This window comes from Apium graveolens, chromosome 9, assembly GCF_009905375.1.
Source record: "Apium graveolens cultivar Ventura chromosome 9, ASM990537v1, whole genome shotgun sequence".
NCBI lineage: Eukaryota > Viridiplantae > Streptophyta > Magnoliopsida > Apiales > Apiaceae > Apium > Apium graveolens.
This window is the reverse complement of record NC_133655.1, coordinates 104831283-104903371: the sequence shown is the minus strand read 5'-3', so window position 1 is coordinate 104903371 and position 72089 is coordinate 104831283. Positions and strand designations below refer to the sequence as shown.

The 72089-nt window shown below is 38.3% G+C and overlaps 1 non-coding gene across 1 annotated transcript; it reads left to right on the top strand.

Moving 5' to 3' along the window:
* The first annotated feature begins 44666 nt into the window (after positions 1-44666).
* On the top strand, positions 44667-44773 carry LOC141688715 (small nucleolar RNA R71). Its single transcript, XR_012562148.1, has one exon. It is a non-coding gene; the product is annotated as a small nucleolar RNA R71 (small nucleolar RNA).
* The last annotated feature ends 27316 nt before the right edge of the window (positions 44774-72089 follow it).

The window sequence follows — 72089 nt, the reverse complement described above, 5'->3', positions numbered from 1 at the left end:
TGTGAGGACCATTTTCAATGCAGTTGATGTAGCTTTTATCTTGAGAGAGAAGATGTAAATGCATCTTCACTTTCCAGTGATGATAGTTATCTCTTTCCAGGATTGGAATCTTTACACCAATATCCTTCTTACTAATGATTTTAGCAGAATAGATCTTTAAACTCTTTGTATATTAAGAGCCTGCTCTGATACCAATTGTTATTCTCAGTAGACTAACAATGAGATTTACAGAAGGGGGGGTTGAATGTAAATCTCAAAACTTTTTCTGGTTTTGAGCAGTTTCTAAGACTAAGTGTTTTGATGAACAAATGTGTGTGAATTGCTTTAAGCTAATACAGACAGATATATATTCAAGCACAAATGTAAAGAACACAAAGAACTTAAAAACTTTTCTGGTGGATATGTTGTTCCACCAGAGATGTGTTATTTCAGAAAATCTGTGAATCAAGGAATTGATCACAGTTGTGTCCTAGTACAAACTAGATGATTTTCTCTCTGGATTTTTCTAAACAGCTCTGGAAAATTCACCATCTAATTACTAGCTTCTACTTGGTTTATATAACACCAAGTTTACAAGTGAAAACAAAAATGTAGAATACAATTAAAAGATTCTTCACATGTTTCTTCTCCATTTCTCTATCCAATGCAATTTAGGTTTAGCTGTGAATCTTTGAATACATCCTTGTTTGCACCAGAATGGAAATGCTGCTTTTTCTTGATTCCTCCTAGAGGCTGCCACATTCCAGTTTGTCTCTGTCAACCCATGTGCCTCTGTTAGCTTATGAATTGTCACTATCAACTGCTATTGAACTTAGCATCCGTTGAAGCTTTTATCCGTTGATGGCTTTATTCGTTGAAGCATTAACAGTTGAAGCTTTATCCGTTGATGCACTCATCCGTTGATGGATGTTATCCGTTGAAGCTTTAGAGACATCCGTTGAAGCTTTGTTTCTCATCCATTGAAGGCCTTTAATATCAGTTGATACTACTTCACTTATACAAAATTACAAGGCATGAAACATTTACAGTTAGCCCTCCTATTTGCATATCCACTAGTAGTCAACATGACTTATAATTTCCCACAATATCTAAGAATTACAACTTAAATACAGAGAATGAAATGTGCTACAATACTAAACTTATTTCTAAGTAAAGCTACTCCTTCAACGGATAGCCAGAATGGTCTTATCCGTTGAGGCTACAAACACCAGATTTCTACTTAAGTGTTTTGTTGAACTTATCATCAAACTAATACACATATTCCTAACAATGTGTATGACCATTAAGAGTAATTTAGCTCCATATGTACGGTATGGAGATTTGAATTAAGTGGCATGAGCAACTGATAGATGTTGATATTGGCAAAATACAGTTGAGTAGTGGTGAAAATGATGAGTTCTGAGAAATTTTAAGTAAGATACTCGCAAAATATTATGGCATGTTCCTTAGCATGATTCTGAGGACAGAATCCTTTTAAGGGGGAAGGATGTAATATCCGGGAAATATCGTGTAATTATTTTTATCAGTAAATAATTATTATGTGATTATTATGTTAATTTTGGTGAATTATTTGATAATTGATATTAATATTTGGATGTTTATATCTGATAAAATTAGGAAATTTTAAATTTTTAATTATCCAGTATAAAATACATATGATTTTGGTATTTTTCTAGGAATTTTTGGATTGTTATGTGATTTTATAAGTATTTATAGAATTAATAATGATTAATTCACGTAATTATAAAATTACTTTTTAGAATCGGAAATCGTCCCATTTCATCCGTTTTTGCATTTTTACAACCCGGAACTCTTCCGAAAACTCATTCCTAACCTAATCTGATAATTCTGAACATTTTCTGTGTTTTGACTTTTCCGATCCGGAATCCGGTTTGACCTGTACGAGTCCCGGCGTAAAATTTTCGATAAGCTAGTCATTTATAGATCGATAAAAATCCATATTCTCAAAAGGCGAGATATTATTCCCTTATTTTCGTATAAAGTGTTTTATAGGAAGCTCGGTTTTGATAATTATCCAAAACTGGTATTAAAATCGTATCGTCTTTTTAGTTACTTAGCGGATAAGTAACCTATTTTCGGATCCAATATGTAAATGTAATTATCGAATTATCAAGTAAATAAAATATGGGATAGTTATGTCAGCTGTGTGTTGCTTTATTATTAAATGTGTGTAATTTGTTTGAAGCGAGGATTAATTTTATAATTAATTATTGAGCAGTATGAATGCATTTTGCTTTTAAAATGATTTTATTGAATATTTATTCTCATAAATGCTAAAACTATATCTAAAATTATTTTTGTTGCTTTATAATTTTATTTATTATTTTTAGGAATTTATAAAATTCAGAAATCAACATTTTATTGATTATTTATCTCTAAATGATTTTCTGACTTCATTTAATTATAAAATCAGTATTTAATTCCAGGATTCTTCAAAAATTATGAAATCCATATTTTATTAAGTTGGAATATTTCAAGAATTTTAAAATTATTTCAGAAATTTTATGGCTTTTATTTAACCGCACGTGTATTCGTTAAACTGTAAGATACGGGTCTGAAGGCGCGTTCCAAAAATGATTTTAAAATTATAAAATTTTATGAAAAATAGTTTTAACTATCTCGGGAATTTTAAATATGTTCAGATAATTTTTCGGAAGATTCTTACCTTTAAAATATTTATTAAAAATGTTAATTGCGGTACGAAAAGGGATAATATCGGGAATAAAATAAAATAAGGAAAACAAAGAAAAAGAAAAAAAATTATTAACAAAACCTAACCCCCACCCCCTTGTTCGTGGTCACTGCCGCCTCTCTCTCTCTCGATTGCTCAATCTCTCTCTCGTGTTCATCTCTCTCTCGTTCTTTCTCACTCCTTCACCTCTCTTCTTTTCCTCTTTTCCTGCTTTGGGTTCCGTTGTGGTAAATCCGTTGTTGGACTTTCAATTCCGGCAGTTTTTATTACTTCCGGCTTGTTTCTTTCTGGTTACAGATGCATGTATATGTGCTTGGTATATATATGTGTTGAGACATGTTGTATTTTCCCCTATTTTGTTCCTGCTGTTGCCGTTTTCTTTTCCGGTGACCATCACTGCCGCCCGCGCGTGTGGCGCGTGTTGGTAGCGTGTGGTTCCCGGTTGTTGCATGTTGTTATATACGCGTGTTGTGCGCGTGCTTCTGTGTTGAATTGAAACTGTTATTAATTATGTTTTATTTTAATTTTCTGCAGAAATTACTTGATTGTAATTCATGAAATAAAAAGGTTTTGTGTGAGAATTATTAATTTAATCAGGTGAAATACGCGTAGGAAACACGAAGTTAATCGCGTACCCGCGAATTTTTCCGCGGTCGGCGATGAGTCTCGGCGAGCCGACGGTGGGCGATGATGATTTTTATATAAGTCCTACGTTTATTAATTAAATAAAATTGCTTGGTAAAATTAATTGTGAAATGAAAAATATGAATAAAATAAAAATACGAATAAAAGGACTCAGTTAATAATAGTAATTAACTGAATCGGAGGTTGGGATTTGTGGAATTGGTTGTGATTGAATTGTTGTTTTGGATTTGACGTCGAATTGATTCGACGGGTGGGCCGATAAACAAGGGAGATGCTGCCCGATTTTTGGGAAATTAATTCCGAAAATACGGGAAAGTAACCTATAATTATCGGAGACGTCGAACGAAGGTATATAATTATGTTATACGAATCTAGTTATGTGCTGTGACAAAATATTTTATAATCACCCTACTATTTTCAAACCAACCAGTATACGTACTTTCCGAAAACAAACACTGAACCGAGTTTCGAAGATGTGAACCATAATTGCTATGTGTATTTCAATAATACATATAAATACGAGTTGAGTTATGAAATCGTATGGGTAGAAGTGATAATGGTATTATGTTAAGAGAGACGATGATCTGAACTAGGGTATTTCAACCCTGTAGGTCCTAGTTGGAAGACCCGAGAAGTGACGTCGGACTAAGAATAGCCTAGTGGTCAATTGTCAGACTCAACAAGATTTCGATCGAAGGACACGAAGGATAGCATTGTATCCATAATAGGATAGTGGTTTGACGATAAAGACAAACGTTCAAGGCAATCAAAAAGTCAACCGATAATAGTTATTAAAGCTTATCGAGGCAAGTATTCCTTACTTTTCTCGTAAAATACTGCAAATACTTCATTTCTATTCTAAGTTCAGAATAATTAACTGTTTTATATTTCGCTGCAATTTACTCTTAATTATGCAAGTTCCTTTCATTATTATTCATATATTATCGATTGCTCTCTTGAGCAAATACCCATTCTTTCGGCTTATTTGTGAACCCTGATTTGGGATGTTTTGAAATCAAAATGATTTGACATCAAAATACTCTACGGGATGGACGGTTATTATGAGGACCAGTGATGAGCTGGATCCTATGGGCCAGGGATGGACCAGACCCTTAGGCCATAGTGCCTGGGTACCCTATATGTTGGTGGGTCTATACAGTTGGGTATACATCTGCACTGTATCATGACTGATCAGCAAGGTATAATGCATATGTTGGTTATAGTGTCCAGTCTAATTTATCGTTGATCGCCATTAACGGCATTCTCTCTCGAAAAGTTTATGATTCCAAAACCGGACGAAACCCTGATTCTGGAGAAAAATCTGGGAATCGCTTGTCACTTTTGGATTGATAATTAAAGGCTGGTAACAGCCAATGTTTATTCGCTCAACTCCCTCAAATAAATAGAATTGTTGAAAGCTTTTGTCCGGAAATATGACAAGGGCATTAGCATAATTTGAAACTCAAATTGTATACTTGCTGGGAATTTTTGGCTCACTCTTGCTTTGTAAATTCTTATTTCTTTCGAAAGTAGATCAGGATAAAAGTGAATAGCTTTCGTTAGACAGCAGAAGTTAGAGAGATCTCCGCTGCGACAGGACGAAGATGTTAGAAAAATATGACAAGGGCATTAACATAAAGGTATTTACACTCGTATTGTAGTTGTTATGAATTTTAGAAGGTTAGATTCTTGTTTCATACCATAACCTGTAAACGATCCGAATTCAAGGGGTTATCTACATATTATTTTATTTTATGTAAAGATTATTTCGTGACACCAAATCTCGACCCCGAATTTGGGCTTACATAAACTCTGAAACTAAATCCGCTGTAAATGCTAACAAACTTAATAAGGCCAAAGGATCCAAGAAAGTCCGGGTCCTTAAAACTAACCAATAGTGGTCTTTGTGATTGCAGGGCGACAGGAAAAACATCCTAGTTCTGAACAGTGGATGTTCAGGACATCTGACTGGAAATAAAGCCCTGCTATCAGACTTTGTGGAGAAAGCTGGCCCAGGAGTTTCTTATGGAGATGGCAACATGGGAAAGACTCTGGGATATGGCATATCAATCTTGGGAATGTCATAATTGAATCAGTAGCGCTTGTCTCAGGACTTAAACACAATCTGCTAAGTGTGAGTCAAATCTGTGACAGAGGTTATCATGTGGATTTCTTTGAAGAACAGTGTGAAGTTGTAAGTGATTCTACAGGAAAAGTGGTTCTGAAAGGTTACATACATTGTAACATATATGAAGCCAGACTTTCAACAAACTCTGATAGTTCTGCAATCTCTGTTAAGCAGAGCATCAATTGAAGAAAGCTGGAATTGGCACAAGAGACTCTCTCATTTAAATTTCAACAACATAAATGAGCTAGTAAAGAAAGATCTTGTGAGAGGGCTGCCAAAATCAATATTTGCTCCTGATGGTCATTGTGACTCATATCAAAAGGAAAAACAAAGAAAATCTACATTCAAGAGCAAAATTGAATCCTCAATTCTTGAGCCTTATCACTTACTATATGTTGATCTATTTGGCCCAGCCAATGTCAAGTCTATTGCAAAGAAGAAATAAGCTATGGTTATAGTGGATGAGTTCACAAGATACACTCGGGTGTATTTCTTGCACAAGAAGAATGAAACTGCATCTACTCTAACTTATCATGAAGATTCTGTTAAAATCATAAGAAGTGATAATGACACTGAGTTCAAGAATTCAATCATGGAAGAGTTCTACAAAGAGCATGGAATAAAGCAGGAATTTTCTGCACCTGGAACTCCACAGCAGAATGGAGTTGTAGAAAGAAAGAACATGACTTTTATTGAAGCTGCACGAACTATGCTTGATGAAGCAAAGCTACCAACCTACTTTTGGGCTGAAGCTGTGCATAATGCTTGTTTTACACAGAATGCTACACTAATAAACAAGCATGGAAAGACACCATATGAGATTGTGAAGAAAAAGAAGCCAAATCTGAAATACTTTCATGTATTTGGATGCAAGTGTTTTGTTCTTAAGACTCCTCCTGAACAGCTGTCAAAATTTGATCTAAAAGCTGATGAAGGAATTTTTGTTGGATATCCACTTTCCACAAAAGCCTTCAGAGTCTATAATTTAAGAACAAGGGTTATCATGAAATCTATCAATGTATCTTTTGATGATAAAAAGATTACCGGACTTGAAGATTTCAATGATCATGATCAGCTGAGATTTGAAAATGAAGATGTAAATTTTGATTCTATAAATTCTGACGACCTAAGTCCTGATCCTGTAAGTTCTGATGGATTAAATTATGATGTCATTGAAACTGTGGTAACTGCTCCAAAGGAAAATGAACCTATTCAGGGGGAGCAAGCTAATGATCCTACCATATCTTAAGACTCTCAAGAAGCATCAGAACTAGTCACTGGCTCTTCAAGTTCTGATTCATCAAGTTTTGATGAGCCAAATTCTGATAATTCTGAAAACTTTTATTCTTCAATTCGTGAAGGATCCAACTCAAATTATGGAATTTCAGAGAACATAACTTCAGGGGGAGCATCAGAAAATGTTGATGGAGACAGCATGGATCATGGGGGAGGATCCAGTTCTAGAGATCAACTTCCATCTGCAAGGAAGTGGACTAAATCACATACACCTGACTTAATAATTGGAGATCCTGAAGCAGGTGTCAGAACTAGAACAACAACAACTAATGAATGTCTCTATCATTCCTTTCTATCTCAGACTGAACCAAAGAAAGTGGAAGAAGCTCTTCAAGATGCTGATTGGGTGCAAGCAATGCAGGAAGAGTTAAATGAATTTGAAAGAAATAAAGTCTAGACCCTAGTGCCAAGACCAAAGGACAGATCCATTGTTGGCACAAAATGGGTGTTCAGAAATAAAACTGACAGTGATGGCATAATTACAAGAAACAAAGCAAGGCTGGTTGCTAAAGGTTACTCTCAACAGGAGGGTATTGACTATGATGAAACAGTTGCTCCAGTTGCTAGATTGGAAGCCATAAGAATCTTTTTGGCTTATGTTGCTCACAAGAAGTTTAAAGTCTTTCAAATGGATGTGAAAAGTGCTTTTCTCAATGGAGAATTGGAAGAAGAGGTATATGTTGAACAACCTCCAGGCTTTGTAGATCCAAAATTTCCAAATCATGTCTACAGGCTTGATAAAGCACTTTATGGCCTTAAGCAAGCTCCTAGAGCATGGTATGAGACTCTGACTCAATTTCTTTTGGAAAGTGGATTTCACAGAGGCACAATTGACAAGACTTTATTCTACCTCAACCATGGAAAGGACTTACTTTTGGTACAGATATATGTTGATGATATCATCTTTGGCTCTACAAATACAAAGCTTTGTGAAAGATTTTCCAAGCTAATGCAGTCAAGATATCAAATGAGTATGATGGGAGAACTTAGCTATTTTCTGGGACTTCAAGTCAAGCAAACTGAAGAAGGTACTTTCATAAATCAATCCAAGTACACCAGAAATTTACTCAAGAAGTTTGGAATGCAAGACAGTTCTACTGCATCAACTCCCATGGCCACTTCCACCAAGTTAGATAAAGATACTGGAGCAACAGTAGATATTACTAACTACAGGGGAAATCCAGTTCAACACTCAATGACAAGGCACCTAAAGATCTTATTTATGATGGAGCCAAGTTTGTTCCCAACGACTACATGGCTATTCTCAACAAGGACGAGGCTCCTTCTGAACTTCACTTCATTCAATATTTTCTTGCTCGAAGTGAAATTGGTTATGCTCTGACCCAACCACAGCTTCTCTCAGGCAAACAAATTATGGAGTTTTGGAGGTCTGGGGTCTATGATGATGGTGGTGAAAATGGGTCCCCAAGTATTATTTTTTCAACAGGGGAAGATGAGCATCTGGTTACCTTGTCTACTATTTGACAAGCTTTGCATCTACCAGAAAACTATACTTACAGTTCACAAGTTGGGGAGTCATCTCTTCAAAATATGATGGCAAATCTAGGCTATGAGAAATCTTTGTCCAAGCTGGGACAATTGAAGAGGCCCTATATAAGGAGGGAGTGGAGCTTCTTTTTCGACTGTATTACTAAAGCTTTTTCCAACAAATGCTCCAACTTTGATGTTATCCCAATAATGAGTCAGTAAATTGGGTATGCCCTTCTTAATCAAACTCATTTTGATTATGCTACTGCAATTTTGGGTTTTATAGGTGAGAGGATGAAAGAAGATAGCAACACAGTTTATTTTGCTAGATTCTGTCAGCTTATATATAATTTTTGTTGTTCTGATGCACCTCAAAACTTTAGTGAGATAATTGAACCCTTTAAACTTCACAAAAGGGCTTTCACAGACTTATTATCTGCTAATAACAAGAAGAATGTACTAAGACCCCTCCAAATTCCTCTATCTGTCAAACAATTCTTAGTAAATTTTGATCCTCACACATACACAACTATATATCCTGATGTTGCACCTACACAACCTACTACTTCTCAACCTCCACTAACACAACCTTCCAACTCTCAACCACAGCCTACCATCAGAACTTATTTCCAACCAGCACAATCCTCTCAATCACAACCATCAGCACCTATAATCAGAACCTCACCTCTCAACTCCAAAACCTCTGGTACTTCTCAAAAGGTGCCAGTTGTAAAATCTGAAAAATCCTCTAGGCCCAAAAGAACTATTTATGTGCCTAAATCTCCACCAAGGAGAAGAAGGAGGATTATTCTGAGGGATGAATCTGATGAGGAAGAACAGGTCCAGGTTCCAGCATCAGAATCTGTGACTGTAGAAGCTGAAGAGTAAACTCTTCAGAAGGAGAATGAAGCCGAGGGTTCTGGCATTTTGAAAAGGAAAAGATCTGTAAATTCTGATACAGATTATATCTCTCCACCATCCAGAAGATCAAAGAAGACAAGAGCAGGTGTGCATATGGCACAAATTCAATTTGAAGATGCGGAAGGAGCCGATGAAGGGGATCAGGAATCTCTTATCTCACAAGAACCTACAGTAATTGAAGCCCTTCCAGCACCTGGAGAAATTCTGATTCAGGAATCTGAAATTCCTGAAGTTCACATATCAGAACCTGTGATTTCTCCACCTCACTCTCCAATCCAAGCTATAGTTGAAGATTCAGGATTAAGTCCTGAAATTGATATTCACATGTTACATATACCAACTGTCTTGTATCTGGAAGCACCACAAGCAAAGGAGTTAACCCCACATGTTTCTCCATTAAATGTTGATATTCCTACTACTCCAATTCTGGATTTGGATCCTGAAACAGATGAAGTAGTTCCAGAATCTCCTCCAGCTACACACACTCTTGTGTTATCAGAAGATGAGGAGATGTTATCAAGTTCTGGAGACAGTGCTCTAGTTAATGCTCTAATTCTTGGAAAATAGGCACTACTTAAATTTGTTGAAGAAGATGCTCATGTTCCATGGGAAGAAACTCACAGAGGAGTTGAATGGACCAAGAAGTGGAATGAACCTGACTTCATTCCAAGCTCAAATGTTCTGAAAGATAATTTTCAAAAGCTGATGAGTTGTTGACAAATTCTGATTTTAAGACACAACTTAAAGTCACTGCTCTCAGTACTAAATCTCTTCAAGGTCTACACTCCATAACTCAAGCAAAGGTTGATAAATTTCAAGAAACAGCTGATAAGCTAGACATGGAGATCAAATTAGAAAAAAAGAGGTTTATCAGACCTATTCAAGAGAAAGTGGAAGTAATTGAGAAAGTTCAAGAAAAGCAGTAGGCCCAACTGGATGAGTTCTTGCAAAATCAAGCTGCTCAACAAATTCAATTAACTGAGATCCAATCTTCAGTGGAACTCCTTCTTTCTCTACTCCTATCAGATGATGCCAAAAAAGGGGGACAAGGTAGTTAAGTCCAAATGCTCAACTAGCCAAACTCTGAAGAAAAAAGGATGATTCTGAAGATGACCAGGGAAACCCTAGCAAGGGCAAAGGTCAAGGTCAAGGCATGCAAAGCAGCAAAGTTTCTTCACAGAAACTAATTTCTGATTCTAGCAAATCTTCTGCACAGAAGAATACAAGTTCTAAACCTGTGAATGCTCAAGTTCTGAAAGCAAGTTCTGATAATCAAATTCTGATATCAAGTTCTGATATTCTGATTCATGCTGAAAGTCAAGACTCTCAGAAGTTTTTACAAACTCTGAAGCTTAAGGGAAGGGAGACTACTGTCTACTATAAGGATCCCAATATTCAGACTCTTGATGAAGAAATTGCTAAAAGATTGTTCTCAAGCATAATCCTTGAATGGATTTAGAGACTCTAAAGGAGGAAGAAGCTAGATTTGCAGCTGAGAAGAAAAATCCTAAGTCTAAAGCTTCTAATGTAAAGAAACCTCCAAGGCCTAAGAAAAAAAGCATTGTGATCAAGGAAAGGTCAACTTCTGAGGATTCAAAGCCCAAGACAAGATCACAAGTTGAAAATGATCCCAAGGAAAAAGGGAAAGGAAAGATTGATGAACAAACAAAGAAACAGGAGATGAAGATTACTTAAATCCTGATGGATCCTGTGTGCAAAATGGTTCAGGTTTTCTATGATACAGCTACAAAAGATGAAACTGTTGAAACTCTGAAAAGAAAGAAGATAAAAGAAGATTCTAAGAAAATATCTGACATAGCTCAAGTTGTTCAGAGTGAAGATATTTCAGAACAACAAGGTATAAATGAAATAGCAAATCATGATCAAGTCATCAAGACATCAACCTCTGACAGAGCTCAAGTTGATTTGAACAAGATGACAATTGGTGATAAGAAGAAGCTGCTATGGAACAAAGCTACTCCAGTGGAACCTAAGTCCAATCTAATGATTAATCAACTTGCAACATTTGGGTTGAGAGCCAAGCAACCTAGAGATAGAGCTGGATTAGGTTCTGATGAAGAAAAGATACAAATAGGAGTAGAAGTTACTCTCAGAGATCCTTTCATGTTGACAGATAACCCATATAAACAAATCAAATAAAAGCACCTTGACAAAGTGTTGTCTGCTCAAATTGTGATGGATTCTCATGATAAAGATAATCTAAAAGAGAAATTGATCTTATTTCTCAATGATGGCAGAACTTACAGACTAGCTGATACTGATGTGCTAAAGAAGTCTATTCCACCAGTTCATGTTCCCTCCCATGTATCGAGCTCAACATCTATTGAGGAGATGCCACCTTTATCTTCCGCACCATTGTGTCATGGGTCTGCACTAGCTGCACCCCATGGATTGCTAGATGCAACCGTTCAGGCTTCTCTTATTATTGATTATCGAATGACTTTGGGCGGCCTGTCCGAGACCCGTAATGTTAGAAGTGAGTTGTTGGATCGGCTTACTACACCGAGGAGTGAGGGCGGAGTACTTCCGGCAGGCTTAGTCTATAGCATGGATAGGATTGAGGCTACCACCCGAATTACAGCTAGAGGCCATCTCGAGGGTCAGAATGATCCAGCTCTACTTGAGACTATCCTAGACCTAATCACCTATTTGATGAAGTAGGCTAGGAAATTTATTCGTGCCCGCATTCCTTAATCCTGAATAGTGTGCAGAGTCAAAGCGATCAGACAAGGATTTTCATTCAGTACCATTTTTGGAGGATTAGCCTAGTTATGAATGATTAATCTAGATTGACTAGATGATTATCTGCAGTAGTACTTTTGGGATAGATCATATCTGATGATGTAATTCTATTCCCTGTATTTGGTTATTGTATTGTTGAATGAATGGTTATGTATATATTCATTCCTTTCAGTTCAGATCAGTTCTTTTGTGATAAGATCGCAAGTTTATTCATACTGTTAATTGCACTATTAACACTTAAGAGTGTCGTGAAGTGTATAGAGACTGAGGAAATCATATTTTCCGACCATATAAGGACTGTACGAGAGAAATACTTAAGCAAATTAAGTAAAACCAATATAAAGAGTTCCTCAAAAAATTTCCTAGCATTATGCCCCCACAACGAATGAGATTAGGACAAACCCTGAGTTTGATAATAAGGGAGGTCACAATCAAGATATAAGGAACCCAGAACATTATGAAGTGGAAAATGAGGAATAAAATATATAGGGTGACCCTGATTATGGGGAGAAGGATGAAACATTTCATACTGAGAAAACAGAAGTCGAGTAAGGAAAGGAGACCCAAGACGGTACACCTAAGGGGCAATTCATGGTCCTTCCTAAACAGAACTTAGACTATCATCCCCAACCATCACCCTGAGGGAACAATACGGTTGGAAATTCTTTTAGGATCTTTTAGTCGCTTAAGCTTTCAGAGTTCCACGGAACAGCTGACCCAACCAAGGAAAGAGACTGACTAAAGGAAATAAAGGAATCATTGGAGATTCTAAATGATTGATGAGACAGAAAATACTATTTTTACCACTTACATTCAAAAAGGAGAGGTGTTAGGATGAAAACACGCACTAATATTCACGCAAGTATACGTGATCGCAAGTAATATAGAATTATTTCTAGTTTGTTCCCACAGAGACTGGTTTAGGTTAATTTCAACTTATGCGCTTATGCAACAATGTTATGGTTATTATACAATGCTAGAACGATCACAAATTTAGATTGTTTATAACTACGATTAACTAAGAGATTATACTAAAGAACATTAACTAAGAGATTAAAAAGGATTGATTTACTATATGACACAAACATGGGATTCCAACTTCATTAAATACTCCATTCAATAGCCTTTTCCTTCTTAACCTTATCATGTAATGGTGATGACACTAATCAGATAACACGAAACTAGTAAATGCCAACTTTCATTGTATGAATACCCTACTACCAGACATCCACAAAAGAGATAGAAGCTGAATAAACACCAATTATATTGAGACCCTGTATGTCCATAGAATTTGACAACATAACGGTTTAATGCGCAAGTTATCTATCATGATTATATATGGCAAGTAAGATGGTTAAAATTACCTACGAATCATGCATAACAAATACATAAACCTATGTTAGCATGGCAAGTTCTAAATCCCTATATTCACTTTCGCTTCCATAGAGATTAACACGCTATCTTATAAGTTCGCGACGCTCAAAAGACGAATAAGCAACACCATTAATAGGATATCATACAATCACCACACACTAAGGCATCAAAACAAATTAGCTAAAAAATCCATAATTAAATCCGTTAGAACCCCACAATAACGATTAGCCCATAACCGAACTCATCATCACCGTGGGTTCCGATGAAAGCATGGTATAATAAACTAGGTCTTTATAAATATGAATAATAAACCAAAGTACGTAAAACAAGAGTATAGGTTCAACAAATAAGAAAACTAGAATTCAAGATTACAACTTAAAATAAAGAATCACAAGAATAAACTAGATCATTTTCGCCTTGGTTGAATTACGCTATACGGTCTTCTTACATCTTCTCATTAAGCTCTGGTACGTCTTGTTATGAAAAATGATCTTAAGTTATCAATATATAGCAATCCTGATCAGCAGAGAAGTCCAGACATAAATCTTCTATTCAAAACAGGATTCTTGAAACCCGACCTGGCGCGGGCGCTCGCTTCAACAGTGCGGGCGTACTGACATTCTGCTCACACGGCGCGGCCGCGCGCTGGCACAGCGCGGGCGTGCCGACATTGTGGAAAAAATTCTTCTGCTTGGCTTATTCAGCTGGTTCCTGACGGCTTTGCATGAGCAAGCTTCATAACACCTTTCTAACACCATTTTAGCATCAAAACAATGCTAAATCACCTTGATCCCTGTTATATATCTGAAATGTAAAAACACCATAAAATACATCAAAAACACAAATAACTTGAGTACAAAATACCAATTCAAGCCTTTATAGAGCATTATAAGTGGACATAAATGCCACTTAACACACCCCCACACTTGAACCGATGCGTATCCTCAAGCATAAACAGACTCAAAGAACAAGAAATAAAAATGCATGAATGCAACTAATATAAATGCAATGATTCCCCCAGATTAACTAAACCAACCGACAAGCAACGTCTCAACAAATGCAGTTATTCGCATAAAGATCAGTCAAACCCTAGAAATCAACTCACAAGCTAGAAACGTGTGCAAATGCTTAACAAATATACTATCATGACTAGATCAATACTCATGACTCACTACTCATCAAGACAATCACAAGGTTATAAATAGAATAAAAGCTAAACTCAAAATGATTGACAACACTTCAATTTTATTATCGGAGTTATTACACGGATTCATGCTTTTATTGCTAACACATAACAACACAAATATGCTTATTTGATCGTGCAATGAGTGAGTCCACAAAAGACTTATGCAGTAATACCCATGTAGCGAGTGCTAGGTTAGTGGATCGCAGATTATAAAAGCTTTAGGTCACTAGGCACAAAGTCCCCTAAGAACTTAATAACTCGAGTATTAAAGAGCCCACTCATGATCAATTTTGCATAACACATATTTTTTTTTCTTTTTTTTCTTTCTTTTTTTTTCTTTTTTTTTTCATTTTCACATGATTTCTGAATGAGTGCGTTTCGCTCCATCTCGTTCAACCCTAGTGTTATGGATAAAAAACTAAGGTTATTACTTGCTGTATTTAATACTAAGATTCGGGAGCTCAAGGCCTTTAATGGCTGCTCTCGTGTATCGTAGCTTAAATCTGCCTTTACGAGATGCCTACGTATCTCTGTGAATTAGAGAATCAAGCCAAAAAACGTAGTTCTGATTGGTGGGGGTGAGACCCCTTATATAGATGTTGGGAGTCCTTGAATTGGACTTGGTATAGGAGACTTGGTGGGCAAGTCTCATAATTAGAATGGACTTTGGAGTCCTAGATAGTAGGAAACTGATTCCTTATCCTTTTAGGTCCCCTTGAGGCTAATCTCCAAGGATTTATATCCTTATCGGGACTCTTTTCAACATCTGATTTGTCCCTTATTAATTAATTACGAAATTAATTAATAATCAGGGCTTTTGGGCCTTTTTTATTCCATCAGGCCTGATCTGGTCCATCAGGCTTAACCTTTCTGGTCTGAGTATCATATATCTTTTTATTGGGCCTAGCAGCCCACAGCTTGTACAATTAATGCAGTATTTAATTATACAAGCATAATTTATTTATCCCTATCATTTGCCCCCCAACTTTTGGGAAACATTGATTAGGTTTCGCAGAAGTTAAGTCTATTCGTTCCCTTACAGGGTTTCGTTTTTCCGTAAAGTGTGGAGCGACCTACACATTTACAATGAATTTTTCCTTTTATTCAGGAATTATCTTAATTTCCAGGAATTTTTCCCTTATTTCCGGGATTTTTTCCTTATTTTCTGGATTTTTCCCTAATTTTCTGGGATTTTCCCTAATTTTCTGGGATTTTCCCTAATTTTCTGGGATTTTTCCCTAATTTTCTGGGATTTTCCCTAATTTTCTGGGATTTTTCCCTAATTTTCTGGGACTTTCCCTAATTCTCTGGGATTTTCCCTAATTCTCTGGGATTTTCCCTAATTTTCTGGGATTTTTCCCTAATTTTCTGGGATTTTCCCTAATTTTCAGATTTCCAGCCCTTTTTCGACCAGGATCCTAGTCGAAATTTCGACCTGGATCCTAGTCGAAAATAGGGGTCAGCCTTGCCATCCTGGTCGAAAGAATTCGACTAGGATCCACGACCTGGAATTCGACCAGGATCCTAGTCGAAATTTCGACCTGGATCTAGGACCTGGAATTCAACCAGGATCCTAGTCGAAAATTTCACCCTTTTTTTTTTTTAGCTTCTTGCCATGAGCCTATCGACTTGGATTTCGACTAGGATTCTAGTCGATATTTCGACCTGAATCCTGTTCGAAAATTCTTTGATTTTCTTGCTTCCTGGTCGAAGGATTTCAACTAGAATTCACGACCTGGAATTCGACCAGGATCCTAGTCGAACTTCGACCTGAGTTTTTAATCCCCTTTTTTTTTTTGAAAGATGCTTGGTTTATTCGACCTCATTCCTGGTCGAAGTTTCGACCTCAATTCAGTCCCGTTATTCCAGCTTCTTGCCATGAGCCTATCGACTAGGATTTCGACTAGGATTCTAGTCGATATTTTGACCTGAATCCTGTTCGAAAATTCTTTGATTTTCTTGCTTCCTGGTCGAAGGATTTCGACTAGGATTCACGACCTGGAATTCGACCTGGATTCTGGTCTTTTTTCCCATTATTTTCGGGTGTCTGCTCGAAAGATTTCGGGCAGGATTCACGACCTGGAATTCGACCTGGATTCTGGTCTTTTTTACCCGTTATTTTCGGGTGTCTGCTCGAAAGATTTCGGGCAGGATTCACGACCTGGATTTCGACCTGGTTCCTGGTCTTCCACTAGCCTTCTTTATTTAGCTTTAATTTAAGATATTGTATTTTCCAAATCCTAATTGGATTTGAGCCTGGCCTTTTTTGTTGGGCCTTATTAAATTTTACTGAGCCTTTATTATTGGGCTTTTCCAAATCTTATTGGGCCTCTTTTATTGGGCCTTTTCAAAATCTTATTGGGCCTCTTTTATTGATCTGGGCTTAATACACCCTGTTTATAATGCTCTAGAATTGCTAGGAATATTCTGGAATATTCTTTTTCCTGGGCTTTTTCCTATGGGCTTTTGTCCTCAATGGGCTTTTCGTCCCTTCAACTTCCTTTTCCTCTTATATAAAGGAATGAGGAAAGGCTTTTACTCCTCACTTTCTCATTTCTTAGTTTTCTTCTTCATCTTCCTGCTAAGATTCTCAGAGGAATAACAGCAAGTCGGAGCTCAAAGCCTTTTTCAGGAGCGCTTCTTCAGGTAAGATTCCTCCATTTGCTTTTCGTGTCTATTTTTCCATTGTGTGCCACTTTAAGATAGCCTATTTACGTGCCCCTTACTTTTTTTCAGATGGCTGACAAAAGAATGACCCGTTTGGCCAAGATGAACGTGGCTAGAAAGTCCAACGATTTTCCTATTCGATCGAGGTATACTTCCTTAATCGACATGATCAACACTCGAGGGGACGAGTATCCGTCTGCTGCGCATCTAGACGCGCACGATCATATCAGTGCTTTACGGGATCCCAAGGAGCTGGAAAAGTTGAGCAGCTGCTTCAAAATCAAGGAGCCTTTTAAGCTGGTTCTTGCGGGTCCGGCCGACAGGGCCTGTCAGTGGAAGAAGGACGCGCTATGCGTCTATAGGGATACTCTAAGGGCAGGTATTAGACTCCCTTTTCATCCATTCATTCCTTTGCTACTGGCTGATGTGGGCATCAGCCCTTGCCAAATTCCCCCTAATTCCTGGAGGTTGATTCTGTGCTATCTGTCGCAATGCGCCAAGCACAACGTCCCCACATCTGTTGCTGTCTTCAGGAAGATTTTTCAGTTCAAAAACAGCCCTGATAAAAGTCCGGGTTGGGTTTCTATCAACCAGCGCCCCACTATCCCCCATATCGTGAATGGGAAGTCCATCCCTGACAACAACTTGGGGTGGAAGAAAGATTTTTTGTTTATTATTTGGGAAGGTGGAGATTGGGGCTCCCTGTTTCGATCATCCTTTGGGCTGGCCGTGGACGGGAGCCCGAATGACATAACTTTGTCTGAGGAGGAGGCTAGAGGTTTCAACCTCCTTACGCAAGACAACGGCACTTCCCATTGTTGGGACCTTATCCGGGAGACCGTCCTGGTAGAACGCGGCCTTTCGCCCGTTAATAAGAAAAGTAAGTTCCCTTTCTTATCTCCTTTTTTCCTGCACTTTTATTTCATTGATTTTCAACTGACTTTGTTTGTTGCAGTGGCTGAGAAGATTGAGGAGGCTACCAAGTCGAAGGACCTGGAGACAACCAGGATGAAGAGGGCTGGGAAGGTCTTTAAAGACCCTCGACTTGGTGATCGCTTCCCTGAGTTCCTCCTTCAGGCAATGGAGCCAAGCGAGGAAGGCCCCAGCCAAGTTTTGCGCACCAAGCAGAGGCCAGGGGCCTATTTTCAACCTGCCTGGGGGATCCGGGGCAAGGACTCTATCGTGGGCAGCACGGCGCTGTCCAAGGAATGGTCTAAGCATTCCATCTCCCCGGTGGACTATCAAGATTTTGTCCTTCAACAGGACTTAGAGGGGAATGAGCTATTTGGAGCCCAGGCTCTGGCGACGGTACGTCCTTTACTTATGCTCTTCTTACTTATTTTTCCACGTTTCTTTTCTGAACTTTCGCTGTTTCTCTTGCAGGCTAACGCCCATTTCCAGGGGGCAATCCACCAAGCTAAAGCTTGGAAGGTTGGCCTGGAAGATGCCAACAAGAAGTTGGAAGAGGCCAACCAAAAAATAGAGGCCCTTGAAGCTCAACTGGCCTCTTCCACTTCTGACCTAGAGACGGCCCGGGCCGAAAATGTCATTCTGAAGGCGCAGAAGGACAAAGCCTTTGATGGCTGGATGGACACCCAAGAATTCAAGGACTTGATGGTGGAACATGATGCCCTTCTTCACCCAGTTAGCTATAAAGAGGGCTGGGATGCTACTGTGGAGGCCATCCAGGATGAGTTTCCCGAGGTCCTTGAGCAGTCTCCCTTTCCTTGCCCTGTGCGGGTTCCAGAGCTTGGAGGGGTTACTGAGAAGCTTGCTGTTATGATCAAGGACGGAGAGGAGGAAGATTCTTCCGAAGAGGAATTCGAGCCTGTCGCTAAGAAGGCCAGGGTGGAAGAGCCTCCAAAAGCAACGCCTCAACAGCCAGCATCTCCTGCAGAGGGAACTTCTACAGGGACTTCGGAGGGGACAACCGAGACGTCCGAAGGAACGACCGAGACTTCCGAGGAGACTTCAGATAGTGGATCTGAGGAATCTCAGCCTTCCAAGGCCTAACTTTTTGTATATCTTCTATTTGAACTTCATTCATATCTAAACTTGTCACCCTTCGGGGTTATATTTCATATGTTGCTTTTCTTCTTTCTGTTTTAACTTTATAATCTTAATACGCATTTGAACTTTAAACATCCTTAGATAGAAATAATTTCAAACTCTTTAATATGAAGTCTGGTTTTCCAAAACCTTACACAGCATGGGTTCGACCCTAATCAACAATAACTAGACAATGTAAATTATACTGGAATATAAAATCCTACGCAAGCAAAGCTTCATGGTGCTTTTAAACCTACTTGTCAATGACAAGTGAGAATCGTACTTCACCTATCTTACACGTAGTAAACCTTCAGGTTTTGTGCGTGCCAGGTCCTCGGGACTTCAAAACCTTCCATAGTTTCCAGCTTGTAGGTTCCTCTACCCTGAACGCTCTTGACTCTGTATGGCCCTTCCCAATTTGGGGCAAGCTTTCCTTTCTGTCCAACACTAGAAGCCTCTATTTTTCTCAAGACTAGATCTCCTTGTTTAAAAAATCTCTCTTTAACCCTTAGGTTATAATAGAATGAAGCCTTTTTCTGATATTCTACTATCTTGGCATGTGCCTCATCTCGCACTTCATCAATTAGATCCAGGGCTAACCTCTGCCCTTCCTCATTTTCTACAGCATTGAAAGTCTGAATCCTTGGAGAGGAATGCGATATCTCCACGGGAACTACTGCTTCTGCCCCATATGCCAACATGAAAGGAGTTGCTCCTGTCGTGACTCTACAGGTAGTCCTATAGGCCCATAATATTGGAAGTATCTCATCCACCCAATTATTTCTTGACTTATCGATCCTCTTCTTTAGTCCATCCAGGATTATTCGATTTGCTACCTCTGCTTGCCCATTGGCTTGCGGGTGAGCCACAGAGGTGAATCGTAACTCAATTTCATTTTCTTCACAATACTTCTTGAATTCCTCATTGTTGAATTGTGTTCCATTGTCAGTGACGAGGATACGGGGAATTCCATATCGGCACATAATGTTTTCCCACAGGAATTGTGCAACCTGCTTAGTTGTGATTTTGGCCAAGGGTTTGGCTTCGATCCACTTGGTGAAATAATCAATGGCTACAATCAGAAATTTCCTTTGTGCCGTGGCCATAGGAAAAGGCCCTAGAATATCCATCCCCCACATGGCAAAGGGAATAGGCGAGTTGATAGAGGTCAGCATCTCGGGGGGTTGTCTAACAACTGGTGCATGCTTCTGACAGCGATCACACTTCTTCACATATTCTTTGGCATCAGCCATCATCTCTGGCCAATAGAAGCCTAAACGAGTTATCTTATGAGCCAAGGCCCTGCCCCCCAAGTGTTGTCCACAAATACCTTCATGCACTTCTTCAAGAGCCAAGCGTGCCTCATCGGGCCTGAGACACCTCAAGTAGGGAACCACGAAAGATCTTTTGTAAAGAATCCCATCTATCAAAGAGTACCTTAGTGCCCGAACAGTTAACTTCCGTGCTTCAGTTGCATCACTTAGCAACCAACCGGTCTGAATGTGAGCCTTGATAGGATCAATCCATGACGTCCCCAAGCCTATGGGAGCCAGCAGCTTAACATCTATGCTTCGTGTCTTCAAAACACGGAAGTACACACTTTCTGAACTTTCTTCAATCTCAGACGAAGCGAACTTTGATAGCGCATCTGCCTTAACATTTTCTTCCCTTGGAATGTGTTCAACATGGCACTCATTAAATTGGGTCATCACAGCCCTTACTAGGCGGACATACTTAGCCATCGTATCATCCCTTGCCTCAAATTCTCCCTTTACCTGGGATATGATCAGCTTCGAGTCTCCACGGACCTTTAAGTTTTTGACTCTAAGTGTCCCAGCTAGACCAAGGCCAGCTATCAGGGCTTCATACTCTGCCTCATTGTTTGTGGTTGGAAAATCTAGCTTCATCGCATACTCAATTAAGAACCCATCAGGGCTTTGCAAAACCAACCCTGCTCCACTGGAATTTGTTTTTGATGCTCCATCAAAATAGAGAACCCAATATTCTTTCTCCTTGTCATTCTTCTTCCTGTCCCCATTGTCGACTCCCTTGTCTTGAGGTATGGTATCTTCCTGCCCCCCGACTTCTTGGTTGGGTATGGTACATTCCACCACGAAGTCAGCTAGTGCCTGGGCTTTTGTAGCCGTACGTGGCTTATACTTGAGATCAAACTCTCACAACTCTATTGCCCACTTAATCAGTCTCCCACTTGCCTTGGGACTGTGAATGATATTTCTCAGTGGCTGATTTGTTAGCACTTCAATCTGGTGAGCTTGAAAATAAGGACGCAGCTTTCTTGAAGCCATTACCAAGGCTAAAGCAAATTTCTCTATAGTTGAATAATTCAACTCAGCACCATACAAAATTTTGCTGACATAGTATACGGGTTTCTGGACTTTCAGTTCTTCCTTAACCAAAACCGCGCTCAAGGCGCTCTCTGAAACAGCCAAGTATTACTAGACTCTTGACTAACATGTCATCAACATAGACTTCCATAGTCATACCAATAAGATCCTTAAAAATTCTATTCATCAACCTTTGATAGGTGGCTCCTGCATTCTTGAGACCAAACGCCATAACAAGATAACAATAAACACCAAAGTCAGTGATAAATGATACCTTTGGAATGTCATCCTTATGCATTTTGATCTGGTTGTATCCGCTAAACCCATCCATGAAACTCAGCATCTCATGTCCAGCGGTGGCATCAATCAAAGTATCAATTCTAGGCAGCGGAAAACAGTCTTTGGGGCATGCATCATTCAGATCGGTGAAGTCTATACACATCCTCCACTTTCCATTAGCCTTCTTCACCATTACAGGGTTTGCTAACCACTCCGGAAATTGAATCTCCTCAATGAAACCAGCCTCTAAGAGCTTTTCCACTTCCTGTTTTATAGCCTCTTGTCTTTCCGGGGCAAAATTTCTTTTCTTTTGTTTCACTGTCTTCCGGCTTGGATCTACGTTTAGCTTGTGAGTAATTAACTCCGGGTCTATGCCTGGCATATCAGCTGCTGACCATGCAAACACATCACTATTTTCTTGCAAAAATTTCACTAACTTCCCTCTAAGGGGCTCCTCTAATGTGGCTCCAATGAAAGTCTTCCTCTCAGGATTCTCGGGGTCTAAAGGAACCGAAACCAATTCTTCTGCTGGACTTCCTCTATTCTCATCATTTTCTCGAACATCCATATCTTCAATAGGAAGAACCTGCCCCCCGACTCCATCTGCCCTCAAAGAGGCCACATAACAGCTTCTAGCCATTTTTTGATCTCCTCTCTCTTCTCCAATCCCGTTTCGGTTGGGAAACTTCATGACTGAATGGTAGGAAGAGGGGACTGCCTTGAAGGCATGTATCCCTGTTCTCCCCATGATAGCATTATAAGTTGAACTAGCCTTTACCACCACGAAATCCAGCATCTGCGTTGCTTGCCTTGGCTCCGTACCTATGGTGGTTGGCAATTTGATTATCCCTTCCACAAGACATTCTACTCCAGCAAATCCATATATCGGCATGTCGGTTGGTGTTAACTGGGAGTCGTTATACCCCATCCTTAGAAAGGTGTCGTGGAGCAAGATATCCACAGAAGCACCATTATCCACAAGGACCCTCTTAACCGGGCTATTTCCTATTATTGGTGTTATGACCAGCGGGTCGTCATGGGGAAACTTCACACCCTCTAGGTCGGAATCATCAAAAGCCAATGTTACTTCTGTCCTGGCCCTCTTCGGGGCTTCTCCAACAATATGCATAACCTCTCTAGTATATTCCTTTCTGGAATTTTTAGACAATCCAGCAGCAGTTGGACCTTCAAAGATCGTGTTTATCACAGGCCCTCGAGGTCTCGGCCCTCCATAAATGGTGTTTATAACTGGTCCTCTAGGCTGGGGGTTTCGCCCCTGATCATCTTGGTCCCTCCTACGATCCTCAAAGTTCTTCCTTCCATTATTATTCCTATCCCCTCCTTCTCCAGTGTATTTGTTCAATCTTCCTTTTCGAATGAGGAACTCAATTTCATCTTTCAATTGCCTACACTCATCGGTGTCATGGCCAACATCTTTGTGAAACCTGCAATACTTGCTCTTATCTAGCTTGGCGGGATCGGCCTTCAAGGGCATAGGCCAGCGAACATCTCTGTCTTTCTCAATCTCCATCAAAATCTGACTTCTAGGAGCATTAAGCTTAGCGTATTCAGTGAACTTTTGCCCAGGTCCTCCCTTCTTGGGGGTTGAATCAGGGTTTTGTTCGGTTCTAGGATATTTGTCCTTTGCAATATATTCTAAATCAGTTTTTCGCTTCTTGCCTCCAGTGGGCTCATTACTTACTACGGTCTTCCTCATGCTTTCTTCCACCTTGATATACTTCCCTGCCCTCTCTTGGAGTTGCAACATGTTTTCAGGGGGATGTTTGGCCAAGGACATCTTGAAAAACTCATCCCTGGTTCCTTGTAGTAGTGCTATCATGGCTACCTTATCATCAAGGTCCGGGACTTTTAAAGCCTCCTTTGTAAAACGATTCAGGTAATCTCTCAAGGATTCCTTAGCTCCCTGCACAAGACTCATAAGGGATGCTGAACTTTTCTCATGGACTCTTCCACTGATGAATTGCTTAATAAAAGCCTGACTTAATTCTCTGAACGATCCAATAGAATTTGGGGGCAGGCGACTGTACCATCTTTGAGCCATACCCGACAGGGTTTGAGGGAAGGCCCGACACTTTATAGAATCATTCACGGGTTGCAGCAGCAGTGCATTAGAGAATGTCCTAACATGATTTGCGGGGTCTCCCATGCCATCATAGGCTTTGATAGTGGGCATCTTGAATTTCCTTGAGATATGGGCATTCATTATCTCTTCTGTGAAGGGTGGAGTTGGATCATCAGGATCTCCAAGGGGAAGGAGATTGCTTGGATCAGTTCTTGGGACAACAGCCCTTCTTCTTACCGGACCATCCAGGTCTATGACAGGAGGAGGATTTCTCCCCCTAGGAGGTATCTGGGGTCTGGTGGCCTGGTGAGCCTCCAAATCACGCCTCAGCCTTTGGATTTCAGCCTCATGAGCCCTGATCCTTTCCTGCACTTCTTGGGGATTCGCCCCTGGGGTGCTTTGGGGGCATTGCCTTCCATCGGCCATTGGCTCTTTTCCAGGACGCCTCCTTTTCGGGGCCACTTCATCATCCGAAGATTCGGAGTCTCTCTCAGTATAAGGACCAGAAAATTCCCGATCCTCAGGAATAGGACCCAAACCTCGTATATAGGGGGTGACTGCCCTCGTGCTTCGCCTCGCCCAGCATATCCACTTCCTCCAACCTCAGGGCGAAGGGGCATCCCATAAGGGGGGTTAGTAGTAACAACAGTTGAATATTCATACCCGACGGGTCGAGAATTCACAGGTATATGTACTTGTTGAACTTGAGGATTCGTACCTTGAATAGTCGGGGGAGTTGTCCCTTGTGGCTGAGGTTGAGTTGCCCCTGTCTGGGCTTCCCCCTGAGTAGATGCATAAGTTGAATGGGGAGGAACCTCCACGGTTGATGAAATCACCTGGGTTGTCTCTGATGGTGTTCCTTCCTCTAGAGCTCCAATTGTTCTCCGTGTTCTCGCCATGGTTGTTGTTGCTTTTCCCACAGTCGGCGCCAAATGTTATGGATAAAAAACTAAGGTTATTACTTGCTGTATTTAATACTAAGATTCGGGAGCTCAAGGCCTTTAATGGCTGCTCTCGTGTATCGTAGCTTAATTCTGCCTTTACGAGATGCCTACATATCTCTGTGAATTAGAGAATCAAGCCAAAAAACGTAGTTCTGATTGGTGGGGGTGAGACCCCTTATATAGATGTTGGGAGTCCTTGAATTGGACTTGGTATAGGAGACTTGGTGGGCAAGTCTCATAATTAGAATGGACTTTGGAGTCCTAGATAGTAGGAAACTGATTCCTTATCCTTTTAGGTCCCCTTGAGGCTAATCTCCAAGGATTTATATCCTTATCGGGACTCTTTTCAACATCTGATTTGTCCCTTATTAATTAATTACGAAATTAATTAATAATCAGGGCTTTTGGGCCTTTTTTATTCCATCAGGCCTGATCTGGTCCATCAGGCTTAACCTTTCTGGTCTGAGTATCATATATCTTTTTATTGGGCCTAGCAGCCCACAGCTTGTACAATTAATGCAGTATTTAATTATACAAGCATAATTTATTTATCCCTATCACCTAGACTACTCATATAAAATGAGCCGGCTACTAACCATTTGACACATAGCCACACAACTAGCAATGAAATCCAATGTTTTTCTCCAATTTTTAAATATCCATGTTATTTTATCATTAAGAGAATACCCTAAATTCTTAAATATAAACAAGTGATTAAATCTCGATAAACAAACAAACCATGACCATGATCTAGCACTCAAGCAACCTATAAGAATTAGTGAAATTACAATTGCTTCTAGCATGCAAATCAACTCGATAAGACTTAACATCACTAAACACGATATCACTACACTAGCATCAATATCACAAATCAATCGGTAAAGCAAACTTAAGGGATCATATTATAATGAACATGCAATCTATATGAAACAAACTATATACAAAATTAAAAAAAAAACTACTACATGGCAAATATGCAACTATATGAACTAAACTAGCATGAATATGCAAATTACATGCGACTCACACATAATATATATTCCTTAACTACTACCCCTAAACTTAAAATATTCACTATTCTCAGTGAAGGTAATGGTAAGGAATCAGGCTTACCTACTCAGAATTGGAATCATCACCCTCAACGGGTGGTGTGTCAGGAATGTCAGGAGGCGGATACACAGAGTCCTCACCGGATACTGGCCACTGGATATCAACTCATGTGGCTCTGAATGTAGTCCCCAACGCCTGGGTAAGGTCCTGTGCAAACCGACTATGGATGTCATGCATCGCATCCATCCTCCTCATCAAGCGCCTATAATGTTACGACCGACATTTTGTGTAATATTATTTGTGGACTTGGTATAATATTAGAGCTGAATGTAATTATACTTAATGGTTGTACGTTTGTGTGAATGAAAATTTCTGCATTATAAATTTGCTTTATGTAGTATATGATTTTTCAAAGCAAAAGTTTATTTATTTTCCTTTATTTTTGATTTATAAGGGATATTCTAAACCTTGGAGAAATTTTCTTTTAAAAGTTATTTTGTTCACAAATTTCAAAAGTGATTTTATAAAATTTCTAAAAAACCAAGTTATTTTATGGTATAAATTTCTTAATTTTTGAACTTGTATTTTATTTTATAAAAATAAATCTTTACAAATTTTTTTGTTATAATTAGAAAATTACTTAAAAGCCCTTGCATGCAAATCACCCTTCTATTCTCTCAAAGGGCAAAGGAGACCTTTCCAACCCCACTAACTCATTTGTTAATTATCAAATTACCACACTAACCTTGCATGCAAAATGGCCTAACTTTAGCTAGAGGTCATTTTTGTACACTCTCACTTCCACTCATTATTTAGTCAACCCAAAAGCATAAAACCAAAAACCAAGTGGGAGAAGTCATTTTCACCCACTCCACACTCCAACACACCTCATTTTTTCTCTCCTCCCCTCCCTCCCTTTTGCTCTCGGCCGAAGCCCCCCATCCCCCACTCCCTTCCAGTTTTCATTGCATTTCTCATCTTCCCTAGAGTAAATCTTCTACCTACATTAATTTTATATACTTCCCAAGAGTTTTGTGACTTGGGAGTTGAAGTTTCATGGTTGCATGTGTAGTTCTTGTGTGATCTCCAAAGAAAAACTCTTGATTCTTGTGAATTCAAGAGCTCTCTATGAGATATATTTTATATATGTGTTAACTAAGTGTTTTATGAAGAAACCATGCTTTAAAAACCTTTGATTGCTACTGAAATTTCATTATATATTCATGTTTAGCCATGCATGCTAGTTTTAAGATATTAAAATGATGATAAACCATGTTTTGCATGCTACTCTTTTCGAAATCATGTTGCTATGTCTAAAAATCTATAAATTCGAAATATGTGTGCTTAAAATAGATTGTTTCCATGATAAATTTCTTATTAATAATTAAGAGAAGATATATTTCATGAATATTAAGGATGAGTAATAGGTACAAGTCAAATTTGCAAGCATTTAAACTTTATGCTTTAGCTGAAATCTTGTTAAGATTTTTCCATGAGTTGCATGTGATATTTTTAGTTTCATGTTATTGTTCTTGGGCATGGATGATCTCCCCTCCTGTTGGGGCACTATTTTAGGACATTAAGGCACTAGGTTTGCTTTGGTGAGGGTTGGATGCTTGGTTTTCAAGCGGGAGTCAAGGTGGAAGGAGAATAGTTAGTGTTTGCATTTTTTCAGATTTAATGCACTAGTTTATGGGGAAGTTTTCAATGAGCATTTGTTGTGAAATTTGAATCCCAAGCCACCAGAAGCTAGCACTTGGAGTATATAAAAGGTTTTAGGTGTTTGTTGGAGGTTTATAAGTCGTTTGGTTAGGTGTACGAATAGAATCACAAAATCTGTCCAGCAGGGGACAGTTTTGTTGCAACTTAGAAATAGGAAGTTTTGACCATGTCATGGATAGGCCCTCATTAGGCCCTATTGGGCCTTAGTTAGAGGGAGTGTCAGAGGAGTTTTTCCAGCCATAGTTCATAGGATTTGAGTTAGAACCATGTGTCATAAGTTAGTTCAAGTCAGGGCATTTTCTGCCCAGAAAAACAGGGGAACCAAGGAATTTAAGCTTAGGCCCGAGGAGGCCCAAGCTAGGCCCTTGAGCCACATCGAGTTTGGAAGATGCCTTATGGTCAGAAGAGTCTAGTGTAGAAGTTTTGGAGGTAAACTTGTAGTGTAAGAGTGTCTAATACACTCAAGAAACCATAGATGTCATTCTGAAATTTACCTTAGTGAGCACTTTCACTTATCACATAGTTTTAAAGCACTTATGAGTGAGACCTAGGTTGACCACTATGGTTGCAAGATAGTATAAAGCCAGTAGAGTAAAAGGCCCAAGTGAGGGTCAATAGGTTTTGTATAGTTTAGTAAAGGCACATCGAGTTAAGAGGCCAAATTTGGAGATTTTGTCTAGTTTAGCGATCAAGTGACTTAGTTGGGGATCGAGATCATCCAAGCCTAGTGTTGCATTATGGTGTGTGTGATATTATTTGATATTAAAATATGATATGTGAGTATATGTGGCTATGTGTACTATTGTATTTATAAGGTGATTAGAAATTGCGTGCATATAGGCCTAAGTGCCATTTGTGTTTAATTTCGGGTTGTAAATAGGTTGAGTTGGTGAGAATATATTATAATGAGGTTATTATTATTTATGTAGGATCTCGAGACGAGGGTAAACTTTCCATAAAGGTTGAGTAAAGCTTCCAGTTGCTCCTACCAGCCAGACCAGACCAGCCTTTCTCAAGGCAAGTGATTCAACCTATTTTTTGGTTATACTGCAAATGTGTGATAATTAGTTCATATATATTGATGCGAGTATCCTGAGTTATCTTGATATACTTGAACCAAGTGATTCTTAAATCTATCTTCGTATTATATAGAAATGCCATGAACCATCAAGTACATATTACAAGTAGATCAAAAGTCGTATCATGCTAGTACATCAAAGTAATTGGAATGTCATGATAAAATAGAGATTTGGTATAATACTTTATTGATCCTTTTAATTATCATGCTATGAATCCTGAGAAAATCTTGATATTGCACCCTGATGTTTTCATTCAACTCTTGTAATAACCTTAATAGAAATTTTATCTTGATACCTAAAAGCCAATCATTTCTTAAAGTCGTTCATGATTATTTGATAACCATATCCTTACCCTAAATCTTCATACACTGTTATACCTTGAGCTAATGATCACTTTCTTAGCATTTTAACACCTCTATCATACTTGGAACCAGTAATGCTTATCTTCTTGATGTTCTAATACCTATACCTTATCTAAAACCATTGCTTTAAGCCTAGTTTGGCATTACTCTTTCATAATATCCAATAGACTTGCTAAATTTCCTTGTCAAAGTTCTTGTATATGGAAACCTTTTAATTACCCTAATATAGTAAAGTCTAGTGGATCATGGCCCTGAAATTTGGTGACATATTTCCAGTGTTTCAAAGTTGATCTATAATCCCTTGATAAAATGTTTGCTACTTAAGAGATTCTATTATAAATCGGCATCATTTTTTGAAATAATTAAAATGTGGATTTTCAGTCCCAAAGGGGGATAAATGTTTTCTTTGATTAGTGGATCTGGACTGAGACGCGAGTCCTTTCCACACTTAAATTGTAGGCTTAAAAGTTGCCTAGGGATCCCATTAATATTTTAGAACCCAGCGAGGTTCGGGATTACTTTGCGGCTGATCACCGGCTGTAATCCGTAGGGTCATAAAATGATTTTGATTAAGTTATGAATTTGAAAATGTTTTGATTCAAGCAAATGATGCCATCACCCAAAATTTTATCTCTTGTTATTATTAGTTATATCTTCGCATTGTCATTCTTTAATATCTCGATTTATGTTTCGTATCATACTGTTTAGCACTTGTTGAGCATTTGGCTCACTCCTTGCTTTAACCCTGATATTACAGCTAGCAGCTATGGTTAGATTCAAGAAGACAACACGTAAGACTTGTGAATTTATTATTAATACCCCTCTTATTGGTTTGTCAGCAAATGGCGCATTCCTCGTCATCCTCTGGGTCGGACGACACTATTGCTTTCTCCGTGTATGCTGAGTTGAGGCACGAGTTTTACATGCTTCAGGGCAAGTACGACCGACTGATAGACCGATTAAAGAACGTGTATCCGGACAGCCGAAACTATGAAGGGAAGCCTAAGGAGCAGATGACTGCGAGACTTGAGACTTTGGTTCAGTACGTCAACACTAACCGTGAGGAGATGCCATCGCACCGAGACCGCATCAGCCAGTATATCATCCAGATGGTGGCGGATGAGCTCCAGAGCATTGTGAAGACGCTTCAAGAGGAGAAGACTACCAAGCCCCGTTCCGATGAAGTGAAGCCTTAGTTCTTTCCATTATCTACCTTCCATGTTGTAGTATTATCAGACTTCGTAGGATTCCCAGTTGTTTCCTTTAAATAAGCATATTATTCCTAGAATCAGACTTTGTCCTAATCCTGATGTATTGTGACCTTTAGATTTCAATTATTATGCATTATCGTTCCATTTGCTCTCAACTGTTATTTTACGCCTTTATATGCATCACCATATATGTATAATTTGAAAATTGACCTCATATGTAAATAAGAATGTCATGCGATACCCTCGAATTATTTCATTATTCATACCTGTTTTGATATAACTCTTATTTCAGGATCATGCCACCCAAAAAGAAGAACCCAACAACCACATCCACCACAGATCCAAATATTCTTCGATTACTGGAAACCTTGCAACAGCAAACCAACGCTATAGCTCAACAACAACTAACTCTTCAACAACAGTTTGAAAACCAAGATAACCGTGAACCACACCAACCACCTGATCCACTAGTACCACCTCGACAAGTTGTCACTTTCATGGCTTTTCAGAATGTGAATCCACCTGCATTTCATGATACCACTGATCCAATAATAGCTAACACATGGATTAAGGAAATGGAAAGGGCTTTTGAATTGGTACAGTTAGGGGACGATCAGAAGACATCATATGCTACTTATTTCTTGAAGGGCGAAGTTATATATTGGTGGGAATCAGTAAAAGCTATGGAAGCAACTCAGCAAGTTTATTGGGAAAGATTTAAGAAGTTATTTCTGGAAAAGTATTACCCTAAGTACATGCAGAATCAGATGGAGCTTAAATTTCTTGAATTGAAGGAAGGGAACATGACTGTACTGGAGTATGAGAAGAAATTCACAGAGTTGTCAAGGTTTGTGACAAAGTATACCAGCAGTGAGGAGGAAAAAGCGAAGAGATTTCAACAAGGATTAGAGCCTTGGATCAGAGATAGAGTAGCTATGTTTGAGCTTGATACTTATGCGGGAGTAGTACAGAAAGCTGTTTAGATTGAGAATAATGGGATGTAGTCAAGAAAGGAAAGGGATAACAAGAAGAGAAAGGTTCCATTTTATGGAGAAAAGTCTGAAGCCGGAAATTCACAAGATCGGAATGTAAAGAGGTTTGGATTCCATAAAGGCGGAAATTTTCAAAAAAGGGGAATTTGGGCAAAAGACAAGAATCGAAAGGGAACAACCAGACAAGTCAAGGATAAGTTGGAGAAAACAGATTCCAGAGACCGGAATGCTAGCATTGTGGAAGAAAGCTCCCCGGAGTGTGTAATAAGCTGAGCATGACATGCTATAGGTGCAACCAGAAGGGACATTTGGCAAATGAGTGTAAGATGCCGAAGCCAGGAGTTACATGTTACAAGTGTGGAAAGACTGGACACATAGCTAGGGAGTGCAAGACAACTGGACCAGTCAAAGCTCTAATGAATGTGGCAAGTACCAGTGCAAGCGTGCCAGCCGAGGTATTGGCATTACATCCACCACCTACAACAACTCCGCAAGCAACAGCAAGGACATTCGATTTGAAAATGAAGGATGCTGTTCAGAACTCTGAGGTGATAGCATGTACACTTTTACTAAATAATGTCAAAGCTAAAGTATTGATTGATTCGGGAGCAACGAGATCTTTCATATCAGAAACTTTTGTTGATAAACTTCAATGTGATAAAATGATTATGAGCGAGGTAGTAAATATGGTAATTGCGAACCAAGAGAAGATTCATGTGAATCAATTCTGTCCGAAGTGTGAGATTGATATTTCGGGGCATAAGTTTTCAGCCGACTTGATACTCTTCAAGTTGGGAGAGTTCGATATAATTTTAGGTATGGATTGGTTAGGGAAGAATAACGCCCAGATTAATTGTAAGACCAAGAAAGTGTATTTAAAGATGAAGAGTGGAGACAAGGTAGTATTTAAGGGACAGAGGCAAGAGCAACTGTTTCTTACAATCGTTCAGGCTAAGAAGCTACTTAGAAAAGGTTGTGAGTCGTTCCTAGCTTATGTAGTGGATTCAGAAAAGGGCAACCCCAGCATAGAAGATATTCCTGTAGTTAATGAGTTCCCATATGTGTTTCCAGACGAACTACCAGGCTTACCGCCAGATCGACAAATTGAGTTCGAGATCAACCTTGTTCCGGGCACAGAAGCAGTTTCGAAGGCCCCATATAGGATGGCACCAACAGAAATGAAAGAGTTGGCGAGCCAGCTACAAGAATTGTTTGAAAAAGGAGTGATACGGCCAAGTACGTCTCCATGGGGAGCACCTGTTCTGTTTGTAAAGAAGAAAGATGGAAGTATGCGGCTATGTATAGATTATCGGGAGTTGAATAAGGTGACGATTAAAAACCGCTACCCGCTACTAAGAATAGATGACCTATTTGACCAGATGAAGGGAGCAAAGTGCTATTCAAAGATTGACTTGAGATCAGGATACCATCAATTAAAGATCAAAGAAGAAGATATTCCTAAGATAGCATTCAGGAGCAGATACGGACATTGTGAATTCTTAGTAATGCCTTTTGGATTGACTAATGCCCCGGCTACATTTATGGATCTGATGAATTGGGTATTTAAAAAGTATTTGGACAAGTTCGTTGTGGTATTCATTGATGACATCCTTATTTATTCAAAGTCGGAAGAAGAACATAGGCAGCATCTATGGATTGCATTGGAGATACTCCGGCAAGAGAAGTTGTATGCCAAGTTTTCCAAATGTGAGTTTTGGTTAAAGGAAGTTCAATTTTTGGGACATGTCATTGCAGATGAAGGAGTTAAAGTAGATCCGACAAAGATTGAGGCAATTATGAGTTGGGAGAGGCCAAAGACACCTACGGAAGTGCGAAGTTTTCTAGGATTGGCAGGGTATTATAGAAGGTTTGTCAAGGATTTTTCGAAAATCGCCACGCCATTGACTAAGTTAACCAGGAAGAATCAGAAGTTCGAATGGAGTGCAGAATGTGAGGATAACTTTCAAGAGTTGAAACAGAGATTGGTAACAGCTCCGATATTAGTACTACCAGATAACTAAGGAAACTTTGTGATTTTCAGTGACGCTTCACATAAAGGATTGGGTTGTGTGCTAATGCAACACAATAAGGTGATGGCGTATGCATCAAGATAGTTAAAACCGTATGAATTAAAGTACCCGACGCATGATTTGGAACTAGCCGCCATAGTGTTCGCACTTAAGATTTGGAGACATTACCTCTACGGGGAAAAGTGTGAAATCTATACGGATCACAAGAGTTTAAAGTACATTTTCACTCAGAAGGAGCTCAATATGAGGCAAAGGAGTTGGTTGGAATTGATCAAGGACTACGATTGTTCGATAAATTATCATCCTGGAAAGGCGAATGTTGTAGCCGATGCTTTAAGTAGGAAGGAGAGATTGAATATGATGGCAACACCAAAGGAACTGTTTGAAGAGATTAAGAAATTTGGATTAGAACTTTGTGATAGTGGAATAGTTGAAGAAGTTTGTCGTGCAATGACTTTTCAGCCAACCTAGTGGAAAAGATAAAGAAATGTCAGGAAGAAGTAATGGAGAAAGAGAAGAATCAGCTAACTGGAGAAGAGATTGGCGCTCAAAGGGATGAGCAAGGTATACTAAGGTTTTCCTCAAGAATTTGGATTCATCCTGTACCTGAATTGAAGAATGAGATCCTACAAGAAGCCCACAATTCAAGATTTTCAATCCACCCGGGGAGCACCAAGATGTATCGGGACTTAAACCAGAACTTTTGGTGGCCAAATATGAAGCGAGACGTGGCAGAATGGGTTGCAAAGTGTTATACTTGTCAAAAAGTGAAGGCAGAACATCAACGACCAAGTGGATTAATTCAGCCCCTAAAGATTCCGGCATGGAAATGGGAAACTATTGCTATGGACTTTATAGTGGGACTACCGCGAACGAAATCCGGACATGACGCTATATGGGTTATAGTTGATCGCCTTACGAAGTCGGCGTATTTCCTTCCAATTAATGAGAAGTCGTCATTGGATAAATTGGTTCATCTGTACGTGCGTGAAATCGTACTAAGGCATGGAGTACCCGTATCGATAGTTTCAGACAGAGATCCCCGATTTAACTCGAGATTCTGGAAACAATTTCAAGAAAGTCTTGGCACGAAGTTGAACATGAGTACGGCGTACCACCCACAGACCGATGGTCAGAGCGAAAGGATAATTCAAACAATCGAAGACATGTTACGCAATTGTGCAATCGATTTTGCAGGAAGTTGGGACGACCACTTGCCATTGATAAAATTCTCTTACAACAACAGCTATCACTCCAGTATTGGCATGCCACCGTACGAAGCTTTGTACGGATGAAAATGTAGATCACCGACAAGTTGGGATGAAGTAGGAGAAGGAAGGATTCTCGGCTCGGAATTGGTACAACAGTTTCATGAGACAGTTAAGTTAATTCAGAAAAGGTTGCTTGCTGCTCAAGATAGATAGAGGAAGTATGCGGATCCAGCACGTAAGGATGTTAGATTCCAAGTAGGCAAAGCCATTTTGTTAAAGGTGTCACAAAGAAAAGGGTTGTCTAGATTTGGCAAGAAAAGGGAAGTTAGCACCTAGATATATAGGTCCTTTTGAAATTTTGAGTCAAATGGGGAAGGTAGCCTACGAGTTAGCCTTACCACCTCAGTATCAGTATGTGCATAATGTGTTCCATGTGTCATTGCTTAAGAAGTACAATCTTAAAGCCAGCCATGTGATAGAGTATGAACCTGTAGAAATTCAGGCAGACCTGTCATTTGTGGAGCAACCTGTCAAATTACTTGACTGGCAAGTAAAGAGTCTTAGGAATAAGTTGGTAAAGTTAGTGAAAGTACTTTGGAGGAACCCCAAGGTCGAAGAATCAACTTGGGAGTTAGAGTCTGATATGCGTTCCCGGTATCCTCATCTGTTCTCTTAGATTCTGGGGACAGAATCCCTTAAGGGGGAGAGGATGTTACGACCGACATTTTGTGTAATATTATTTGTGGACTTGGTATAATATTAGAGCCGAATGTAATTATACTTAATGGTTGTACGTTTGTGTGAATGAAAATTTCTGCATTATAAATTTGCTTTATGTAGTATATGATTTTTCAAAGCAAAAGTTTATTTATTTTCCTTTATTTTTGATTTATAAGGAATATTCTAAACCTTGGAGAAATTTTCTTTTAAAAGTTATTTTGTTCACAAATTTCAAAAGTGATTTTATAAAATTTCTAAAAATCCAAGTTATTTTATAGTATAAATTTCTTAATTTTTGAACTTGTATTTTATTTTATAAAAATAAATCTTTACAAATTTTATTTGTTATAATTATCAAATTACATAGAAGCCCTTGCATGCAAATCACCCTTCGATTTTCTCAAAGGGCAAAGGAGACCTTTCCAACCCCACTAACTCATTTCTTAATTACCAAATTACCACACTAACCTTACATGCAAAATGGCCTAACTTTAGCTAGAGGTCATTTTTGTACATTCTCACTTCCACTCATTATTTTGTCAAACCAAATGCATAAAACCAAAAACCAAGTGGGAGAAGTCATTTTCACCCACTCCACACTTCAACACACCTCATTTTTTCTCTCCTCCCCTCCCTCCCTTTTGCTCTCGGACGAAGCCCCCCATCCCCCACTACCTTTCATTTTTCATTGCATTTCTCATCTTCCCTAGAGTAAATCTTCTACCTACATTAATTTTATATACTTCCCAAGAGTTTTGTGACTTGGGAGTTGAAGTTTCATGGTTGCATGTGTAGTTCTTGTGTGATCTCCAAAGAGAAACTCTTGATTCTTGTGAATTCAAGAGCTCTCTATGAGATATATCTTATATATGTGTTAACTAAGTGTTTTATGAAGAAACCATGCTTTAAAATCCTTTGCATGCTACTGAAATTTCATTATATATTCATTTTTAGCCATGCATGCTAGTTTTAAGATATTAAAATGATGATCAACCATGTTTTGCATGCTACTCTTTTCGAAATCATGTTGCTATGTCTAAAAATCTATAAATTCGAAATATGTGTGCTTAAAATAGATTGTTTCCATGATAAATTTCTTACTAATAATTAAGAGAAGATATATTTCATGAATATTAAGGATGAGTAATAGGTACAAGTCGAATTTGCAAGCATTTAAACTTTATGCTTTAGCCGAAATCTTGTTAAGAGTTTTCCATGAGTTGCATGTGATATTTTTAGTTTCATGTTATTGTTCTTGGGTATGGATGATCTCCCCTCCTGTTGGGGAACTATTTTAGGACATTAAGGCACTAGGTTTGCTTTGGTGAGGGTTGGATGCTTGGTTTTCAAGCGGGAGTCAAGGTGGAAGGAGAATAGTTAGTGTTTGCATTTTTCCAGATTTGATGCACTAGTTTATGGGGAAGTTTTCAATGAGCATTTGTTGTGAAATTTGAAGCCCAAGCCACCAGAAGCTAGCACTAGGAGTATATAAAAGGTTTTAGGTGTTTGTTGGAGGTTTATAAGTCGTTTGGTTAGGTGTACGAATAGAATCACAAAATCTGTCCAGCAGGGGACATTTTTGTTGCAACTTAGAAATAGGAAGTTTTGACCATGTCATGGATAGGCCCTCATTAGGCCATGTTGAGCCTTAGTTAGAGGGAGTGTCAGAGGAGTTTTTCCAGCAATAGTTCATAGGATTTGAGTTAGAACCATGTGTCATAAGTTAGTTCAAGTCAGGGCATTTTCTGCCCAGAAAAATAGGGGAACCAAGGAATTTAAGCTTAGGCCCGAGGAGGCCCAAGCTAGGCCCTTGAGCCACATCGAGTTTGGAAGATGCCTTATGGTCAGAAGAGTCTAGTGTAGAAGTTTTGGAGGTAAACTTGTAGTGTAAGAGTGTCTAATGCACTCAAAAAACCATATATGTCATTCTGAAATTTACCTTAGTGACCACTTTCACTTATCACATAGTTTTAGAGTACATATGAGTGAGACCTAGGTTGACCACTATGGTTGCAAGATAGTATAAATCCAGTAGAGTAAAAGGCCCAAGTGAGGGTCAATAGGTTTTGGATAGTTTAGTAAAGGCACATCGAGTTAAGAGGCCAAATTTGGAGACTTTGTCTAGTTTAGCGATCAAGTGACTTAGTTGGGGATCGAGATCATCCAAGCCTAGTGTTGCATTATGGTGTGTGTGATATTATTTGATATTAAAATATGATATGTGAGTATATGTTGCTATGTTGCTATGTGTACTATTGTATTTATAAGGTGATTAGAAATTGCGTGCATATAGGCCTAAGTGCCATTTGTGTTTAATTTCGGGTTGTAAATAGGTTGAGTTTGTGAGAATATATTATAATGAGGTTATTATTATTTATGTAGGATCTCGAGATGAGGGTAAACTTGCGATAAAGGTCGAGTAAAGCTTCCAGTTGCTCCTATCAGCCAGACCAGACCAGCCTTTCTCAAGGCAAGTGATTCAACCTATTTTTCGGTTACACTGCAAATGTGTGATAATTAGTTCATATATATTGATGCGTGTATCCTGAGTTATCCTGATATACTTGAACCAAGTGATTCTTAAATCTATCTTCGTATTATATAGAAATGCCATGAACCCTCAAGTACATATTGCAAGTAGATCAAAAGTCGTATCATGCTAGTACATCAAAGTAATTGGAATGTCATGATAAAATGGAGATTTGTTATAATACTTTATTGATCTTTTTAATTGTCGTGCTATGAATCCTGAGAAAATCTTGATATTGCACCCTGATGCTTTCATTCAACTCTTGTAATAACCTCAATAGAAATTTTATCTTGATACCTAAAAGCCAATCATTTCTTAAAGTCGTTCATGATTGTTTGATAACCATATCCTTACCCTAAATCTTGATACCCTGTTATACCTTGAGCTGATGATCCCTTTCTTAGTATTTTAACACCTCTATCATACTTGGAACCAGTAATGATTATCTTCTTGATGTTCTAATACCTATACCTTATCTAAAACCATTGCTTTAAGCCTAGTTTGGCATTACTCTTTCATAATATCCAATAGCCTTGCTAAATTTCCTTGTCAAAGTTCTTGTATATGGAAACCTTTCAATTACCCTAATATAGTAAAGTCTAGTGGATCATGGCCCTGAAATTTGGTGACATATTTCCAGTGTTTCAAAGTTGATCTATAATCCCTTGATAAAATGTTTACTACTTAAGAGATTTTATTATAAATCGGCATCAGTTTTTGAAATGATTAAAATGTGGATTTTCAGTACCAAAGGGGGATAAAAAGTTTACTTTGAATAGTGGATCTGGACTGAGACACGAGTCCTTTCCACACTTATATTTTAGGCTTAAAAGTTGCCTAGGGATCCCATTAATGTGTTAGAACCCAGCGAGGTTCGGGATTACTTTGCGGCTGATCACCGGCTGTAATCCGTAGGGTCATAAAATGATTTTGATTAAGTTATGAATTTGAAAATGTTTTGATTCAAGCAAATGATGCCATCACCCAAAATTTCATCTCTTGTTATTATTAGTTATATCTTCGCATTGTCATTCTTTAATATCTCGATTTATGTTTCGTATCATACTGTTTAGCACTTGTTGAGCATTTGGCTCACTCCTTGCTTTAACCCTGATATTACAGCTAGCAGCTATGGTTAGATTCAAGAAGATAACACGTAAGACTTGTGATGCCGATGCGTATGTCCGAGCTCGGGTAGAATAAGAGATAGTTTTGTGTGAAGATTCAATATTAAAATCAGTTGTAATAGATGGTAGTGTTGGGCTGTTCCAAACCCTAAACTGTAAGATCTTGGATTCAGATATAATTACTTTCTTTTAAATATTATAATAGTTATATATTTTGTTTGTTAAGTTGGTGGTGTAACATATATTGTGTTGAACTCAAACCAGCACTACCCTATGCTTCTTGTTGTTGCTGCTGCAACGAAGGACCGACCTCTCCCAACTGAGCCCTCCAAGCTGCTCTTCTCGCCTTAGCCATCCCACCAGCAGTTTCCTGAGGTGCGGGCCATCCACCTGGAAAGTGGTCATAAGAATAACCAAACCCCTTCGGATCAGGCTTCCCACCATACCACTCCTGTATACTCAACAGCATCGAACTATCGATAGGGGCACTAGGAAGTTGCAGCTGTTCATGTGCGGGCCAATGAACTCCAACTACCACACATAGCTTCGTCACAATAGACGTATAGGGAATAGACCCCGTAGTGCTGCCTCACAAAAACCTCAAGATACCCTGATAAATCACCATCCCGAGATCTACATAATCTCCCTGAAGAATCCCCAACAATAATCGGTAGTGTTGCTGCTAACTTGGGTTCGTTGTCTTTTGGGTGCCATTGAGATTGAATAAGTTGAGAGAAAAGATCTGTGTATAAGAAAGATTTGTGTTTAAGAATTTTAGAAGTGATGGAGAAGTTTGTGTATAAGTGTGTGTATATATAGGAAGAGAAGTAGGTTTAGAATAGAAGTGGGATTTGATTAATGGAATAATGGGAGTAATGGGGGTAAAGGAATTGATTTGGAATAGAAATTATGGGAAGTGGAGGAGGGAAAATCGGGTGGAATTGATTTTATGGTTTAATTTTTGATTTTTCTGATTTTTTCAGGTCCAGGAAGATAGCGCGGCCGTGCGCTACCTTAGCGCGGGCGCGTCGTGCTTCTGCCAATAAAGTGCGGCCCCCCACCAGGCAGCGCGGGCGTGCTCAATTTTTTGAAAAGCAGTACGGCCGCCCCGCTGCTTAGCACGGGTGCGCCGTGCTACTGTAGTTGGCACTGAATTTTTTCTTTTTTCTGATTTTTTTGTGGTTTTCTCCTTGTTTTCTTCTTCCTCTATCTACTAATGTACAACAAACTTGGGTTGCCTCCCAAGAAGCATTTGGTATACGTCGCTAGCTTGACGTAAAATCCTGAGATTAAGTTGACAATAAAATAGCACTAACCATCTCATAGTTTGCCGTATCTCCATAGTAATTCTTTAACCTCTGTCCATTCACCTTGAACGATTGGCCTGGATCATTCTCAAAAATCTCCACAACTTCATGCGAAAACACAGTTTTGATAATAAACGGCCCTGACTATCTCGACTTCAACTTTCCAGGAAAAAGACGGAGACGAGAGTTAAACAAGAGAACTTGCTACCCCGGCATAAATGATTTGAGAACTAGACCGCTATCGTGCCACCTCTTGACTTTTTCCTTATACATTTTGTTATTTTCATACGCTTGAAGCCAAAACTCATCGAGTTCATTCAATTGAAGCATTCTTTTCTTACCAGCTACATCCAAATCAAGGTTCAACTTCTTCAAAGCCCAATATACTTTATGCTCGAGCTCCACAGGCAAATGACAACCTTTACCATAAACCAACTGAAATGACGACATGCCTAGTGGAGTCTTGTATGCTGTCCAATATGCCGGCACAGCTTTATCCAGCTTCAAAGACCAACTTTCTCTAAAATTTGCTTGATCTCTCTGTTAGACTCCTTAACTTGTCCATTAGTCTGAGGATGGTAGGCTGTAGAAATGCGATGATTTACATTATATCACTGCATCAAAGCAATGAACTTGCAATTACAAGAATGCGATCCGTCGTCACTGATTATGACTCTTGGAGTCCCAAATCTTGTGAATATCTTCTTATGAAGAAAATTCAACACTACCTTTGCATCATTTATCGGTAAAGCCTTGACTTCTACCCATTTTGAGATATAATCAACCACCAATAAGATAAACTGATTATTGCAGGATGAGATAAATGGCCCCATGAAGTCAATTCCCCAAACATCAAAGACCTCAACATCGAGAAGCACATTAAGAGGCATCTCATCCCTCTTGGACATATTACCAACACGCTGGCAGCGATCACACTTCAAAACAAACTGATGTGCATCCTTAAATAATGTAGGCCAGAAGAATCCCGCTTGAAGGACATGAGTCGATGTCTTCTCTCCACCATAGTGGCCTCCATAAACAGTCGAATCACAGTCTCTCAAGATACCATCCGTCTCGATGTACGAAATACATCTCTTGATGATCTGGTCAGCTCCTTGCCTAAACAAAAATGGCTCATCCCACATGTACCACTTCACCTCATGAAGAAACTTCTTCTTTTGAGCAGAAGACAAGTCTGGAGGCATAATATTGCTCACAAGGTAGTTCACAATGTCTGCAAACCACGGTTCTTCTTCTTGCACTCCAAATAACTGCTCATCTTGAAAAGACTCATTAATCAATATCTTATCCTGTGAAGTTGCACTTGGATCTTCCAAACGAGATAGATAATCAGCGACTTGATTCTTAGTACCTTTTTTGTCCTTGATCTCTAACTTAAATTCTTGAAGTAAAATAACCCATCGAATCAATCTAGGCTTTGAGTCCTTCTTCGAGACAAGATAGCGAATCTTTGCGTGGTCAGTGAAAATTGTCACCTTCGTCCCAAGCAAATAAGATCAAAACTTCTCAAAACCATAGACAATAGCCAAAAGTTCTTTCTTAGTAGTAGTATAGTCAGTTGAGCACCATTTAGGGTCTTACTAGCATAGTAGACCACATGAAATATTTTGTTCTTTCTCTGCCCAACAACTGCTCCAACTGCATATTCACTTGCATCGCACATCATCTCAAAAGGATCATTCTAATCAGGTGTATTTATGACAGGTGTCGTGATCAAATTCTTCTTCAAGAACTCAAAAGAAGCTATGCACTCGTCATCAAACTTGAACGGGACATCTTTCTCTAGAAAATTGCATAAGGGTTTAGAGATTTTAGAGAAGTCCTTGATGAAATGCCTATTGAAAGTCGCATGACCAAGAAAGTTGCGGACTCCCTTAACAAAAATTGGTGGAGGGAGGATTTCAATTGCCCCCCACCTTGGCTTTATCCACCTCAAGACCCTTACTAGAGACCTTGTGCCCAAGAATAATGCCCAGTCGCACCATAAAGTGATATTTTTCCTAGTTGAGAATGAGATTGGTCTCAATACACCTTTTAAGAACTGCGCCAAGATTATGCAAGCACTTGTCAAAAGAATCACCAAACACAGAGAAATCGTCCATGAACACCTCCACATTCTAACCAATCATGTCAGAGAATATATCCATCATGCATCTCTGAAATGTGGCAGGTGCTCCACAAAACCCAAAAAAAACTCTTCTAAAGGCGAAAGTACCAAATGGACAGGTGAAAGTAGTCTTTTCCTGATCGTTTAGAGCAATACAAATCTGATTATAACCCGAATAGCCATCCAGAAGATAGTAGTACTCATGCCCAGCCAACACGTTAAACATCTGATCAATAAAAGGAAGAGGGAAGTGATCCTTCCTTGTGCCTTTGTTCAGCTTCCTGTAATCCATACAAACTCTCCACCCCGTGACTGTTCGAGTAGGAATGACCACATTCTTCTCATTAGCAACAACTGTGATGCTTCCTTTCTTTGGCACACACTGAACTGGACTCACCCAAGAACTGTCAGAAATAGGATAGATGATCCCTGTATCTAGCCACTTGAGAATTTCCTTCTTCACAACTTCTTTCATGATCGGATTAAGCCTTCTCTGTTGCTCAACAGTAGGTTTGCTACCTTCCTCTACCAGAATTTTATGCATACAATAAGAAGGGCGGATTCCCTTGATATCTGTTATAGTCCATCCAATTGCCGACTTGAAGTCTCTCAGAATTCTCAAGAGATTTTCCTCATCATTACCTGAAAGGTCAGATGCAATAATAACAGGCAAAATAGATGCATCACCTAAAAAAGCGTACCTTAAGTGTTCAGGCAATGGTTTAAGCTCAAGTGTAGGAGCTTCCTCAATAGATGACTTGAGGCGCTTTGGAGACTTGTTCAGCTTCTCCAATCCAAGAGATTCAAAAGGCATATCTAGCCTTCGCTTCCAGGGAGAAGCATTCAGATATTGCAACTGCTCATCACCTTCGTCATCTTCACTATCTGAATGCCCCAACAAGGCCTTCTCTAAGGCGTGAGACCTTAGCATTTGATCAAATTATGAAGTAAAAACAGAATCTACCAACTCCACTTTTAAGCTCTCCTCATTTTCAGAAGGGAATTTCATGGCATTAAACACATTAAAAGTCACATCCTGATCCCGCACTCTCATAGTCAGCTCACCCTTCTGCACATCTATCAAGGTTCGGCTTGTAGCCAAGAATGGTCTTCCTAGAAATCTTCTTATCCTCCTCAAAATCAAGAATTAAAAAATCAGTAGGAAAGATGAGTTTGTCCACCTTGACCAATACATCCTCCACAATGCCTCGTGGATATGTAATAGAGCGATCGGCCAACTGCAAGAACATAAAAGTAGGCTTTAGATCAGGTAAATATAACTTTTTGAAGACTGACAAAGGCATCAAGCTGATGCTAGCTCCCAAATCACATAAACATTTATCAAACGACAAGTTTCCAACGGTGCAAGGAATAGTGAAGCTTCCAGGATCTTTAAGCTTCAGAGGCAACTTCGGTTGCAGCACAACACTGCATTCGTCCGTGAGAGCAACGGTCTCTAAGTCATCAAGCTTCACTTTCCGATAGAGAATACCTTTCATAAACTTCGCATATCTAGGCATCTGTTCAAGAGCTTCAGTGAAAGGTATGTTAATATGAAGTTTCTTAAACACCTCCAGAAACTTCTCAAACTGCTTATCCAGCTTTTTCTTCTGCAGCCTTTTAGGAAAATGAGGTGAAGGATATATCTATTTCTCCCCTGTATTACCCTCAGGAGGAGTGTGTTCCACAGTAGTCTTCCTTGGTTCCACTTCTGCTTCCTTCTGCACTTCTTCTTCAGCCACAACTTCACCTTCCGAAACTTGAGATTTTTCGGGATTTGTAACCTTCCCAGATCTCAATATGATTGCCTTAACCTGCTCTTTAGGTTCCCTCTTACCTGGCACTTCAGTGTCACTAGGTAGTTGAACCGCATTCTGAGAATTGCTCCAGCTAAAATTAGGATGATTGCGGTTGTTGGGATGATAGGTAGCTGGAACAGGCTGTTGCGACCTCTGAAAGTTGCTCATGAACTGAGCTGGTTCACTAGAAATAGCACACTGCTCCGTCTCATGCGCACCAGCACAAAGGTCACAGACACTAGTGATCTGATTAACTCCATAATTAGCCAAAAAATTCACCTTCATCATCAAAGCCTTAAGCTGAGCAGCTATAGCAGTAGCTGCATCTACCTCTAGAATTCCCGCTATCTTTCCTTGAGTGAGTCTCTGAGAAGGATTCTGGTATTCATTAGCAGCCATCAGTTCAATCAATTCATAAGCTTCATCATAGCTTTTAGCCCACAAGGCTCCTCCTGATGCTGCATCAAGCATGGGTCTAGAAGTTACACCCAACCCATTATAGAAGCAGTTAATGATCATCACATGGTGATGACACTTCCTAAGCATCTCCTTATATCGCTCCCAAGCCTCACACAAAGACTCTTCAGACTGCTGCGCGAACTGAGTAAGAGTATTCCTGATTGCAGCTGTCTTAGCCATAGGAAAGAACTTAGTAAGGAACTTTTGAGCGAGTTCTTCCCATTTGGTGATAGAGCCTGGTAGTAAAGAATGTAAGCAGCTCTTACTTTATCCCTCAGAGAAAACGGGAAAAGCCTTAGCTTTATAGCATCTTCAGAAACACCATTGGAGTTGAAGGTGTCGCAGATCTCGATGAAATCTCTGATGTACATGTTGGGATCTTCTATAGGAGAACCCCCAAACTGAACTGAATTTTGTATCATCTGAATCGTGCTAGCCTTGATTTCAAAAGTGTTGGCTGCGATGGCTGGTCGGACAATGCTAGACTGAATATCATTAATTTTCGGCCGAGAATAATCCATCAAAGCCTTCGGATTCGCTGTTGGTTCTCCCATTGCAATAACAGCTTCTTCTTCAACTTTCTCCTCAACATGAACTTTATCCACTACTTCCTCCTCCATTTTTTTCAGTGTTCTCTTTCGAAGTTGAGAAAGCATTAGCATACATGCTCTCTAGAGTACCTGAAAAAGCAACAAGTAAACAAGTAAAATATCCTAGTCAATGAACTTTAACGAACACTGATGACAAACACATAAACTAAAAATTAACTTCGATTCCCCGGCAGCGGCGCCAAAAAACTTATTAGGATGAAAACACGCACTAATATTCATGCAAGTATATGCGATCGTAATTAATATAGAATTATTTCTATTTCATTCCCACAGAGACTGGTTTAGGTTAATTTCAACTTATGCGCTTATGCAACAATGTTATGGTTATTATTCAATGCTAAGACGAGCACAAATTTAGATTGTTTATAACTAGGATTAACTAAGAGATTATACTAAAGATAATTAACTAAGAGATTAAAAAGGATTGATTTACTATATGACACAAATATGGGATTCTAACTTCATTAAATACTTCATTCAATAGCCTTTTCATTGTTAACCTTAGCATGCAATGGTGATGACACTAATCAGATAACACAAAATTAGTATACGCCAACTTTCTTTGTACGAGTACCCTACTACCAGACATCCACAAAAGAGATAGAAGCTGAATAGACACCAATTATATTGAGACCCTATATGTCTATAGAATTTGACAACATAACAGTTTAATGCGCAAGTTACCTATCATGATTACATAAGAAAAGTAAGATGGTCAAAATTATCTACTATTAGGAATATGTTGTGGACTTGATGATAAGTTGAACAAAACACCTTAATAGATTTAACTTGGTGATTTTGTAGCTTTCAACGGATGGTCTCTTTCACTATCCGTTGAAAGAGTAGCTTATGTAAAATAAGTTTAGTAGTACATTTCTGCATACTTGTATAAGCTTAGTGAACTAGATTTCTGAGAAATGTTTAAGTCATGTTGACTACTAGATTGATATACAAGATAGGTTGGTCAATTATAAATAGATGATGCCTTGAAATATTGTATAAGTGAAATGGTATCAAGAAAATAGTCTCAACGGATGTTTCACAAAGCTTCAACGGATGTGCAGTCAAGCTTCAACGGATGCTAAGATAAAGCTTCAACGGATGATCAACAAAGCTTCAACGGATGATCAACCAAAGTATCAACGGATGATCAACTACAGCTTTAACGGATAATTCAATTAAGTTCCAACGGATGTTCAAATTCCAAAGAGCAGTTGATAGTGACTTGACAGTCACATGCGTTGATTATATGCAAATGGAATGTGGCAGCCTAATTAAAGGTTTAAGAGAACAAAAAAGCATTACCATTTTCATGCAACTAAGAAGATATTCAAAGATGCTGGAATAGAGTAATGAAATAGCATAAAGTTAGACTAGATATAGTTTTTGTTTTATTATCTTGTCCTACTATCATTTAACTTGGTGATATATAAACCAAGTGTAGCAAGTAGAACAAATAACTAAGCAAGCATATTTTTCAGAGAGATAGAAAAAGCTGTATTTGTTAAGAATTTCTCTGTAGTTTGTTTGTTCACTTGTAAAGCAGCTATGTGCTATTCAAGGTATCACAGAGTTCTCAATCTGATATATATATATATATATGTATATATATATATATCTGGTGGATACATTCAAATCCACTAGAAAGTTTTAAAGCTTTGTGTTTTGATTTCTCTTATTCTTCCATTCCGCATTACTGCAAATCAAACATTGTCATATATATATATTAAGTTAGAACATTTTTAAAATCTCAAAAAGTAGCCAGAATTATATTCAACCCCCCTTCTGTAATTCTTGTTGTATTATTTGGGAATAACAATTGGTATCAGAGCAATCTCTTGAAGTACAAAGAGTGTAAAGATCACAATAATCAACAAAATGAACAAAAAGGATGTGAAGTTAAAATTCCATTTCTGGACAAAGACAACTATTACCATTGGAAGGTGAAGATGCACCTACATCTTCTTTCTCAAGATGAAGCTTATGTGGATTGTATTGAAAGACGTCCTCATGTCCCTATGAGAGCTGCTACAGGGAATGAACCATCAGTTCCAAAACCTAGGCATGAATGGTCTGATCCAGATCTTGAACAAGTCAGGAAAGATAAGAAGACCATGAACATACTATTTAATGGTGTTGATGGTGATATGTGATAACATCATTAACCGTAAAACGGCCAAAGAGGTTTGGGACACAATACAGATTATTTGTGATGGTATTGAGCAAGTAAGGGAGAACAAGATGCAACTCCTGATTCAGTAATATGAGCATTTCCACTGAGAAGAAGGTGAATCACTCACTGATATTTTTAGTAGGTTTCAAAAACTACTAAATGCTCTAAAACTGCATGGAAGAGTCTACCAAACCAAAGAATCCAACCTCAAGTTCCTTAGATCTCTACCAAAGGAGTGGAAGCCAATGACAATCTCATTGAGAAATTCATAAGATTACAAGGAATTCACCTTGGAAAGACTGTATGGCATCCTGAAAACCTATGAGATTGAAATAGATCAAGATGAAAGGATGGAGAAGGGAAGAAAGAGGGGAGGATCCATTGCACTAGTTGTTGAGTTAGAGAAGAAGAAAGAGATGAAGGTGGAAGTTGTTGATTCTACATCAAAGGTCTGTCAAAGCAAGGGTAAAGGGCTGGTAGCTGAAAATGAAGAACAGTTGAGCCAAGATGACATGAATGACATAGATGAGCATCTAACATTCTTATCCAGGAGATTTGCCAAACTCAAATTCAAAAAGAATTTTGGAGCAGCCAAGCCAAACAGAAATATGGTTGATAAGTCAAAATTCAAGTGTTTCAAATGTGGCTTGGCAGGTCATTTTGCTAGTGAGTGTAGAAAGTCTAAGTCCATCAAAAAGAAGTTTGAGCCTGTTGATTATAAGTAAAAATACTTTGAGTTTCTCAAAAAAAAAGGAAAGGGCTTTCATCACATAGGAGAATGACCGGGCTGTAGATGGATTGGATGAAGATGAAGAAACAAGCTATGTCAACTGTTATTCCTAGTGAACTAACAATGAGATTTACAGAAGGGGGGTTGAATGTAAATCTCAAAACTTTTTCAAGTTTTGAGTAGTTTCAAAGGCTGTGTGTTTAAGATAAACAAGTGTGTGAATTGCTTTAAGCTAATAGAGACAGATATATATTCAAGCACAAAAGTACAGAACACAACAGACCTTAAAAACTTTTCTGGTGGATTTGTTGTTCCACCAGAGATGGTATTTCAGAAAATCTGTGATTCAAGAAGTTGATCACAGCTGCATCCTAGTACAAACTAGATAATTTTTCTCAAGATTTTTCTAAACAGCTCTGGAAAAATTCTCATCTAATTACTAGCTGCTACTTGGTTTATATAACACCAAGTTTACAAGTGAAGACAAAGATAAAAAATACAATAATAAAATAAGTTCTCCACTTGTTTCTTCTCCATTTTACTCCAGTGTATTGTTGACTATTGCCTCTTTATACTAGAGTAGAACGGCTGCTTTTTCTGATGTTCCTGAAATAGGCTACCACATCTCAGTTGTCTCTGTCAACCCATGTGCCTCTGTTTGTAGGTACAACTACCACTTGTCAACTGCTATTTAACAGAACATCCGTTGAAGCCTTCATCCGTTGATGGCTTTATCCGTTGATGTGTTAGCAGTTGAAGCTCTATCCGTTGATGCACTCATCCGTTGAAGGATGTTATCCGTTGAAGCTTTAGAGACATCCGTTGAAGCTTTGTTTCTCATCCGTTGAAGGTCTTTAAGTTATCCGTTGACACCATTTCATTTATACAAAATTACAAGGCATGAAATATTTACAATTGGCCTTCCTATCTGCATATCCTTTAGTAGTCACATGACTTATAATTTCCCTCAACATTTAAGAATTATATCTCAAATTCAGAGACTGAAATGTGCTACAACACTAGACTTATTTCTAGGTAAAGCTACACCATCAACGGATAGCCAAAGTGGTCTTATCCGTTGAGGCTACAAACACTAGATTTCTACTTAAGTGTTTTGTTAAACATATCATCAAACTAATGCACATATATTCCTAACAATCTCCCCCTATTTATGTCTATAAGAATTGTAGACATAAATTCAAGGTTAACTTGATGATAACAAAACACTTAACAAATATATGAACTGAAACTAAGTAGAAATTTAAAAGTGCTGCAAAAGTGTATGTACTAGAAGGTAATTGAAGATTTACAGTGTTTCCAAGGGTGCTCCTCTAGCCTGAGCAAATCATCTTTTTCTTCTTTGATCCCTGGTTTTCTTTCCTAGCCCTTTGTCATTTTCCTCAATTTGGAGTTGGAGTTGTCTGAAGAATTCAGCTTCATCTTCATCACTGATATCCAACTTAGATTGCATTTCTTTGAGAGTTTCATTGCTGGCAATCTTGAGTTGGTCTTCAAGTCTGAAAAATCTTCTGACTCCTTTATCATCTCTGAATTTCATCAACCAATGAGGTGATTTGTGAATTGTAGTTCCCCTTTCTTGAATGAGTAAGGTTCTGGGCAAAGCATTGGGCTCCCTCCAAGTTTTCCTTATGTTGGCAATCTTGTTGAGAATTTCAGTCTTGGCAGTCCTGGTAAAGCCAGAATCCTTTTGTATGGCTGAAAAGACTCTGATCAAGGTAGAGTAGCCTTCATTCAGAATCCTGTAGAGAGGCCATGTTCTTTCCCCAGCTCCTTTGTATCTGAACACCAATCTCTCTGGTAGCTGTCTGTAAGCAGCAATTCCCCTTACATCCTCCAGCTCATCCAGATTGAGTTCAATGTCTGAAATTTCTTTTATGTCACAGATGTGAACATAATCATCTTTAGAAATGGGTGCCTTAGGGTTAGGTTTGTGTTTTTGAGTGAATTTCTTAGAGTTTAGGGGAGGTGTAGATTTGGATTTTCTTTTCTGTTTCTTTGGTAGTGGAAGAGTGATTAAAAAGGTAGGCAAATTGATTGTGTCCCAATCAATAGGTTCCTCTTTTGGGATGATTGGTTCACCATGGATGTTTATAGTGGGATCAGCAACAAAGGGTTCAGGTATGGAAGGTAGAGATTTGGTTCCTTCAGTGTTGCCTTCACTCCTTCTATGTGCCTTGGCCTTTCTTCTGTTTCCCTTCTGCCATTCCTCTTTTTCCTCCATACTTTCACCAAATATACTCCCAAAAACCTCATCTAAGTTTGCAATTTTGTCTTCACCCCTGACTTCAATTCCTTTCTCATTTTCAACTAGACTTGACTTTAGCTTTTGTTCAAGCTTTGCTTGTGCTCTTTTGTCAGCCTTGAGTTTTTCAGCTTCTTTTTTTAACCTTTTGGTTTCTTCCCTCTTGGCTATTGAGAATTTGGGATGCCCTTGCATCACACATATGCTCTTTCCCTCTCTAAAGATAATAGCCATGTTTCTCCTTACTGCCTCATCCATGGTCTCCTTGTGTTTTATGATGCTTGTACCCAAAACTTTGTCTTCATCAGGCTTTGGAAGAGGAAAGTCCACTTCTTTCATCTGAGCAAAGTCTAGAGGGTTCTTTGTGGAGTCCTTGCTGGATCTGGTGTTGGGCTTGAGAACCATAGGTTTTAGATTCTTGAAAGAAGTCTCTCCAACCTTATTTCTCCTTTCTGGCTTGTGCTCCATATTGATTGGTTCAACCTTTGTGCTATGTTTCACAGATATTGATTTATCTTGTGTTGAGCCAAACAGCTGTTGCATCCTTTCATCAATTCTCCTCCTTTGCTCTTTCACTTGAATTTCAGCTGCTGCTAGCTGGATTAAATCAATTCCATCAGGCTTTCCTTTGATTTGAATGATTGGAGAAGTAGTGATGGCAGGAACTAGCACTTTAGATATTTGGATTTTTGTAGATGGCTCTCCTTCCCCTTCCCTTTTACTCTCCCCCTTTTTGTTATCGTCAAGGAGAGGGGTCAAGCCCTGTGCTTTTGCCAGCTGCATAAGTAGATTTGTTTGAGATTGTTGGTTGTGAAGAATGGTGGCCACAGAATCTTCAATAACTTGAACTCTGTCTTCCAATTTGGCCAGCCTCTTTTCAGTATTTGATTCCTTTTTCAATCTCAACAAAATGTCCTGAATTGTACCAAAGGGCATGACTGAATCCAATTTTTCAGAATTGTAGGATTTCAAGTCAGCAATATCCTTTCTGAGTTCATCCACACTCAGATTCTGTCTTACTTGCTGCAACTTCATGAGATGCAGTGAGTCCAAGTGAGCTGTAAGGATAGCCTTTGTACCAGCATGAGAAGTTTTCTGAATGGCCTGTTTGATAGTACTGATTTGTTTGACTAAGGAGACATTGAATTGCCCTGTTGTAGACTCCTTTGTGAAGGCCCATTCAGGTAGATTTGGAATAGAACTAGGGCCTTCATCTCCCCCTAAGTTCATGCTTCCATCAGAAGAAACAAAGTCATCATCATCAGAATTTACTCCAAATTCTTCAAATGACTCACCAGCTGTTGAAGGCATTTTGTTAATAGCAGTTTTGTCCCTTTGAAGAGATGTTGTTGTATGTACTAGATGTAGTGCCTTTTCTGCCTCCACATTGCCCTGTGCAGCCAATACTTGATAGGCTGAAACAGGATGAGTAAAAGTGTCAGCATCCAAGGAAATGTTATAAATTACAGCTTTGTAATGTTGCTGAAATTGTCTTTCCTTTTCAGCATCATTCACAATCATTGACTCACTAGCAATGGCTGGATCCATCCTTATATCTGCTGTACCTGCCTTTCTCTCATTTTCTCTATGTTCTTGCATCAGGGGCTCCCCCTGGCTCACACAACTCACTCCCTCACCTTCACCTACTAAGGTGGTACTCCTCTCACTTACTTTTGCCATGGTGGAAGAAATAGCATGCATATTTGAGCTCTCAATCTCTCCTTTTGCCTGGGAGCAACCCAGCCTCTCACTCAAATTGTCACTCCCTTCCCTCAGTCCTAGAAGTGATTGTACAGTAATCAAGTCTTCTACACTTGGAATTGTTTCAGTTGTGTGTGTAGAGACTATCAACGGATGAGGAATAGCCGTTGAAGGTGAAACTGATGGTATCAACGGATAACTGCTGTTAAGCTTATCCGTTGAAGAACAACCACTTGTCAACGGATGAGTGATATCCGTTGAAGAAGGAAAAGAAGTAGAACTTGAAAGTGATATAACTGTTGAATCTGTGTAGATTGATATGAGTTTTGGTGACACAGACCCTTCAATTACATCTGAAAGAATTTGCGGGTGATCCAACAAATCATCTAAAAGATGATGATCACCTATATTTGAGTGGGGCTCCTCCCTGAGTTGTAAAGAGGGAGAATCAGGAATTGATGGGAATAACATATCCACATCTAGAGATGGTGAAGAAGTGTGTGGTGATTGATGTGTGTTAATTGTGAGATAATGGGGCTGTGACTCCACATTTGTTGGAGCCACATCAAATTGAGTTTGAGAAGGCATAGATACAGATGGATGTATTTGTGCAGTGTGTGCACCCTGTGTCGAAGATTGGGTTCTAGCTCTCTTTCTTCTAATAAAGGCTTTTGTTGGTGAGTGTTTGGCTTTAGTGTCCCTCCCTCGTTTGTGTGTTCCTGGTTGGGAACTATTTTCAATAGTTACATCCTTTTGGGAGGATGCAGCTAGGGATATCCTAGTAACCTTTTCAACCACCACAGCTTTTTGAGAAACTGTGGCTTGGCTAGCTTGGGAAGCACTTTTCTCTCCTTCCTTATCCTGGGGGTTTCTTTGATGTTCACCCCTCCCCTCACCACTCACACCCTGTTCACTCCCCTCAGGGTTAATGGTAGGTGTTACAACTGTTGTCTTTTGAGAAACAACAGAGGTGGTTTTCTTTGTCTTTGATTTTGAAAGTTTAGTTTTGGTGACCTTGGTAGGTATCTGTTGGGGCATTGTCACAGATTCCATGGCCACACTAGAAGATAAAGAAATAGAGGGGTTGGAAGAAGCAGGAGTTGTAGAAGCAATTACCTCACCTACCTGTGGTGCATTCATGATTGGTAAATATACCAATGGCACACTGCTGTTGAGATCCATTCTCAATAAATCTGCAAGAACTCTTTTCTCTTGTGCCCAGCACTTGAGTTTATTATTCTCATTCGTAATGACCAAACCTTCAGCAACATGGTTAGCCAATAACATAAAGAATCTAGCATAATAGATGTTATTAGGTCTATTAGCTTTGTTACCTAATCTAGTACCCAATTCTAGCATAATATAGTTGCTAAAATTAAAATACCTATCAGAAACAAGCATATAGAGCATATTAACAAGAGATGAAGTTATGGCATCAAAATTGCTAATTTTCCCAGAGAAAACCTTGATAAAGGCATCCCCAAGAAAACTCCATTCTTTCCTAAGGCCTTTTCTTCTAATACTCCCTAAACTAGCAGAGTTAAGAGAATAACCTATGGAATCTAACATGCTGGATATATCATTATCAGTGTGTGGTGTCATGGCATTGTTCTCAGGTAATTTAAAACATGCTAGTAAGTCATCACAGTTAACACAGTGATTTTTACCTTTGAGAGTGAAGGAGATAGTCATATCTATGGAGTTGAACTCAACAGATGTCCAAATCTCCTCAACTACTTCACAGTAAATCGTTGGGGCTTCCAGCATTGCATAGCTAAGTTTACATTTTTTTATGAAGTCCATCATTTTGTGATAATCTGAGTGGGCTTCATTCTTTTCTACCAAAGCTATGAAATTGTTCTTCTCATAGATGAACCCAGATTGAGACATAATCTTTACTACTGGTGCCATTGTTGTGAGTAGAAATTGCAGAGAATAACTTGAAGGTTTTGCAGAGAGAAAATGGTAAAATCTTTGAAATTTCAAGAAAGCGTAAAGTAAAAATGAAAAATCAGAAGGGCTTATATACTTTCTCAAATAAAAAAAACATAAATAAGAGATTAAACAATAAATATGTGTAAGTGAATTTCAGCCGTTTAAGAATAAACTGTAAGTATTCTGAAAACTACCTTTAAAACAAATACATACAGCTGTATGTATGAGTATCAACGGTTAAGACAATAGAATCAACGGCTGTGAAACACTTAAATCGACTGATGTGATATTTCAACGGATAAGGTAAACTGTCATCCGTTGAAGAGCACTTCAGTTTTATCCGTTGACGGATAAAAAATCCAGAAATGTATATGACTTTCAACGGATAATGAACATCCGTTGACAGAACAATTTTGATTTTCAACGGATAGGGAATATCCGTTGATGGAATAATCTATGTTAAAAATCAAATTTGTTCTTGCAGCTAATACATTTCAGGCTTCAATTCAAATTGCAATAAGGACATGAATTTTAAGAGTAATTAAGCATACCTAGCTCACTTACCAATCTTGTGAATGTTGATTCATCAAGTGGCTTGGTAAATATGTCTGCAATTTGTTGTTCACTTGGAACAAAATGAAGTTCCACTGTACCTTTCATCACATGTTCCCTAATGAAGTGGTACTTGATATCAATGTGCTTGGTCCTTGAGTGCTGCACAGGATTCTCTGTTATGGCTATGGCACTTGTGTTGTCACAAAAAATAGGAATTCTATCAACATGTAGTCCATAATCAAGGAGTTGATTCCTCATCCATAACACTTGAGAGCAGCAACTTCCAGCAGCAATGTATTCAGCCTCAGCTGAAGAAGTAGAGACTGAATTTTGCTTTTTGCTAAACCATGATACAAGCTTGTTTCCCAGGAATTGGCAGGAGCCTGTTGTACTTTTCCTGTCTATTTTGCAACCTGCATAGTCTGCATCTGAGTAGCCAATTAGATCAAAACCAGACTCTCTAGGGTACCAAATTCCTAGATTTGGAGTCCCCTTGAGATATCTGAAAATTCTTTTAATAGCTACTAAGTGAGATTCTTTAGGGTCAGCTTGAAATGTAGCACAGAGACATGTAGAAAACATTATATCTGGTCTACTGGCAGTTAAATATAAAAGTGAACCAACCATGCCTCTATAACTTGTAATGTCCACAGACCTTTCAGTCTTATTTAATTCAAGTTTGGTGGCAGTGGCCATGGGAGTTTTTGCAGATGAACATTCTATTAAGTCAAACTTCTTTAAAAGATCATAAATATATTTAGTTTGACTAATGAAAATTCCATCACTAACTTGTTTAACTTGTAAACCAAGAAAATAGGTTAGTTCTCCCATCAGGCTCATTTCATAATTACTTTGCATTAGCTTAGCAAACTTTTTACAAAGCTTATCATCTGTAGACCCAAATATTATGTCATCTACATAAATTTGAACAAGTATACTAGAGCCATTAACATTCCTAAAGAAGAGAGTTTTATCAACAGTACCTCTAGTGAAGTGATTCTCCAAAAGGAATTTTGATAAGGTTTCATACCAGGCTCTAGGTGCTTGCTTCAGTCCATAGAGTGCTTTCAACAAATAATACACATAGTCTGGAAAATTTGGATCTTCAAACCCTGGAGGTTGACTTACATAAACTTCTTCCTCCAATTTCCCATTTAGAAATGCACTCTTGACATCCATTTGATAGACTTTGAAATTGGCATGGGCTGCATAGGCTAGAAAAATTCTGATGGCTTCAAGTCTTGCAACAGGAGCATATGTTTCATCAAAATCTATTCCCTCTTGTTGAGAATAGCCTTTAGCAACCAATCTGGCTTTGTTCCTTATGACAATGCCATTTTCATCCATCTTGTTTCTGAATACCCATTTTGTGTCAATAGGACTCTTGTTCTTTGGTTTGGGTACCAGCTTCCAAACTTTGTTTCTCTCAAATTGGTTCAGCTCTTCCTGCATAGCTAATATCCAATCTGGATCCAATAAAGCTTCTTCCACTTTCTTAGGTTCCTCCTGAGATAGAAAACTACTATACAGACATTCATCTTGAGTAGCTTTTCTTGTTTGCACTTTAGATGATGCATCACCAATAATCAGTTCAAAGGGATGATTCTTGGTCCATTTCCTTTGAGGTGGAAGATATACTCTAGATGAGGTGGCCTCAGTATTGTCATGATGTGAGACAGAGTGTTGATTAGTTGAAACTCCCCTTGAGTTGTTGGTCCTTTGCAGGGAACTTGGAGTTCTATCAACTGATGATGTAAATCGATTATCCGTTGATGAACTATGATCAACGGATGTTTCATTTTGTACTTCAACGGATGATGCACTATGTCTTTCAACGGATACTGCATTGCCTCTATCAACGGATGCAGAATTTTGTGCATTATCCAAGGGCATGTTTTGAATTCCTTTTGAAGTGTCATCTCCATCAGTCTCTTCTTCACTATCATCACAATATATCTCAATGTTGTCAAATTTGAGTCTCTCATGGTGTCCCTCATCTGTTAGTCCATCAATCTTTTTATCATCAAACACAACATGCACAGATTCCATAACAATGTTGGTTCTTAGATTGTAGACCCTATAAGATTTTCCAGCTGAGTAACCAACAAATATCCCTTCATCAGCCTTTGCATCAAACTTCCCTTTATGGTCAGATTGATTTCTCAGTATAAAGCATTTACATCCAAAGACATGAAGAAAGTTTAGAGTTGGTTTTCTTCTCTTGAACAACTGATAAGGAGTCATGCCTTTAGCTTGATTGATCAAAGAAATATTCTGAGTGTAGCAGGCACAATTAACAGCTTCAGCCCAGAAATATGTTGGTAACTTTGATTCTTCAAGCATTGTTCTAGCAGCCTCAATTAAAGATCTGTTCTTTCTTTTAACTACCCCATTTTGCTGAGGTGTTCTTGGAGCTGAGAACTCATGCATGATTCCATTTTCTTTACAGAACAGCCTCATTGTCAAATTCTTGAACTCAGTTCCATTGTCACTCCTGATATTCCTAACCTTCAAGTCAGGATGATTATTGACTTGCCTGATGTGATTGATAATGATTTCACTTGCTTCATCCTTTGATCCAAGAAAATAGACTCATGAAAACTTTGAGAAATCATCTACAATCATTAAGCAATATCTTTTTCTTGCAATTGACAATACATTGACTGGTCCAAACAAATCCATATGTAGCAGCTGTAATGGTTCATCAATTGTTGTTTCAAGCTTCTTTTTGAATGATGCTTTCCTTTGTTTGCCTTTCTGACAAGCATCACACAAACCATCCCTTGAGAATTCAACAAGAGGAATTCCTCTAACTAAGTCCTTTTTGACTAGATCATTCATTGTCTTGAAATTCAAATGGGATAGCTTCTTGTGCCATAGCCAACTTTCAACTGGACTTGCTTTGCTAAAGAGACAAGTAATAGATTCTGCATCAGTAGAGTTGAAGTCAGCTAAGTACACATTTCCTTTTCTAACTCCAGTTAGAACCACTTTGTTATCTTTCTTACTGGTGACAACACAGGCTTCAGAATTGAAGGAAATTGTATTCCCTCTATCACATAGTTGACTGATGCTCAGTAAGTTGTGCTTGAGACCATCAACTAATGCAACTTCATCAATGATGACATTCCTTGTTGAAATCAAGCCATATCTCATAGTAAACCCTTTGCTGTCATCTCCAAAGGTTATGCTAGGGCCAGCTCTCTCCTTAAACTCTGTGAGCAGGGAGAAATCTCCTGTCATGTGTCTTGAACAGCCACTGTCCAAGTACCATAGATTTCTTCTGTTTCCCTGGTTGCTTGATGAACTAACTTCATTTTCCTCAGAATCAGCCATGAGAGACAAGTTGACATATTCCACATCTTCATCCTCTTCTTCTCCATCAGCTGCCCAGTCTTTTTCTTGAGTAATGAAAGCCTTCTCCTTTTGCTTGAGTAGATCAAAATATTTCTTTTTGTAATCTACTTGGTCAAATTTCTTCTTTTCAGTAGTTGGCTTTCTGCACTTACTTGCAAAGTGTCCACTTATACCACAATTGAAACACTTGAACTTGGATTTGTCCACCATGTTCTTATGAGGTTTAGTGGCTCTAGTGTTTCTCTTAAATTTCATCTTTGCAAATCTTCTGGACAGAAATGCAAGATGCTCATCAATACCATCAGAGTCATCTTGGCTGGAGTTGTCTTCATTCTCAGCAACTTGCTCCTTCCCCTTGCTTGATTCTGATTTGATTGTGCCATCTTTGGAGTTTAATGTTGATCTCACAGTTTCTTGTCTGGATTCTTTCTCATTTTCAGCTACCAAGGCAACTGAACCTCCTTTCTTTCTTCCCTTCTCCAATACCTCATCCTGTTCCAGCTCTAGTTCATAAGTCTTCAAGATTCCATATAATCTTTCAAGAGTGAAGTCCTTATAATCTTGAGAGTTTCTCAAGGAGACAGTCATGGGTTTCCATTCCTTTGGCAAGGATCTTAAAAATTTAAGATTTGAATCCTTCACCTGGTACACTCTACCATACAGCTTCAGTCCATTCAACAGCTTTTGGAATCTATTGAATGTGTCATTTAAAGATTCATTTTCTTCAAAATGAAAATACTCATACTGTTGAATGAGAAGCTGCATTTTGTTTTCTTTTACTTGTTCTGTACCTTCACACAGTAGCTGAACTGTGTCCCAAACCTCTTTGGCAGTTGTGCAATTTATCACATTATCAAACATATCCTTGTCAAGACCATTAAACAAAATGTTCATAGCCTTCTTATCCTTGTGGACTTCTTCTGTGTCTTCCATTGTCCATTCTGCTCTAGGTTTTGGAATGGATTGACCAACAACAATTGTGGCTGTAGCAACTGTGGCTACTTTGTGGGGAATGTGAGGACCATTCTCAATGCAGTTTACATAACCTTCATCTTGGGAGAGTAGATGAAGGTGCATTTTCACCTTCCAATGGTGATAACTGTCTTTGTCAAGAACTGGGATTTTTACTCCAATATCCTTCTTACTCATCTTTGTTAGTTTCCAAGAACTTTAAACTCTTTGTGTGTCAAGAGCCTGCTCTGATACCAATTGTTATTCCTAGTGAACTAACAATGAGATTTACAGAAGGGGGGTTGAATGTAAATCTCAAAACTTTTTCAAGTTTTGAGCAGTTTCAAAGGCTGTGTGTTTAAGATAAACAAGTGTGTGAATTGCTTTAAGCTAATACAGACAGATATATATTCAAGCACAAAAGTACAGAACACAACAGACCTTAAAAACTTTTCTGGTGGATTTGTTATTCCACCAGAGATGGTATTTCAGAAAATCTGTGATTCAAGAAGTTGATCACAGCTGCATCCTAGTACAAACTAGATAATTTTTCTCAAGAATTTTCTAAACAGCTCTGGAAAAATTCTCATCTAATTACTAGCTGCTACTTGGTTTATATAACACCAAGTTTACAAGTGAAGACAAAGATAAAAAATACAATAATAAAATAAGTTCTCCACTTGTTTCTTCTCCATTTTACTCCAGTGTATTGTTGACTATTGCCTCTTTATACTAGAGTAGAACGGCTGCTTTTTCTGATGTTCCTGAAATAGGCTACCACATCTCAGTTGTCTCTGTCAACCCATGTGCCTCTGTTTGTAGGTACAACTACCACTTATCAACTGCTATTTAACAGAACATCCGTTGAAGCCTTCATCCGTTGATGGCTTTATCCGTTGATGTGTTAGCAGTTGAAGCTCTATCCGTTGATGCACTCATCCGTTGAAGGATGTTATCCGTTGAAGCTTTAGAGACATCCGTTGAAGCTTTGTTTCTCATCCGTTGAAGGTCTTTAAGTTATCCGTTGACACCATTTCATTTATACAAAATTACAAGGCATGAAATATTTACAATTGGCCTTCCTATCTGCATATCCTTTAGTAGTCAACATGACTTATAATTTCCCTCAACATTTAAGAATTATATCTCAAATTCAGAGACTGAAATGTGCTACAACACTAGACTTATTTCTAAGTAAAGCTACACCATCAACGGATAGCCAAAGTGGTCTTATCCGTTGAGGCTACAAACACTAGATTTCTACTTAAGTGTTTTGTTAAACATATCATCAAACTAATGCACATATATTCCTAACATCAACTTAGCCCTAATGGCCAAATCAGATGAAACAGAGACCAGTTCATCAAGCAATCAGGTAATCACAACTAACCTAGCACATTTATCTAAAGCTGAGTGTAATGATGCAATAAATGACATGTCTACTGAATTATATCACCTGCGTGTTACACTTAAGTCCCTCACTAAGGAAAATACTAAAATTAAAGAAAATAATTTGTTTTTAAGTGAGAGGAATAATGTGCTAGAGTCTCAATTTATTGAATTTGAAAAATTAAGAATTGATGTAAGACTACTATGGAAGAATTAACTGAGTCCTTGAAGAAAGAAGAGATTTTAAAGAAGCAGCTTGAATGAGAACACGAAGTAATCAAGGCATGGAAATCATCTAAAGATGTTCATGCTCAAATCACTAAAGTTCAAGGTATAGAGTCCTTTTGTGATGCAGCCTGGAAAAAGAGTAAAGAGAAGCTTGAGTCTAATTTGATTGAAAGACTGTCAACGGATATGGATTTGACGGATGATGAATGTTATCCTTCGAAAGAACAAATGGACTATCCGTCGAAAAACAAGGAACCACATCCGTCGACTGAGAAAAAGCCAGTTAGAAAAACCAAACTAGCTAAGTTGAATGAGAAATATGAATCAGTTTCTAAAAACTTTGTTCCAGGAGAATAAAGTCAAGTGAAAAAAGAAAAGAGAGTTAATGTTGGGCATCTGTCTATCAAGCAATTGAATGACAAATTAGAAAAGATTGAGAGTAAAATAGAAACAAAAAGGAAAAATAATAGGAATAGGAAGGTAGGAATTAACAAACATAATAACTACACACCTGATAAATATGCACCAAGAAAAATCTGTGTTAAGTGTAGTAGTGTTAATCATTTGTCTGTTAATTGCAAGAATGCTATACCTACTCCCATGTCTACATCTTCTTCTTTTCCCAACATGACTGCCATGCCTTCCATGCCTATGAATGCTATGCCTACTCAGAATATGAATGCACAATTTGCTAATATGTCATTTGCACCTAATCCTTATTATGCTATATTTAGTATGCGTCAAATGTCATTTAGCATGCCTTATTGTAATAACATGTCTATAAATAGCATGGCTTTTCATGTAAACCAAAATGTGCATGATAATTCTGTTTCAATGACTGGTTTCAAAGGTCCAACTCAAATGACTAAGGATGAATCTAAAATACCTAAGTTAAATGAGGTCAAACCTAAGAAACCAAAGAAAAAGGCTAACAAGGCAGGACCCAAGGAATCTTGGGTACCAAAATCAACTTAATTTGATTTTGATGTGTGCAGGGAAACAGAATGAATCTTTGGTATCTAGATAGTGGTTGCTCAAGGCACATAACTGGAGATTCTACCTTGCTCACTGAGTTCAAAGAAAGAGCTGGCCCAAGTATCACTTTTGGAGATGACAGCAAGGGTTATAATGTGAGATATGGATTGATTTCAAAGGATAATGTCATCATTGAAGAGGTTGCCCTAGTGGATGGACTCAAACATAACCTATTGAGTATCAGCCAGCTTTATGATAAGGGCAACTCAGTCACTTTCAATTCTGAAGCCTGTGTTGTGACCAACAAAAAGAGCAACAAAGTGGTTCTCACTGGAGTGAGAAAAGGGAATGTGTACCTAGCGGATTTCAACACATCAAATGCACAATCAGTAACTTGTCTTCTCAGTAAAGCAAGTCAAGATGAAAGTTGGCTATGGCACAAGAAGCTGTCCCATCTAAACTTCAAGACCATGAATAAGCTAGTCAAGAAAGAATTGGTTAGAGTTATTCCTCAAGTGGAGTTCACTAAGGATGGATTGTGTGATGGCAGATTAAAGCATCATTCAGATGAAGCTTCATTCAATAATTGAAGAACCTTTGCAATTTTTACATATAGATTTATTTGGACCAGTCAATGTGTTGTCCATCTCTAGGAAGAGATATTGCCTAGTAATTGTGGATAATTTTTCAAAGTTCTCTTGGACATATTAATTAAAGTCCAAAGATGAGGCTAGTGAAATCATCATCAAATCACATAAGGCAAGTAAGCGATCATCCTGACTTCGAGGATAGAAGAATCAGGAGTGACAATGGAACTGAGTTCAAGAATTCTGTGATGAGATTATTTTGTGAAGAGAATGGGATTATGCATGAGTTCTCTACAGCAAGAACTCCGCAACAAAATGGAGTGGTGGAAAGGAAAAACAGATCTCTTATTGAAGCTGCAAGGACAATACTTGAAGAATCAAAGTTACCAACATATTTTTGGGCTAAAGCTGTGAATACTGCATGCTACACTCAGAATATTTCTTTGATCAATCAAGCAAAGTGCATGACACCCTACCAATTGTTCAAGAATAGGAAGCCAAATCTAAATTTCTTATATGTCTTTGGCTATAAATGCTATATCTTAAGGAATCAAACTGATCAACATGGAAAGTTTGATGCCAAAACAGATGAAGGAATTTTTGTTAGATATGTTGTTGGAAAGGCATATAGAGTCTACAATCTAAGAACCAACATTGTTATGGAATCAATACATATTGTGTTTGATGATAAAAAGATTGAAGGACTGCAAGATGGAGATTTCCATGAGAGCCTCAAATTTGACAATATGGAGATGATATGTGAAGATAGTGATGATGATAGTGATCAAGAACCAATATCCATGTACAATGCAGACTAGTCTACAACTAATGAAGCACATAACTCAACATCTGTCGAAAGACCAAGTGCATCATCCGTTGAAAGACAATCTGCATCATCCGTCGACATGCAAAGAACATCATTCGTCGAGACGTAAAGATCAACATCCGTCGATCCTTCTATAGGATTTAGGAGTCAAGAAAGATCACAATCAGAAAGAACCCCATCTTCAAGTCATAGATCCATAAACTCAGGGGGAGTTTCTGATCATCAAGACTCTACTAATCATCAAGACACAAATGAGGCCTCTTCATCTAGAGCTAACCACAACAGAGAAAATGGACTAGAGATCACCATTTTGAGCTCATTATTGGTGATGCATCTTCTAGAGTTCAAACAAGGAAAGCAATCAAGAAGAATGTATATATAGCAACTTTCTTTCTAAGGAAGAACCAAAGAAAGTAGAAGAAGCTCTGTTGGATCCTGATTGGGTTTTAGCTATGCAGAAGAAGCTAAACCAATTTGAAAGGAACAAGGTATGGAAGCTGGTACCGAAGCCTAAAGGAAAGAATGTAATTGACACCAAGTGGGTATTCAGAAACAAGATGGATAAAAATGGCATAGTTGTCGGGAACAAAGCTAGACTGGTTGCTAAGGGCTACTGTCAACAAGAAGGAATAGATTTTGATGAAACTTTTGCTCGTATTACAAGACTTGAAGCCATCAGAATTTTCTTAGCCTATGCAGCCCATGCCAATTTTAAAGTCTATCAAATGGATGTCAAAAGTGCCTTTCTGAATGAAGATTTGGAGGAAAAAGTCCATGTCATTCAGCCTCCTGTCTTTGAAGATCCAAACTGTCCAGAGTATGTTTACTATCTTTTGAAAGCACTTTATGGATTGAAGCAAGCACCTGGAGCCTGGTATGATACTTTGTCAAAGTTTCTCTTAGAAAATCACTTCACAAGAGGTACTGTTGACAAAACCTTATTCTTTAGAAATGTTAATGGCTCTAGTATACTTGTTCAAATTTATGTAAATAATATTATATTTGGTTCTATAGATGAAATTCTTTGCAAAAAGTTTGCCAAATTGATGCAAAGTAAGTATAAAATGAGCATGATGGGAGAACTAACTTACTTTCTTGGTTTACAAGTTAAGCAAGTTAGTGATGGAATATCCATTAGTCAAACCAAATATATTTATGATCTTTTAAAGAAGTTTGATATAATGGATTGCACATCTACAAAAACTCCCATGGCCACTACAACTAAACTTGATTTAAACACTACTGAAAAGTCTATGGATATCTCAAGCTATAGGGGCATGGTTGGCTCACTTTTATATTTAGCAGCTAGTAGGCCAGATATAATGTTTGCTACTTGTCTTTATACTAGATTTCAGGCTGATCCTAGAGAATCTCATTTAGTAGCTATTAAGAGAATTTTCAAATATCTCAAAGGAACACCAAAACTTGGCATTTAGTACCCTAGAGACTCTGGTTTTGATCTAACTGGCTATTCAGATGCAGATTATGTAGGTTGTAAAATAGATTGAAAAAGTACAACATGAACCTGTCAATTTCTAGGAAACAAGCTAGTATCCTGGTTCAGTAAAAAGCAACATTCAGTTTCTACTTCTACAGTTGAAGCTGAATATATTGCTGCTGGTAGTTGCTGTGCACAGATTCTATGGATGAGAAACCAACTGTTGGACTATGGTCTATGAGTGGACAAAATTCCTATTTTCTGTGATAACACAAGTGCAATTGCTATCACTGAAAATTGAGTACAACATTCAAGAACAAAGCACATAGACATCAAGTACCACTTCATTAGGGAGCATGTAATGAATGGTAATTTGGAACTTCATTTTGTTCCAAGTGAGAAGCAACTTGCAGATATCTTTACCAAGCCACTTAATGAATCCACCTTCTCTAGGTTGGTAAATGAGTTAGGTATGATTATTTATTCATAAATCATATTTGATAATTTTGCAAGTTGTAATGCAGCCAGAGTTAAAATTGATATTTCCCTTAATTGATAAAATTTTAACTAAGAATTTGTATCTTGACGGATGTTCATTATCCGTTGAAAATGAATATCCGTTGAAATAACATTCGTTGAAGTATCAATTATCACTCTGGGTATCTTATTATCATCCGTTGAAGTATCTCAATCTTAGCCGTTGATTCTGAACATTATCCGTCGAAATTACTTACAGCCTGTATGTATATTTCAACAGATAATCTTAGAATTTTGACAGTTTTATAATTTTTAAACGGCTATATTGGGTTATTTTGATTGGGTACTTTATTTTACTTTATTACTTTTGACATTTTATTTCTGAGATAGTATAAAAGCTAAATTCATTTTTATCCTTTTCTTTTATCATTCTCAAAGTAATTTCTCTAACTCTCTTCTTCTCCAAAGCGAATACTTTCTCTCTGCAACTAAACTTAATCACAGCAATGGCACCCGTAGTCAAGATTATGTCCTCAACTGGCTTTGTCTATGAAAAGAACAACTTCGTATCTTTGGTAAACAAGGAGATTCCAGCATCTGAAGATTATCATAAGATGATGGACTTCATACTGAAATGCAAATTGAATTATTCCATGCTTGAATACCCAACCATCTACTGTGAAGTTGTTGAGGAAAGCTGGACTACTACAGTGTTCAGCTCCAATGACAAGACTATTACCTTCACTCTCAAAGGTAATGGACACTGTATCAACTGTGATGTAATTGAAAAATGTTTTAAATTTCCTGAAAATAACACATTTGCTCCACACACAGATACTGATGTGAGTAACATGCTAGTCTCTATGGGTTATGCTCTAACTGCCACTAGGTTAGGTGAAGTTGGAAGATTGGGCCTTAGAAAATAATGGAGTTTCTTGTGTGATCCTGTCATGTATGAGATAGGAAGTAAGCTAGGGGATATTAAAAAGAGGTCTAAGAATATCTATTATGCTAGATTTCTTATGATGCTAGCTAATTTTGTTTCTGAGAATCTCTCAATTGAGAACCCAACAAACAAGTTAGCTTGTTGGGTTCAAGAGAGAAGAGCTATTGCTGATCTTAACAGGTCCAATCATCACAAAGATGTTCCACTTGTATACATGCCCATCATGGAACAGCCTCAGGTAAGTGAGGTAAACACCTCTATCTCCACTACTTCTCAACCTATTTCCTTGCCTTCAACTGTTGCAATGGCATCTGTGAATGTGACCAAACAGATGCCTACCCAAGCCACCAAACCAAAAATTTCTACATCAAAATCAAAGAAATCCCCCTCTGGTTTCTCTCAAAAGAAACCAGTAGCAAAATCTACCAAACATCAAGAGGCGAGTGTAAAGGAGAGTAAGACATGTGAGGTACAGGGTAAACATAAAAGAAGCCTTAAGAATAAGGTTGGAGAGGTGAGTGTTTCCCAGCCTAGCCACACTGCAGTTTCCCAACAAACTGCAGTGCTTAAAAAGGATTTAAGCTCATTGCTAGTTGCATCATCCCAAAAGGATGTAACTATTGAACAAAGCTCTTAGCCAAGAGTACAGGCCAAGAGGGTAAGGGACACTAGCTCACCCCAAACTTATGCCAGGAAGAAGAAATCTAAACCAACTGGGGATACACAGGGTGCATACACAGTGCCTACTACAGTCAAAGACTCAGTACATGCACCATCACAAAGTCAGCTTGATGTGGCTCCAATAAATGTGGAGTCACAACCAAATTCTTTAATCATAGAAGCACCTAATACACCAAATTCACCCAAACACTCACTGGATGTAGATATGATTCATACATCACTTCCAAATTCTCCATCTTTAACTCTTTTGGAGAAGCCAAAAATCCAAGCAAGTGGGCATCATCTTTTAGATGATTTGTTGGCTCACTTGCCATTTCTTTTTGAGTCTACTGAAACATCTGTGCAAAATCTCAAATCAATCCCCACATATTCAACATCAGTCTCTACTCCAAACTCATTCATTTCTTCTATCTCGACGGATATTGTTCATCTGTTGACAAGTGATTGTCCTTCGACGGATGTACTTAACAGCAGTCATCCGTTGACACTTAAAACTACTGCTTCGACGGATGTTCCTCATCCGTTGACAGTCACTGCACCACCTCAAACCTCAACTATTATCACAAGTGCAGATGACTTGGTAGTAGTACAATCACTCTTAGGAATGAGGGAAGGGAGTGAATTGAGTGAGAGGCTGAGTTGCTCTTAGGAAAAAGGAGAAAAAAGAGTGAACAAATGCAGGCTATTTCTTCCAGCCTGGAAAAATTAAGTAAGGAGAGTTCCACCTTAGTAGGTGAAGGTGAGGATGTGATGGTGGTGATCCAAGGGGAGCCCTTGATGCAAGAATAGAGAGAAAATGAGAGAAAAGCAGGTACAACTGAATGGGAAGAGCCCATTGTAATTGAGTTAATGGATGTCAATGAGGCTAACAAAAGACAGCTAATTCAGCAAGAATATCAATCTTTTTTAGTCTTTGTTTCTTTTAAAGCTGAGACATTTACTCACCCTGTGTCAGCATATCAAGTTCTAGCTGAACAGGACAATGTGGCTGCAGAAAGGATGCTAAACTTGGTCCATACAACTGCTTCAATATAAAGAGCAAAGGATGTCATCACAGCCATGCCATCTACAACTAGAGATGATGTTGATTATGGAACTGGTGGTTCTGAAGAGTTCTTTGGAGATGAAGATGTTGATGAAAAAGAGCCAATGGACATAGGAGGAGAAGAAGGCCCTATCTCTAGATCTAGCATGCCATCTTGTGCATTTTCCAAATATTGTGATGAGCACCATTTCAAGTCAACTCTCTTCTACATTATTCAACAAACACAAACAGCTCTTCAAGCCACCATTAATGCTAGAACTAAGAAGCTTCTACAGGCACACCTCAGCTGTCTACAACTACATAAAATACAATCTCTTCAACATAATCTGGATGTCACTTAATCAAAATAGAGATTGACCAAGTCAAGAAGGATGTCTCTGAAAGATTGGATGCTAAATTTCCAAATACAACAGTGTTTGACATCAACAGACAGTTAAGGAAGGACTCTAATCTTGCAACCAAAGTGGATTCCCTGGATACAAGACTGAAAGCAGTAGAAGCCTCTCTCAAAGCTATTCATTTACATCAAGCTCAGCAAACTCAGTTGCTTCAAAAGTTGGTGGCTGCACAGACTTCTACCTCCACTCTACTTGATGATAACAAAAAGGGGGAGAAAGATTGAATTGTCCCAGTTAATCAAGGAGAGCAAATCAGTGAGGGGGAGCATGTGATAAATGTTCAAATCAGTCAAGTAATAGTTCCAGAAATTACATTACCAAAGCCACCAGTATTGGACAACATTGATCTGATCCAAATAGTAGCTCCTAAGCTGAATTCAAAGTCAAATCTCAAGGAGCTTGATGTTGCAGCCGTTGAAAAGGAATTGGACGACAAGTGGAGGAAAATAGATGAAGAAATTCAAAAGAAATTTGGTCAGATACAAAAACCAGACAAGATCTTTCATCACTACTCACAAGTCAAGCAAATCTCTGTGAATGAAATGAGTGTAGGTAGCTTGGAAAAGGGCCAATCTTCATGTATAAAGTCTCCAAAGGCCAATCTGGTTTTGAAGCCTAAAAAGAACTATCCAAAGTTCTCAAACAAAAATCATGTGGATCTTATGTTTGAGACACCAAGGCCAGATGAAAAGAAGCTGTTGGAAAGGTCCATTACATTCTTCAAAGATCCAACGGAGTCAGTGCTAAAAAGAAAAATTGCCAAGATCTACAGGAATGGTAAGGAAATCTGTGTGGTGGCTGGACACCCTCAGTTTGTAGAAGCCAAGAAGGAAGAAAAAGAAAGAATTAAGCAAGAAAAGAAGAAGGCTACTTTAGATGCTAAAAAGCTCAAACAAAAGAAGAAGCAAGCTGCTATTTTGGCCAAACTTCAAGCTGTGAAAGCTACAACTGAGATTTCTAAACAACCACCTATGATTACTGAAGCTCAAGATCAGAAAATGCTCAATGAACCTCAACAGAAAAGAAAATTCATATACAATCTTCATTCCAAAAGAAAATTGGACTTCGGTGATGAGGAAATGGAAGACTACATTCCCAAACAGTCTACAACTTTAACTCAAACATCCAAGCCCTCAGTGGTACATGAGGAATCTAAGGTGGAGTTAATAAAGAACTTTCATGGTGAGCCTATAATTCCCAAGGATGAGCTAGTAGATTGGAAAAGTTTGCCAATTCCTGAACTAAACTTACATATCTTCAACAAGCAAAAAAAACAAAGATAAGAGCAACCAAGAAGATCAAGCCTGTGACTCTCAGAACCAAAACCTTAGCCAAACCAACTGTTAACAAGGGAGATCTTCTATACATCTGTGACATCAAAGAATTTTCAGAGATTAATCCCTACATGGATGAACTAGTAGAAGTGAGAGCAATTGATGCTCACATAAATCTTCCTGAAAGATTGGTGTTTAAGTACAAGGGAGGGAAATAAATCACATGGCCTCTTCACAGGATTCTTCAAGAAAGCTGCTCTGTACTGATAAAGATCTACTCATCCTTCAAGAAAAACTTTGGATTTAATGTGACAGCAAGGAGATTAGTCCTAAAGAAGATAGAAGATCTAAGGAGTAATTAAGCCAAAGATGCACTCCCAAAAACTCTATCAATTCCTTTCACAGAAAATAGAGTGCATTTGAGGCATTATTGGTTGATGGAATTCAGGGATGAAAAGGGTGTTAGAAGATTCTTCAGACTGGATGACCAACTGAGTATTTCTAGCAATGAGACTCTATTGGAAATGCAAGAAATGCTGGATCTATCAGATGCTGAGGAACTTCATACAACTCCAAAATAAATAGAAGAGAACAACAGGAAGCTTGGGAAGAAATCCAGACAAACAAGGAAATAGAAAACATCAGCTCAGACTAAAGGAGCACCTTGATAATGATTATGAGAACTCTTTGTACTCTTTGCTTTGTTAAATTTTCAATAAATTTGTAGCACTTATCAGTTTTATCTACTACATTTCAATCTATACATTTAGGGTGTTTTGTTATCATCAAGTTTCTCTTAATTTATGGCTACAATTTCAGTAGACATAAATTGGGGGAGATTGTTAGGCTTATGTTGTGGACTTGATGATAAGTTGAACAAAACACCTTAGTGGATTTAACTTAGTGATTTTGTAGCTTTCAACGGATGATCTCTTTTACTATCCGTTGAAAGAGTAGCTTATGTAAAATAAGTTTAGTAGCACATTTATGCATACTTGTAGTGAACTAGATTTCTGAGAAATGTTTAAGTCATGTTGACTACTAGATTGAAATACAAGATAGGTTGGTCAGTTGTAAATAGATGATGCCTTGAAATCTTGTATAAGTGAAATGGAGTTAACTATCAATAAAATAGTCTCAACGGATGTTTCACAAAGCTTCAACGGATGTCCAGTCAAGCTTCAACAGATGCTCAGATAAAGATTCAACGGATGATCCATAAAGCTTCAACGGATGATCAACCAAATTATCATCGGATGATCAACTACAGCTTTAACGGATAATCCAATGAAGTTCCAACGGATGTTCAAATTCAAAAGAGCAGTTGATAGTGACTTGACAGTCACATGCATTGATTGTATGCAAATAGAATGTGGCAGCCTAATTATAGGTTTAAGAGAATAAAGAAGCATTACCATTTTCATGCAACTAAGAAGATATTCAAAGATGTTGGAATATAGTAATGAAATAGAATGAAGTTAGACTAGATATAGTTTTTGTTTTATTATCTTGTCTTACTGTCATGTAACTTGGTGATATATAAATAAGTGTAGCAAGTAGAATAAATAACTAAGCAAGCACATTTTTCAGGGAGATAGAAAAAGTTGTATTTGTTAAGAATTTCTCTGCAGTTTGTTTGTTCACTTGTAAAGCAGCTGTGTACTATTCAATGTATCACATAGTTCTCAAGCTGACATATATATATATATATATATCTGGTAGATACATTAAAATCCACCAGAAAGTTTTAAAGCTTTGTGTTTTATTACTTAGTGTTTTGATTTCTATTATTCTTCCATTCCGCGTTACTGCAAATCAAACACTGTCATAAATATATTAAGTTAGAACATTTTTAAAATCTCAAAAAGTAGCCAGAATTACATTCAACCCCCTTCTGTAATTGTTGTTGTATTATTTAGGAATAACACCTACGAATCATGCATAACAAATACATGAACCTATGCTAGCATGGCAAGTTCTAAATCCCTATATTCACTTTCGCTTCCATAGAGATTAACACGCTATCTTATAAGTTTGCGACGGTCATAAGACAAATAAGCACAACAATTACTAGGATATCATACAATTACCACACACTAAAGCATCGAAACAAATTATCTAAAGAAATCCATAAGTAAATTCGTTAGAACCCCACCATAACGATTAGCCCATAACCGAACTCATCATCACTGTGGGTTCCGATAAAAGTATGGTATAATAAACTAGGTCTTTATAAATATGTATAATAAACTAAAGTACGTAAAACAAGAGTATACGTTCAATAAATAAGAAAACTAGCATCCAAGATTGCAACTTAAAATAAAGAATCACAAGAATAAACTAGATCCTCTTTGCCTTGGTTGAATTGTGCTATACGGTCTTCTTACGTCTTCTCCTTAAGCTCTGGTACGTCTTGTTATGAAAAACGATCTTAAGTTATCAATATATAGCAGTCTTGAACAGCAGAGAAGTCCAGAAATCAATCTTCTATTCAAAACAGGATTCTTAAAACCCGACCTGATGCGGCCGCGCGCTTCAGTAGCGCGGGCGCGCTAACATTCTGCTCACAGGGAGCGGCCGCGCGCTAGCACAGCGCGGGCGCGCCGACATTCTGGAAAAAATTCTCTAGCTTGTTTTATTCAGCTGGTTCTTGACAGCTTTGCACGAGCAAGGTTCATGACACCTTCCTAACACCATTTTAGCATCAAAGCAATGCTAAATTACCTTGATCCATGTTATATGCCTGAAATGCAAAAATACTACAAAACACATCAAAAACACAAATAACTTGAGTACGAAACACCAATTCAAGCCTTTACAGAGCATTATAAGTGGACATAAATGCCACTTAACAAGAGGCCAACCACAAGTGGGAGGCCAAGAAAGATAGAGATATAGTATAGAAGTTTTACAGCCAGACCAAAGGAGGACAAGTAGGATG